Consider the following 72,089-nt stretch of genomic DNA (forward strand, 5'->3'; position numbering starts at 1 on the left):
TCGTAGATTATTTCCTAATCTACTTCAGGCATAAATTTCAACACCGTGCTAACCGGCCAGCAGAAGATATAGGCCTTGAAGAGTTGTTATTTTTCCAGTCAAAGTGGAGAAGAAAATGTACGTGTTTTTTGATATATTTTTAATGTTTTTGTTTTAAAGAGGATCAGAATTTGTCATGTATTCCAAAATGCAAAATGGAAAGTGACAAAATTCTGCAAATTTGAATATTTAAATCAAGTTTTGTTGCTACCTTTATTTTAGCTAGGTAAAAAACTGAAATTTTTGTTCTTGGAAGTTTGCGCATGCGTACTCTGAATGTCCGCTCTTTTAGTCGGGCTGAATGAACATGTGTAGTTTTTAAAAATGTTTTCATTTTTGATGAGACGCTGAATGAAAGAAGTTTAATCGCCGGCAAACGAAAACCCGCGACTTCCCGTAAATCCCGGACTCGGCCCGTATATTCAAAAGTATACAAAGAAAGTACCCAGGGAGTAAACTCATTCTCCGAAGGATTTTTTAAATTATATTTTCACCACTAAAACGCATGAGACTTGTAGTTTTCAAAAATGTTTTCATTTTTGATGAGACGCTGAATGAAAGAAGTTTAATCGCCGGCAAACGAAAATCTGCGATTTCCCGTAAATCCCGGACTCGGCCCGTATAGTCAAAAGTATAATAAGAAAGTACCCAGGGTGTAAACTCATTTCCCGAACGATTTTTTAAATTATTATTTCACCACTAAAGCCCATGAGACTTGTAGTTTTTAAAAATGTTTTCATTTTTGATGAGACGCTGAATAAAAGAAGTTTAATCGCCGGCAAACGAAAACCCGCCATTTCCCGTAAACCCTGGACTCGGCCCGTATAATCAAAAGTATACAAAGAAAGTACCCAGGGAGTAAACTTATTTCCCGAACGATTTTTTAAATTATTTTTTCACCACTATAACGCATGAGACTTGTAGTTTTCAAAGTGTTTTCATTTTTGATGAGACGCTGAATAAAAGACGTTTAATCGCCGGCAAACGAAAACCCGCCATTTCCCGTAAACCCTGGACTCGGCCCGTATAATCAAAAGTATACAAAGAAAGTACCCAGGGAGTAAACTCATTTCCCGAACGATTTTTTAAATTATTTTTCACCACTAAAACGCATGAGACTAGTAGTTTTCAAAAATGTTTTCATTTTTGATGAGACGCTGAATAAAAGACGTTTAATCGCCGGCAAAAGAAAACCCGCCATTTCCCGTAAACCCTGGACTCGGCCCGTATAATCAAAAGTATACAAAGAAAGTACCCAGGGAGTAAACTTATTTCCCGAACGATTTTTTAAATTATTTTTTCACCACTATAACGCATGAGACTTGTAGTTTTCAAAGTGTTTTCATTTTTGATGAGACGCTGAATAAAAGACGTTTAATCGCCGGCAAACGAAAACCCGCCATTTCCCGTAAACCCTGGACTCGGCCCGTATAATCAAAAGTATACAAAGAAAGTACCCAGGGAGTAAACTCATTTCCCGAACGATTTTTTAAATTATTTTTCACCAGTAAAACGCATGAGACTAGTAGTTTTCAAAAATGTTTTCATTTTTGATGAGACGCTGAATAAAAGACGTTTAATCGCCGGCAAACGAAAACCCGCCATTTCCCGTAAACCCCGGACTCGGCCTGCATAGTCAAAAGTATACAAAGAAAGTACCCAGGGAGTAAACTCATTTCCCGAACGATTTTTTAAATTATTTTTTCAGCACTAAAACGCATGAGACTTGTAGTTTTTAAAAATGTTTTCATTTTTGATGAGACGCTGAATGAAAGAAGTTTAATCGCCGGCAAACGAAAACCCGCGACTTCCCGTAAATCCCGGACTCGGCCCGTATAGTCAAAAGTATACAAAGAAAGTACCCAGGGAGTAAACTCATTCTCCGAACGATTTTTTAAATTATATTTTCACCACTAAAACGCATGAGACTTGTAGTTTTCAAAAATATTTTCATTTTTGATGAGACGCTGAATGAAAGAAGTTTAATCGCCGGCAAACGAAAATCTGCGATTTCCCGTAAATCCCGGACTCGGCCCGTATAGTCAAAAGTATAATAAGAAAGTACCCAGGGTGTAAACTCATTTCCCGAACGATTTTTTAAATTATTATTTCACCACTAAAGCCCATGAGACTTTTAGTTTTTAAAAATGTTTTCATTTTTGATGAGACGCTGAATAAAAGAAGTTTAATCGCCGGCAAACGAAAACCCGCCATTTCCCGTAAACCCTGAACTCGGCCCGTATAATCAAAAGTATACAAAGAAAGTACCCAGGGAGTAAACTTATTTCCCGAACGATTTTTTAAATTATTTTTTCACCACTATAACGCATGAGACTTGTAGTTTTCAAAGTGTTTTCATTTTTGATGAGACGCTGAATAAAAGACGTTTAATCGCCGGCAAACGAAAACCCGCCATTTCCCGTAAACCCTGGACTCGGCCCGTATAATCAAAAGTATACAAAGAAAGTACCCAAGGAGTAAACTTATTTCCCGAACGATTTTTTAAATTATTTTTTCACCACTAAAACGCATGAGACTTGTAGTTTTCAAAGTGTTTTCATTTTTGATGAGACGCTGAATAAAAGACGTTTAATCGCCGGCAAACGAAAACCCGCCATTTCCCGGAAACCCCAGACTCGGCCCGCATAGTCAAAAGTATACAAAGAAAGTACCCACGGAGTAAACTCATTTCCCAAACGATTTTTTGAATTATTATTTCACCACTAAAGCCCATGAGACTTGTAGTTTTTAAAAATGTTTTCATTTTTGATGAGACGCTGAATAAAAGAAGTTTAATCGCCGGCAAATGAAAACCCGCGATTTCCCGTAAATCCCGGACTCGGACCGTATAGTCAAAAGTATACAAAGAAAGTACCCAGGGAGTAAACTCATTTCCCGAACGATTTTTTAAATTATTTTTTCACCACTAAAACGCATGAGACTTGTAGTTTTCAGAAATGTTTTCATTTTTGATGAGACGCTTAATGAAAGTGGTTTAATCGCCGGCAAACGAAAGCCCGCGATTTCCCGTAAATCCCGGGCTTGGCCGGTATAGTCGAATGTATACAAAGAAAGTACCCTGTGAGTAAACTCATTTCCAAAACGAATTTTTAAATTATCTTTTCACCACTAAAACGCATGAGACTAGTAGTTTTCAAAAATGTTTTCATTTTTGTTGAGACGCTGAATAAAAGACGTTTAATCGCCGGCAAAAGAAAACCCGCCATTTCCCGTAAACCCTGGACTCGGCCCGTATAATCAAAAGTATACAAAGAAAGTACCCAGGGAGTAAACTTATTTCCCGAACGATTTTTTAAATTATTTTTTCACCACTATAACGCATGAGACTTGTAGTTTTCAAAGTGTTTTCATTTTTGATGAGACGCTGAATAAAAGACGTTTAATCGCCGGCAAACGAAAACCCGCCATTTCCCGTAAACCCTGGACTCGGCCCGTATAATCAAAAGTATACAAAGAAAGTACCCAGGGAGTAAACTCATTTCCCGAACGATTTTTTAAATTATTTTTCACCACTAAAACGCATGAGACTAGTAGTTTTCAAAAATGTTTTCATTTTTGATGAGACGCTGAATAAAAGACGTTTAATCGCCGGCAAACGAAAACCCGCCATTTCCCGTAAACCCCGGACTCGGCCTGCATAGTCAAAAGTATACAAAGAAAGTACCCAGGGAGTAAACTCATTTCCCGAACGATTTTTTAAATTATTTTTTCAGCACTAAAACGCATGAGACTTGTAGTTTTTAAAAATGTTTTCATTTTTGATGAGACGCTGAATGAAAGAAGTTTAATCGCCGGCAAACGAAAACCCGCGACTTCCCGTAAATCCCGGACTCGGCCCGTATAGTCAAAAGTATACAAAGAAAGTACCCAGGGAGTAAACTCATTCTCCGAACGATTTTTTAAATTATATTTTCACCACTAAAACGCATGAGACTTGTAGTTTTCAAAAATATTTTCATTTTTGATGAGACGCTGAATGAAAGAAGTTTAATCGCCGGCAAACGAAAATCTGCGATTTCCCGTAAATCCCGGACTCGGCCCGTATAGTCAAAAGTATAATAAGAAAGTACCCAGGGTGTAAACTCATTTCCCGAACGATTTTTTAAATTATTATTTCACCACTAAAGCCCATGAGACTTGTAGTTTTTAAAAATGTTTTCATTTTTGATGAGACGCTGAATAAAAGAAGTTTAATCGCCGGCAAACGAAAACCCGCCATTTCCCGTAAACCCTGGACTCGGCCCGTATAATCAAAAGTATACAAAGAAAGTACCCAAGGAGAAAACTTATTTCCCGAACGATTTTTTAAATTATTTTTTCACCACTAAAACGCATGAGACTTGTAGTTTTCAAAGTGTTTTCATTTTTGATGAGACGCTGAATAAAAGACGTTTAATCGCCGGCAAACGAAAACCCGCCATTTCCCGTAAACCCTGGACTCGGCCCGTATAATCAAAAGTATACAAAGAAAGTACCCAAGGAGTAAACTTATTTCCCGAACGATTTTTTAAATTATTTTTTCACCACTAAAACGCATGAGACTTGTAGTTTTCAAAGTGTTTTCATTTTTGATGAGACGCTGAATAAAAGACGTTTAATCGCCGGCAAACGAAAACCCGCCATTTCCCGGAAACCCCGGACTCGGCCCGCATAGTCAAAAGTATACAAAGAAAGTACCCACGGAGTAAACTCATTTCCCAAACGATTTTTTGAATTATTATTTCACCACTAAAGCCCATGAGACTTGTAGTTTTTAAAAATGTTTTCATTTTTGATGAGACGCTGAATAAAAGAAGTTTAATCGCCGGCAAATGAAAACCCGCGATTTCCCGTAAATCCCGGACTCGGACCGTATAGTCAAAAGTATACAAAGAAAGTACCCAGGGAGTAAACTCATTTCCCGAACGATTTTTTAAATTATTTTTTCACCACTAAAACGCATGAGACTTGTAGTTTTCAGAAATGTTTTCATTTTTGATGAGACGCTTAATGAAAGTGGTTTAATCGCCGGCAAACGAAAGCCCGCGATTTCCCGTAAATCCCGGGCTTGGCCGGTATAGTCGAATGTATACAAAGAAAGTACCCTGTGAGTAAACTCATTTCCAAAACGATTTTTTAAATTATCTTTTCACCACTAAAACGCATGAGACTTGTAGTTTTCAAAGTGTTTTCATTTTTGTTGAGACGCTGAATAAAAGACGTTTAATCGCCGGCAAACGAAAACACGCCATTTCCCGTAAACCCCGGACTCGGCCCGCATAGTCAAAAGTATACAAAGAAAGTACCCAGGGAGTAAACTCATTTCCCAAACGATTTTTTGAATTATTATTTCACCACTAAAGCCCATGAGACTTGTAGTTTTTAAAAATGTTTTCATTTTTGATGAGACGCTGAATAAAAGAAGTTTAATCGCCGGCAAATGAAAACCCGCGATTTCCCGTAAATCCCGGACTCGGCCCGTATAGTCAAAAGTATACAAAGAAAGTACCCAGGGAGTAAACTCATTTACCGAACGATTTTTTAAATTATTTTTTCACCACTAAAACGCACGAGACTTGTAGTTTTCAGAAATGTTTTCATTTTTGATGAGACACTTAATGAAAGTGGTTTAATCGCCGGCAAACGAAAGCCCGCGATTTCCCGTAAATCCCGGGCTTGGCCGGTATAGTTGAATGTATACAAAGAAAGTACCCTGTGAGTAAACTCATTTCCAAAACGATTATTTAAATTATCTTTTCACACCTAAAACGCATGAGACTTGTAGTTTTCAAAAATGTTTTCATTTTTGATGAGACGCTGAATAAAAGAAGTTTAATCGCCGGCAAACGAAAACCCGCGACTTCCCGTAAATCCCGGACTCGGCCCGTATAGTCAAAAGTATACAAAGGAAGTACCCAGGGAGTAAACTCATTTCCCGAACGATTATTTAAATTATATTTTCACCACTAAAACGCATGAGACTTGTAGTTTTCAAAAATGTTTTCATTTTTGATGAGACGCTGAATAAAAGACGTTTAATCGCCGGCAAACGAAAACCCGCCATTTCCCGTAAACCCCATACTCGGCCCGCATAGTCAAAAGTATACAAAGAAAGTACCCAGGGAGTAAACTCATTTCCCGAACGATTTTTTAAATTATTTTTTCAGCATTAAAACGCATGAGACTTGTAGTTTTTAAAAATGTTTTCATTTTTGATGAGACGCTGAATGAAAGAAGTTTAATCGCCGGCAAACGAAAACCCGCGACTTCCCGTAAATCCCGGACTCGGCCCGTATAGTCAAAAGTATACAAAGAAAGTACCCAGGGAGAAAACTCATTTCCCGAACGATTTTTTAAATTATATTTTCACCACTAAAACGCATGAGACTTGTAGTTTTCAAAAATCTTTTCATTTTTGATGAGACGCTGAATGAAAGAAGTTTAATCGCCGGCAAACGAAAACCTGCAATTTCCCGTAAATCCCGGACTCGGCCCGTATAGTCAAAAGTATAATAAGAAAGTACCCAGGGAGAAAACTCATTTCCCGAACGATTTTTTAAATTATATTTTCACCACTAAAACGCATGAGACTTGTAGTTTTCAAAAATCTTTTCATTTTTGATGAGACGCTGAATGAAAGAAGTTTAATCGCCGGCAAACGAAAACCTGCAATTTCCCGTAAATCCCGGACTCGGCCCGTATAGTCAAAAGTATAATAAGAAAGTACCCAGGGTGTAAACTCATTTCCCGAACGATTTTTTAAATTATTATTTCACCACTAAAGCCCATGAGACTTGTAGTTTTTAAAATTGTTTTCATTTTTGATGAGACGATGAATAAAAGAAGTTTAATCGCCGGCAAACGAAAACCCGCCATTTCCCGTAAACCCTGGACTCGGCCCGTATAATCAAAAGTATACAAAGAAAGTACCCAGGGAGTAAACTTATTTCCCGAACGATTTTTTAAATTATTTTTTCACCACTAAAACGCATGAGACTTGTAGTTTTTAAAAATGTTTTCATTTTTGATGAGACGCTGAATAAAAGACGATTAATCGCCGGCAAACAAAAACCCGCCATTTCCCGTAAACCCCGGACTCGGCCCGCATAGTCAAAAGTATACAAAGAAAGCACCCAGGGAGTAAACTCATTTCCCGATCGATTTTTTAAATTATTTTTTCAGCACTAAAACGCATGAGACTTGTAGTTTTTAAAAATGTTTTCATTTTTGATGAGACGCTGAATGAAAGAAGTTTAATCGCCGGCAAACGAAAACCCGCGACTTCCCGTAAATCCCGGACTCGGCCCGTATAGTCAAAAGTATACAAAGAAAGTACCCAGGGAGTAAACTCATTCTCCGAACGATTTTTTAAATTATATTTTCACCACTAAAACGCATGAGACTTGTAGTTTTCAAAAATGTTTTCACTTTTGATGAGACGCTGAATGAAAGAAGTTTAATCGCCGGCAAACGAAAACCTGCGATTTCCCGTAAATCCCGGACTCGGCCCGCATAGTCAAAAGTATACAAAGAAAGTACCCAGGGAGTAAACTCATCTCCCGAACGATTTTTTAAATAATTTTTTCAGCACTAAAACGCATGAGACTTGTAGTTTTTAAAAATGTTTTCATTTTTGATGAGACGCTGAATGAAAGAAGTTTAATCGCCGGCAAACGAAAACCCGCGACTTCCCGTAAATCCCGGACTCGGCCCGTATAGTCAAAAGTATACAAAGAAAGTACCCAGGGAGTAAACTCATTCTCCGAACGATTTTTTAAATTATATTTTCACCACTAAAACGCATGAGACTTGTAGTTTTCAAAAATGTTTTCATTTTTGATGAGACGCTGAATGAAAGAAGTTTAATCGCCGGCAAACGAAAATCTGCGAATTCACGTAAATCCCGGACTCGGCCCGTATAGTCAAAAGAATAATAAGAAAGTACCCAGGGTGTAAACTCATTTCCCGAACGATTTTTTAAATTATTATTTCACCACTAAAGCCCATGAGACTTGTAGTTTTTAAAAATGTTTTCATTTTTGATGAGACGCTGAATAAAAGAAGTTTAATCGCCGGCAAACGAAAACCCGCCATTTCCCGTAAACCCTGGACTCGGCCCGTATAATCAAAAGTATACAAAGAAAGTACCCAGGGAGTAAACTTATTTCCCGAACGATTTTTTAAATTATTTTTTCACCACTATAACGCATGAGACTTGTAGTTTTCAAAGTGTTTTCATTTTTGATGAGACGCTGAATAAAAGACGTTTAATCTCCGGCAAACGAAAACCCGCAATTTCCCGTAAACCCTGGACTCGGCCCGTATAATCAAAAGTATACAAAGAAAGTACCCAAGGAGTAAACTTATTTCCCGAACGATTTTTTAAATTATTTTTTCACCACTAAAACGCATGAGACTTGTAGTTTTCAAAGTGTTTTCATTTTTGATGAGACGCTGAATAAAAGACGTTTAATCGCCGGCAAACGAAAACCCGCCATTTCCCGGAAACCCCGGACTCGGCCCGCATAGTCAAAAGTATACAAAGAAAGTACCCACGGAGTAAACTCATTTCCCAAACGATTTTTTGAATTATTATTTCACCACTAAAGCCCATGAGACTTGTAGTTTTTAAAAATGTTTTCATTTTTGATGAGACGCTGAATAAAAGAAGTTTAATCGCCGGCAAATGAAAACCCGCGATTTCCCGTAAATCCCGGACTCGGCCCGTATAGTCAAAAGTATACAAAGAAAGTACCCAGGGAGTAAACTCATTTCCCGAACGATTTTTTAAATTATTTTTTCACCACTAAAACGCATGAGACTTGTAGTTTTCAGAAATGTTTTCATTTTTGATGAGACGCTTAATGAAAGTGGTTTAATCGCCGGCAAACGAAAGCCCGCGATTTCCCGTAAATCCCGGGCTTGGCCGGTATAGTCGAATGTATACAAAGAAAGTACCCTGTGAGTAAACTCATTTCCAAAACGATTTTTTAAATTATCTTTTCACCACTAAAACGCATGAGACTTGTAGTTTTCAAAGTGTTTTCATTTTTGTTGAGACGCTGAATAAAAGACGTTTAATCGCCGGCAAATGAAAACCCGCGATTTCCCGTAAATCCCGGACTCGGCCCGTATAGTCAAAAGTATACAAAGAAAGTACCCAGGGAGTAAACTCATTTACCGAACGATTTTTTAAATTATTTTTTCACCACTAAAACGCATGAGACTTGTAGTTTTCAGAAATGTTTTCATTTTTGATGAGACTCTTAATGAAAGTGGTTTAATCGCCGGCAAACGAAAGCCCGCGATTTCCCGTAAATCCCGGGCTTGGCCGGTATAGTCGAATGTATACAAAGAAAGTACCCTGTGAGTAAACTCATTTCCAAAACGATTTTTTAAATTATCTTTTCACCACTAAAACGCATGAGACTTGTAGTTTTCAAAAATGTTTTCATTTTTGATGAGACGCTGAATAAAAGAAGTTTAATCGCCGGCAAACGAAAACCTGCGATTTCCCGTAAATCCCGGACTCGGCCCGTATAGTCAAAAGTATACAAAGAAAGTACCCAGGGAGTAAGCTAATTTCCCAAACGATTTTTTGAATTATTATTTCACCACTAAAGCCCATGAGACTTGTAGTTTTTAAAAATGTTTTCATTTTTGATGAGACGCTGAATAAAAGAAGTTTAATCGCCGGCAAACGAAAACCCGCGATTTCCCGTAAATCCCGGACTCGGCCCGTATAGTCAAAAGTATACAAAGAAAGTACCCAGGGAGTAAACTCATTTCCCGAACGATATTTTAAATTATTTTTTTACCACTAAAACGCATGAGACTTGTAGTTTTCAGAAATGTTTTCATTTTAGATGAGACGCTTAATAAAAGTGGTTTAATCGCCGGCAAACGAAAACCCGCGATTTCCCGTAAATCCCGGGCTTGGCCGGTATAGTCGAATGTATACAAAGAAAGTACCCTGTGAGTAAACTCATTTCCAAAACGATTTTTTAAATTATCTTTTCACCACTAAAACGCATGAGACTTGTAGTTTTCAAAAATGTTTTCATTTTTGATGAGACGCTGAATAAAAGAAGTTTAATCGCCGGCAAACGAAAACCCGCCATTTCCCGTAAACCCCGGACTCGGTCCGTATAATCAAAAGTATACAAAGAAAGTACCCAGGGAGTAAACTCATTTCCCGAACGATTTTTTAAATTATTTTTTCACCACTAAAACGCATGAGACTTGTAGTTTTCAAAAATGTTTTCATTTTTGATGAGACGCTGAATGAAAGAAGTTTAGTCGCCGGCAAACGAAAACCTGCGATTTCCCGTAAATCCCGGACTCGGCCCGTATAGTCAAAAGTATACAAAGAAAGTATCCAGGGTGTAAACTCATTTCCCGAACGATTTTTTAAATTATTATTTCACCACTAAAGGCCATGAGACTTGTAGTTTTTAAAAATGTTTTCATTTTTGATGAGACGCTGAATAAAAGACGTTTAATCGCCGGCAAACGAAAACCCGCCATTTCCCGTAAACCCCGGACTCGGCCTACATAGTCAAAAGTATACAAAGAAAGTACCCAGGGAGTAAACTAATTTCCCGAACAATTTTTTAAATTATTTTTTCAGCACTAAAACGCATGAGACTTGTAGTTTTTAAAAATGTTTTCATTTTTGATGAGACGCTGAATGAAAGAAGTTTAATCGCCGGCAAACGAAAACCCGCGACTTCCCGTAAATCCCGGACTCGGCCCGTATACTCAAAAGTATACAAAGAAAGTACCCAGGAAGTAAACTCATTTCCCGAACGATTTTTTAAATTATATTTTCACCACTAAAACGCATGAGACTTGTAGTTTTCAAAAATGTTTTCATTTTTGATGAGACGCTGAATGAAAGAAGTTTAATCGCCGGCAAACGAAAACCTGCGATTTACCGTAAATCCCGGACTCGGCCCGTATAGTCAAAAGTATAATAAGACAGTACCCAGGGTGTAAACTCATTTCCCGAACGCTTTTTTAAATTATTATTTCACCACTAAAGCCCATGAGACTTGTAGTTTTTAAAAATGTTTTCGTTTTTGATGAGACGCTGAATAAAAGAAGTTTAATCGCCGGCAAACGAAAACCCGCCATTTCCCATAAACCCTGTACTCGGCCCGTATAATCAAAAGTATACAAAGAAAGTACCCAGGGAAAAAACTTATTTCCCGAACGATTTTTTAAATTATTTTTTCACCACTAAAACGCATGAGACTTGTAGTTTTCAAAAATGTTTTCATTTTTAATGAGACGCTGAATAAAAGACGTTTAATCGCCGGCAAACGAAAACCCGCCATTTCCCTTAAACCCCGGACTCGGCCCGCCAAGTCAAAAGTATACAAAGAAAGTACCCAGGGAGTAAACTCATTTCCCAAACGATTTTTTGAATTATTATTTCACCACTAAAGCCCATGAGACTTGTAGTTTTTAAAAATGTTTTCATTTTTGATGAGACGCTGAATAAAAGAAGCTTAATCGCCGGCAAACGAAAACCCGCCATTTCCCATAAACCCTGTACTCGGCCCGTATAATCAAAAGTATACAAAGAAAGTACCCAGGGAGTAAACTTATTTCCCGAACGATTTTTTAAATTATTTTTTCACCACTAAAACGCATGAGACTTGTAGTTTTCAAAAATGTTTTCATTGTTAATGAGACGCTGAATAAAAGACGTTTAATCGCCGGCAAACGAAAACCCGCCATTTCCCTTAAACCCCGGACTCGGCCCGTATAGTCAAAAGTATAATAAGAAAGTACCCAGGGTGTAAACTCATTTCCCGAACGATTTTTTTAATTATTATTTCACCACTAAAGCCCATGAGACTTGTAGTTTTAAAAAATGTTTTCATTTTTGATGAGACGCTGAATAAAAGAAGTTTAATCGCCGGCAAACGAAAACCCGCCATTTCCCGTAAGCCCTGGACTCGGCCCGTATAATCAAAAGTATACAAAGAAAGTACCCAGGGAGTACACTCATTTCCCGAACGATTTTATAAATTATTTTTTCACCACTAAAACGCATGAGACTAGTAGTTTTCAAAAATGTTTTCATTGTTAATGAGACGCTGAATAAAAGACGTTTAATCGCCGGCAAACGAAAACCCGCCATTTCCCTTAAACCCCGGACTCGGCCCGTATAGTCAAAAGTATAATAAGAAAGTACCCAGGGTGTAAACTCATTTCCCGAACGATTTTTTTAATTATTATTTCACCACTAAAGCCCATGAGACTTGTAGTTTTAAAAAATGTTTTCATTTTTGATGAGACGCTGAATAAAAGAAGTTTAATCGCCGGCAAACGAAAACCCGCCATTTCCCGTAAACCCTGGACTCGGCCCGTATAATCAAAAGTATACAAAGAAAGTACCCAGGGAGTACACTCATTTCCCGAACGATTTTATAAATTATTTTTTCACCACTAAAACGCATGAGACTAGTAGTTTTCAAAAATGTTTTCATTTTTGATGAGACGCTGAATAAAAGCCGTTTAATCGCCGGCAAACGAAAACCCGCCATTTCCCGTAAACCCCGGACTCGGCCTACATAGTCAAAAGTATACAAAGAAAGTACCCAGGGAGTAAACTCATTTCCCGAACGATTTTTTAAATTATTTTTTCAGCACTAAAACGCATGAGACTTGTAGTTTTTAAAAATGTTTTCATTTTTGATGAGACGCTGAATGAAAGAAGTTTAATCGCCGGCAAACGAAAACCCGCGACTTCCCGTAAATCCCGGACTCGGCCCGTATAGTCAAAAGTATACAAAGAAAGTACCCAGGGAGTAAACTCATTTCCCGAACGATTTTTTAAATTATATTTTCACCACTAAAACGCATGAGACTTGTAGTTTTCAAAAATGTTTTCATTTTTGATGAGACGCTGAATGAAAGAAGTTTAATCGCCGGCAAACGAAAACCTGCGATTTCCCGTAAATCCCGGACTCGGCCCGTATAGTCAAAAGTATAATAAGAAAGTACCCAGGGTGTAAACTCATTTCCCGAACGATTTTTTAAATTATTATTTCACCACTAAAGCCCATGAGACTTGTAGTTTTTAAAAATGTTTTCATTTTTGATGAGACGCTGAATAAAAGAAGTTTAATCGCCGGCAAACGAAAACCCGCCATTTCCCATAAACCCTGTACTCGGCCCGTATAATCAAAAGTATACAAAGAAAGTACCCAGGGAGTAAACTTATTTCCCGAACGATTTTTTAAATTATTTTTTCACCACTAAAACGCATGAGACTTGTAGTTTTCAAAAATGTTTTCATTTTTAATGAGACGCTGAATAAAAGACGTTTAATCGCCGGCAAACGAAAACCCGCCATTTCCCGTAAACCCCGGACTCGGTCCGCCAAGTCAAAAGTATACAAAGAAAGTACCCAGGGAGTACACTCATTTCCCGAACGATTTTATAAATTATTTTTTCACCACTAAAACGCATGAAACTAGTAGTTTTCAAAAATGTTTTCATTTTTGATGAGACGCTGAATAAAAGCCGTTTAATCGCCGGCAAACGAAAACCCGCCATTTCCCGTAAACCCCGGACTCGGCCTACATAGTCAAAAGTATACAAAGAAAGTACCCAGGGAGTAAACTCATTTCCCGAACGATTTTTTAAATTATTTTTTCAGCACTAAAACGCATGAGACTTGTAGTTTTTAAAAATGTTTTCATTTTTGATGAGACGCTGAATGAAAGAAGTTTAATCGCCGGCAAACGAAAACCCGCGACTTCCCGTAAATCCCGGACTCGGCCCGTATAGTCAAAAGTATACAAAGAAAGTACCCAGGGAGTAAACTCATTTCCCGAACGATTTTTTAAATTATATTTTCACCACTAAAACGCATGAGACTTGTAGTTTTCAAAAATGTTTTCATTTTTGATGAGACGCTGAATGAAAGAAGTTTAATCGCCGGCAAACGAAAACCTGCGATTTCCCGTAAATCCCGGACTCGGCCCGTATAGTCAAAAGTATAATAAGAAAGTACCCAGGGTGTAAACTCATTTCCCGAACGATTTTTTAAATTATTATTTCACCACTAAAGCCCATGAGACTTGTAGTTTTTAAAAATGTTTTCATTTTTGATGAGACGCTGAATAAAAGAAGTTTAATCGCCGGCAAACGAAAACCCGCCATTTCCCATAAACCCTGTACTCGGCCCGTATAATCAAAAGTATACAAAGAAAGTACCCAGGGAGTAAACTTATTTCCCGAACGATTTTTTAAATTATTTTTTCACCACTAAAACGCATGAGACTTGTAGTTTTCAAAAATGTTTTCATTTTTAATGAGACGCTGAATAAAAGACGTTTAATCGCCGGCAAACGAAAACCCGCCATTTCCCGTAAACCCCGGACTCGGTCCGCCAAGTCAAAAGTATACAAAGAAAGTACCCAGGGAGTAAACTCATTTCCCGAACGATTTTTTAAATTATTTTTTCAACACTACAACGCATGAGACTTGTAGTTTTTAAAAATGTTTTCATTTTTGATGAAACGCTGAATAAAAGAAGTTTAATCGCCGGCAAACGAAAACCCGCGATTTCCCGTAAATCCCGGACTCAACCGGTATAGTCAAAAGTATACAAAGAAAGTACCCAGTGAGTAAACTCATTTCCCGAACGATTTTTTAAATTATTTTTTCACCACTAAAACGCATGAGACTTGTAGTTTTCAGAAATGTTTTAATTTTTGATGAGACGCTTAATCAAAGTGGTTTAATCGCCGGCAAACGAAAACCCGCGATTTCCCGTAAATCTCGGGCTTGGCCGGTATAGTCGAATGTATACAAAGAAAGTACCCTGTGAGTAAACTCATTCCCAAAACGATTTTTTAAATTATCTTTTCACCACTAAAACGCATGAGACTTGTAGTTTTTAAAAATGTTTTCATTTTTGATGAGACGCTGAATAAAAGAAGTTTAATCGCCGGCAAACGAAAACCCGCCATTTCCCGTAAACCCCGGACTCGGCCCGCCAAGTCAAAAGTATACAAAGAAAGGACCCAGTAAGTTAACTCATTTCCCAAACGATTTTTTGAATTATTATTTCACCACTAAAGCCCATGAGACTTGTAGTTTTTAAAAATGTTTTCATTTTTGATGAGACGCTGAATAAAAGAAGTTTAATCGCCGGCAAACGAAAACCCGCGATTTCCCGTAAATCCCGGACTCGGCCCGTATAGTCAAAAGTATACAAAGAAAGTACCCAGGGAGTAAACTCATTTCCCGAACGATTTTTTAAATTATTTTTTCACCACTAAAACGCATGAGACTTGTAGTTTTCAGAAATGTTTTCATTTTTGATAAGACGCTTAATGAAAGTGGTTTAATCGCCGGCAAACGAAAACCCGCGATTTCCCGTAAATCTAGGGCTTGGCCGGTATAGTCGAATGTATACAAAGAAAGTACCCTGTGAGTAAACTCATTTCCAAAACGATTTTTTAAATTATCTTTTCACCACTAAAACGCATGAGACTTGTAGTTTTCAAAAATGTTTTCATTTTTGATGAGACGCTGAATAAAAGAAGTTTAATCGCCGGCAAACGAAAACCCGTCATTTCCCGTAAACCCCGGACTCGGTCCGTATAATCAAAAGTATACAAAGAAAGTACCCAGGAAGTAAACTCATTTCCCGAACGATTTTTTAAATTATTTTTTCACCACTAAAACGCATGAGACTTGTAGTTTTCAGAAATGTTTTCATTTTTGATGAAACGCTGAATAAAAGAAGTTTAATCGCCGGCAAACGAAAACCCGCGATTTCCCGTAAATCCCGGACTCAACCGGTATAGTCAAAAGTATACAAAGAAAGTACCCAGTGAGTAAACTCATTTCCCGAACGATTTTTTAAATTATTTTTTCACCACTAAAACGCATGAGACTTGTAGTTTTCAGAAATTTTTTCATTTTTGATGAAACGCTGAATAAAAGAAGTTTAATCGCCGGCAAACGAAAACCCGCGATTTCCCGTAAATCCCGGACTCAACCGGTATAGTCAAAAGTATACAAAGAAAGTACCCAGTGAGTAAACTCATTTCCCGAACGATTTTTTAAATTATTTTTTCACCACTAAAACGCATGAGACTTGTAGTTTTCAGAAATGTTTTAATTTTTGATGAGACGCTTAATCAAAGTGGTTTAATCGCCGGCAAACGAAAACCCGCGATTTCCCGTAAATCTCGGGCTTGGCCGGTATAGTCGAATGTATACAAAGAAAGTACCCTGTGAGTAAACTCATTCCCAAAACGATTTTTTAAATTATCTTTTCACCACTAAAACGCATGAGACTTGTAGTTTTTAAAAATGTTTTCATTTTTGATGAGACGCTGAATAAAAGAAGTTTAATCGCCGGCAAACGAAAACCCGCCATTTCCCGTAAACCCCGGACTCGGCCCGCCAAGTCAAAAGTATACAAAGAAAGGACCCAGTAAGTTAACTCATTTCCCAAACGATTTTTTGAATTATTATTTCACCACTAAAGCCCATGAGACTTGTAGTTTTTAAAAATGTTTTCATTTTTGATGAGACGCTGAATAAAAGAAGTTTAATCGCCGGCAAACGAAAACCCGCGATTTCCCGTAAATCCCGGACTCGGCCCGTATAGTCAAAAGTATACAAAGAAAGTACCCAGGGAGTAAACTCATTTCCCGAACGATTTTTTAAATTATTTTTTCACCACTAAAACGCATGAGACTTGTAGTTTTCAGAAATGTTTTCATTTTTGATAAGACGCTTAATGAAAGTGGTTTAATCGCCGGCAAACGAAAACCTGCGATTTCCCGTAAATCTAGGGCTTGGCCGGTGTAGTCGAATGTATACAAAGAAAGTACCCTGTGAGTAAACTCATTTCCAAAACGATTTTTTAAATTATCTTTTCACCACTAAAACGCATGAGACTTGTAGTTTTCAAAAATGTTTTCATTTTTGATGAGACGCTGAATAAAAGAAGTTTAATCGCCGGCAAACGAAAACCCGTCATTTCCCGTAAACCCCGGACTCGGTCCGTATAATCAAAAGTATACAAAGAAAGTACCCAGGAAGTAAACTCATTTCCCGAACGATTTTTTAAATTATTTTTTCACCACTAAAACGCATGAGACTTGTAGTTTTCAGAAATGTTTTCATTTTTGATGAAACGCTGAATAAAAGAAGTTTAATCGCCGGCAAACGAAAACCCGCGATTTCCCGTAAATCCCGGACTCAACCGGTATAGTCAAAAGTATACAAAGAAAGTACCCAGTGAGTAAACTCATTTCCCGAACGATTTTTTAAATTATTTTTTCACCACTAAAACGCATGAGACTTGTAGTTTTCAGAAATTTTTTCATTTTTGATGAGACGCTGAATAAAAGAGGTTTAATCGCCGGCAAACGAAAACCCGCGATTTCCCGTAAATCTCGGGCTTGGCCGGTATAGTCGAATGTATACAAAGAAAGGACCCAGTAAGTTAACTCATTTCCCAAACGATTTTTTGAATTATTATTTCACCACTAAAGCCCATGAGACTTGTAGTTTTTAAAAATGTTTTCATTTTTGATGAGACGCTGAATAAAAGAAGTTTAATCGCCGGCAAACGAAAACCCGCGATTTCCCGTAAATCCCGGACTCGGCCCGTATAGTCAAAAGTATACAAAGAAAGTACCCAGGGAGTAAACTCATTTCCCGAACGATTTTTTAAATTATTTTTTCACCACTAAAACGCATGAGACTTGTAGTTTTCAGAAATGTTTTCATTTTTGATAAGACGCTTAATGAAAGTGGTTTAATCGCCGGCAAACGAAAACCCGCGATTTCCCGTAAATCTAGGGCTTGGCCGGTATAGTCGAATGTATACAAAGAAAGTACCCTGTGAGTAAACTCATTTCCAAAACGATTTTTTAAATTATCTTTTCACCACTAAAACGCATGAGACTTGTAGTTTTCAAAAATGTTTTCATTTTTGATGAGACGCTGAATAAAAGAAGTTTAATCGCCGGCAAACGAAAACCCGTCATTTCCCGTAAACCCCGGACTCGGTCCGTATAATCAAAAGTATACAAAGAAAGTACCCAGGAAGTAAACTCATTTCCCGAACGATTTTTTAAATTATTCTTTCACCACTAAAACGCATGAGACTTGTAGTTTTCAAAAATGTTTTCATTTTTGATGAGACGCTGAATGAAAGAAGTTTAATCGCCGGCAAACGAAAACCTGCGATTTCCCGTAAATCCCGGACTCGGCTCGTATAGTCAAAAGTATACAAAGAAAGTATCCAGGGTGTAAACTCATTTCCCGAACGATTTTTTAAATTATTATTTCACCACTAAAGCCCATGAGACTTGCAGTTTTCAAAAATGTTTTCATTTTTGATGAGACGCTGAATAAAAGAAGTTTAATCGCCGGCAAACGAAAACCCGCGACTTCCCGTAAATCCCGGACTCGGCCCGTATAGTCAAAAGTATACAAAGAAAGTACCCAGGGAGTAAACTCATTTCCCGAACGATTTTTTAAATTATATTTTCACCACTAAAACGCATGAGACTTGTAGTTTTCAAAAATGTTGTCATTTTTGATGAGACGCTGAATGAAAGAAGTTTAATCGCCGGCAAACAAAAACCTGCGATTTCCCGTAAATCCCGGACTCGGCCCGTATAGTCAAAAGTATAATAAGATAGTACCCAGGGTGTATACTCATTTCCCGAACGATTTTTTAAATTATTATTTCACCACTAAAGCCCATGAGACTTGTAGTTTTTAAAAATGTTTTCATTTTTGATGACACGCTGAATAAAAGAAGTTTAATCGCCGGCAAACGAAAACCCGCCATTTCCCGTAAACCCTGGACTTGGCCCGTATAATCAAAAGTATGCAAAGAAAGTACCCAGGGAGTAAACTCATTTCCTGAACAATTTTTTAAATTATTTTTTCACCACTAAAACGCATGAGACTAGTAGTTTTCAAAAATGTTTTCATTTTTGATGAGACGCTGAATAAAAGACGTTTAATCGCCGGCAAACGAAAACCCGCCATTTCCCGTAAACCCCGGACTCGGCCGGCATAGTCAAAAGTATACAAAGAAAGTACCCATGGAGTAAACTCATTTCCCGAACGGTTTTTTAAATTATTTTTTCAGCACTAAAACGCATGAGACTTGTAGTTTTCAAAAATGTTTTCATTTTTGATGAGACGCTGAATTAAAGAAGTTTAATCGCCGGCAAACGAAAACCCGCGACTTCCCGTAAATCCCGGACTCGGCCCGTATAGTCAAAAGTATACAAAGAAAGTACCCAGGGAGTAAACTCATTTCCCGAACGATTTTTTAAATTATATTTTCACCACTAAAGCCCATGAGATTTGTAGTTTTTAAAAATGTTTTCATTTTTTATGAGACGCTGAATAAAAGAAGTTTAATCGCCGGCAAACGAAAACCCGTCATTTCCCGTAAACCCTGGACTCGGCCCGTATAATCAAAAGTATACAAAGAAAGTACCCAGGGAGTAAACTCATTTCCCGAACGATTTTTTAAATTATTTTTCACCACTAAAACGCATGAGACTAGTAGTTTTTAAAAATGTTTTCATTTTTGATGAGACGCTGAATGAAAGAAGTTTAATCGCCGGCAAACGAAAACCCGCGACTTCCCGTAAATCCCGGACTCGGCCCGTATAGTCAAAAGTATACAAAGAAAGTACCCAGGGAGTAAACTCATTTCCCGAACGATTTTTTAAATTATATTTTCACCACTAAAACGCATGAGACTTGTAGTTTTCAAAAATGTTTTCATTTTTGATGAGACGCTGAATGAAAGAAGTTTAATCGCCGGCAAACGAAAACCTGCGATTTCCCGTAAATCCCGGACTCGGCCCGTATAGTCAAAAGTATAATAAGAAAGTACCCAGGGTGTAAACTCATTTCCCGAACGATTTTTTAAATTATTATTTCACCACTAAAGCCCATGAGACTTGTAGTTTTTAAAAATGTTTTCTTTTTTGATGAGACGCTGAATAAAAGAAGTTTAATCGCAGTCAAACGAAAACCCGCCATTTCCCATAAACCCTGTACTCGGCCCGTATAATCAAAAGTATACAAAGAAAGTACCCAGGGAGTAAACTTATTTCCCGAACGATTTTTTAAATTATTTTTTCACCACTAAAACGCATGAGACTTGTAGTTTTCAAAAATGTTTTCATTTTTAATGAGACGCTGAATAAAAGACGTTTAATCGCCGGCAAACGAAAACCCGCCATTTCCCGTAAACCCCGGACTCGGTCCGCCAAGTCAAAAGTATACAAAGAAAGTACCCAGGGAGTAAACTCATTTCCCGAACGATTTTTTAAATTATTTTTTCAACACTACAACGCATGAGACTTGTAGTTTTTAAAAATGTTTTCATTTTTGATGAAACGCTGAATAAAAGAAGTTTAATCGCCGGCAAACGAAAACCCGCGATTTCCCGTAAATCCCGGACTCGGCCGGTATAGTCAAAAGTATACAAAGAAAGTACCCAGGGAGTAAACTCATTTCCCGAACGATTTTTTAAATTATTTTTTCACCACTAAAACGCATGAGACTTGTAGTTTTCAGAAATGTTTTCATTTTTGATGAGACGCTTAATCAAAGTGGTTTAATCGCCGGCAAACGAAAACCCGCGATTTCCCGTAAATCTCGGGCTTGGCCGGTATAGTCGAATGTATACAAAGAAAGTACCCTGTGAGTAAACTCATTCCCAAAACGATTTTTTAAATTATCTTTTCACCACTAAAACGCATGAGACTTGTAGTTTTTAAAAATGTTTTCATTTTTGATGAGACGCTGAATAAAAGAAGTTTAATCGCCGGCAAACGAAAACCCGCCATTTCCCGTAAACCCCGGACTCGGTCCGTATAATCAAAAGTATACAAAGAAAGTACCCAGGGAGTAAACTCATTTCCCGAACGATTTTTTAAATTATTTTTTCACCACTAAAACGCATGAGACTTGTAGTTTTCAAAAATTTTTTCATTTTTGATGAGACGCTGAATAAAAGACGTTTAATCGCCGGCAAACGAAAACCCGCCATTTCCCGTAAACCCCGGACTCGGCCCGCCAAGTCAAAAGTATACAAAGAAAAAGGACCCAGTAAGTAAACTCATTTCCCAAACGATTTTTTGAATTATTATTTCACCACTAAAGCCCATGAGACTTGTAGTTTTTAAAAATGTTTTCATTTTTGATGAGACGCTGAATAAAAGAAGTTTAATCGCCGGCAAACGAAAACCCGCGATTTCCCGTAAATCCCGGACTCGGCCCGTATAGTCAAAAGTATACAAAGAAAGTACCCAGGGAGTAAACTCATTTCCCGAACGATTTTTTAAATTATTTTTTCACCACTAAAACGCATGAGACTTGTAGTTTTCAGAAATGTTTTCATTTTTGATAAGACGCTTAATGAAAGTGGTTTAATCGCCGGCAAACGAAAACCCGCGATTTCCCGTAAATCTAGGGCTTGGCCGGTATAGTCGAATGTATACAAAGAAAGTACCCTGTGAGTAAACTCATTTCCAAAACGATTTTTTAAATTATCTTTTCACCACTAAAACGCATGAGACTTGTAGTTTTCAAAAATGTTCTCATTTTTGATGAGACGCTGAATAAAAGAAGTTTAATCGCCGGCAAACGAAAACCCGTCATTTCCCGTAAACCCCGGACTCGGTCCGTATAATCAAAAGTATACAAAGAAAGTACCCAGGAAGTAAACTCATTTCCCGAACGATTTTTTAAATTATTCTTTCACCACTAAAACGCATGAGACTTGTAGTTTTCAAAAATGTTTTCATTTTTGATGAGACGCTGAATGAAAGAAGTTTAATCGCCGGCAAACGAAAACCTGCGATTTCCCGTAAATCCTGGACTCGGCTCGTATAGTCAAAAGTATACAAAGAAAGTATCCAGGGTGTAAACTCATTTCCCGAACGATTTTTTAAATTATTATTTCACCACTAAAGCCCATGAGACTTGTAGTTTTCAAAAATGTTTTCATTTTTGATGAGACGCTGAATAAAAGAAGTTTAATCGCCGGCAAACGAAAACCCGCGACTTCCCGTAAATCCCGGACTCGGCCCGTATAGTCAAAAGTATACAAAGAAAGTACCCAGGGAGTAAACTCATTTCCCGAACGATTTTTTAAATTATATTTTCACCACTAAAACGCATGAGACTTGTAGTTTTCAAAAATGTTGTCATTTTTGATGAGACGCTGAATGAAAGAAGTTTAATCGCCGGCAAACAAAAACCTGCGATTTCCCGTAAATCCCGGACTCGGCCCGTATAGTCAAAAGTATAATAAGATAGTACCCAGGGTGTATACTCATTTCCCGAACGATTTTTTAAATTATTATTTCACCACTAAAGCCCATGAGACTTGTAGTTTTTAAAAATGTTTTCATTTTTGATGACACGCTGAATAAAAGAAGTTTAATCGCCGGCAAACGAAAACCCGCCATTTCCCGTAAACCCTGGACTTGGCCCGTGTAATCAAAAGTATGCAAAGAAAGTACCCAGGGAGTAAACTCATTTCCTGAACAATTTTTTAAATTATTTTTTCACCACTAAAACGCATGAGACTAGTAGTTTTCAAAAATGTTTTCATTTTTGATGAGACGCTGAATAAAAGACGTTTAATCGCCGGCAAACGAAAACCCGCCATTTCCCGTAAACCCCGGACTCGGCCGGCATAGTCAAAAGTATACAAAGAAAGTACCCATGGAGTAAACTCATTTCCCGAACGATTTTTTAAATTATTTTTTCAGCACTAAAACGCATGAGACTTGTAGTTTTCAAAAATGTTTTCATTTTTGATGAGACGCTGAATTAAAGAAGTTTAATCGCCGGCAAACGAAAACCCGCGACTTCCCGTAAATCCCGGACTCGGCCCGTATAGTCAAAAGTATACAAAGAAAGTACCCAGGGAGTAAACTCATTTCCCGAACGATTTTTTAAATTATATTTTCACCACTGAAGCCCATGAGATTTGTAGTTTTTAAAAATGTTTTCATTTTTGATGAGACGCTGAATAAAAGAAGTTTAATCGCCGGCAAACGAAAACCCGCCATTTCCCGTAAACCCTGGACTCGGCCCGTATAATCAAAAGTATACAAAGAAAGTACCCAGGGAGTAAACTCATTTCCCGAACGATTTATTAAATTATTTTTCACCACTAAAACGCATGAGACTAGTAGTTTTCAAAAATGTTTTCATTTTTGATGAGACGCTGAATAAAAGACGTTTAATCGCCGGCAAACGAAAACCCGCCATTTCCCGTAAACCACGGACTCGGCCCGCATAGTCAAAAGTATACAAAGAAAGTACCCAGGGAGTAAACTCATTTCCCGAACGATTTTTTAAATTATTTTTTCAGCACTAAAACGCATGAGACTTGTAGTTTTTAAAAATGTTTTCATTTTTGATGAGACGCTGAATGAAAGAAGTTTAATCGCCGGCAAACGAAAACCCGCGACTTCCCGTAAATCCCGGACGCGGCCCGTATAGTCAAAAGTATACAAAGAAAGTACCCAGGGAGTAAACTCATTCTCCGAACGATTTTTTAAATTATATTTTCACCACTAAAACGCATGAGACTTGTAGTTTCCAAAAATGTTTTCATTTTTGATGAGACGCTGAATGAAAGAAGTTTAATCGCCGGCAAACGAAAATCTGCGATTTCCCGTAAATCCCGGACTCGGCCCGTATAGTCAAAAGTATAATAAGAAAGTACCCAGGGTGTAAACTCATTTCCCGAACGATTTTTTAAATTATTATTTCACCACTAAAGCCCATGAGACTTGTAGTTTTTAAAAATGTTTTCATTTTTGATGAGACGCTGAATAAAAGAAGTTTAATCGCCGGCAAACGAAAACCCGCCATTTCCCGTAAACCCTGGACTCGGCCCGTATAATCAAAAGTATACAAAGAAAGTACCCAGGGAGTAAACTTATTTCCCGAACGATTTTTTAAATTATTTTTTCACAACTATAACGCATGAGACTTGTAGTTTTCAAAGTGTTTTCATTTTTGATGAGACGCTGAATAAAAGACGTTTAATCGCCGGCAAACGAAAACCCGCCATTTCCCGTAAACCCTGGACTCGGCCCGTATAATCAAAAGTATACAAAGAAAGTACCCAGGGAGTAAACTCATTTCCCGAACGATTTTTTAAATTATTTTTCACCACTAAAACGCATGAGACTAGTAGTTTTCAAAAATGTTTTCATTTTTGATGAGACGCTGAATAAAAGACGTTTAATCGCCGGCAAACGAAAACCCGCCATTTCCCGTAAACCCCGGACTCGGCCCGCATAGTCAAAAGTATACAAAGAAAGTACCCAGGGAGTAAACTCATTCTCCGAACGATTTTTTAAATTATATTTTCACCACTAAAACGCATGAGACTTGTAGTTTTCAAAAATGTTTTCATTTTTGATGAGACGCTGAATGAAAGAAGTTTAATCGCCGGCAAACGAAAATCTGCGATTTCCCGTAAATCCCGGACTCGGCCCGTATAGTCAAAAAGTATAATAAGAAAGTACCCAGGGTGTAAACTCATTTCCCGAACGATTTTTTAAATTATTATTTCACCACTAAAGCCCATGAGACTTGTAGTTTTTAAAAATGTTTTCATTTTTGATGAGACGCTGAATAAAAGAAGTTTAATCGCCGGCAAACGAAAACCCGCCATTTCCCGTAAACCCCGGACTCGGCCCGCATAGTCAAAAGTATACAAAGAAAGTACCCAGGGAGTAAACTCATTTCCCGAACGATTTTTTAAATTATTTTTTCAGCACTAAAACGCATGAGACTTGTAGTTTTTAAAAATGTTTTCATTTTTGATGAGACGCTGAATGAAAGAAGTTTAATCGCCGGCAAACGAAAACCCGCGACTTCCCGTAAATCCCGGACTCGGCCCGTATAGTCAAAAGTATACAAAGAAAGTACCCAGGGAGTAAACTCATTCTCCGAACGATTTTTTAAATTATATTTTCACCACTAAAACGCATGAGACTTGTAGTTTTCAAAAATGTTTTCATTTTTGATGAGACGCTGAATGAAAGAAGTTTAATCGCCGGCAAACGAAAATCTGCGATTTCCCGTAAATCCCGGACTCGGCCCGTATAGTCAAAAGTATAATAAGAAAGTACCCAGGGTGTAAACTCATTTCCCGAACGATTTTTTAAATTATTATTTCACCACTAAAGCCCATGAGACTTGTAGTTTTTAAAAATGTTTTCATTTTTGATGAGACGCTGAATAAAAGAAGTTTAATCGCCGGCAAACGAAAACCCGCCATTTCCCGTAAACCCTGGACTTGGCCCGTATAATCAAAAGTATACAAAGAAAGTACCCAGGGAGTAAACTCATTTCCTGAACAATTTTTTAAATTATTTTTTCACCACTAAAACGCATGAGACTAGTAGTTTTCAAAAATTTTTCCATTTTTGATGAGACGCTGAATAAAAGAAGTTTAATCGCCGGCAAACGAAAACCCGCCATTTCCCGTAAACCCTGGACTCGGCCCGTATAATCAAAAGTATACAAAGAAAGTACCCAGGGAGTAAACTCATTTCCCGAACGATTTTTTAAATTATTTTTCACCACTAAAACGCATGAGACTAGTAGTTTTCAAAAATGTTTTCATTTTTGATGAGACGCTGAATAAAAGACGTTTAATCGCCGGCAAACGAAAACCCGCCATTTCCCGTAAACCACGGACTCGGCCCGCATAGTCAAAAGTATACAAAGAAAGTACCCAGGGAGTAAACTCATTTCCCGAACGATTTTTTAAATTATTTTTTCAGCACTAAAACGCATGAGACTTGTAGTTTTTAAAAATGTTTTCATTTTTGATGAGACGCTGAATGAAAGAAGTTTAATCGCCGGCAAACGAAAACCCGCGACTTCCTGTAAATCCCGGACTCGGCCCGTATAGTCAAAAGTATACAAAGAAAGTACCCAGGGAGTAAACTCATTCTCCGAACGATTTTTTAAATTATATTTTCACCACTAAAACGCATGAGACTTGTAGTTTTCAAAAATGTTTTCATTTTTGATGAGACGCTGAATGAAAGAAGTTTAATCGCCGGCAAACGAAAATCTGCGATTTCCCGTAAATCCCGGACTCGGCCCGTATAGTCAAAAGTATAATAAGAAAGTACCCAGGGTGTAAACTCATTTCCCGAACGATTTTTTAAATTATCATTTCACCACTAAAGCCCATGAGACTTGTAGTTTTTAAAAATGTTTTCATTTTTGATGAGACGCTGAATAAAAGAAGTTTAATCGCCGGCAAACGAAAATCTGCGATTTCCCGTAAATCCCGGACTCGGCCCGTATAGTCAAAAGTATAATAAGAAAGTACCCAGGGTGTAAACTCATTTCCCGAACGATTTTTTAAATTATTATTTCACCACTAAAGCCCATGAGACTTGTAGTTTTTATAAATGTTTTCATTTTTGATGAGACGCTGAATAAAAGAAGTTTAATCGCCGGCAAACGAAAACCCGCCATTTCCCGTAAACCCTGGACTTGGCCCGTATAATCAAAAGTATACAAAGAAAGTACCCAGGGAGTAAACTCATTTCCTGAACAATTTTTTAAATTATTTTTTCACCACTAAAACGCATGAGACTAGTAGTTTTCAAAAATGTTTTCATTTTTGATGAGACGCTGAATAAAAAACGTTTAATCGCCGGCAAACGAAAACCCGCCATTTCCCGTAAACCCCGGACTCGGCCGGCATAGTCAAAAGTATACAAAGAAAGTACCCATGGAGTAAACTCATTTCCCGAACGATTTTTTAAATTATTTTTTCAGCACTAAAACGCATGAGACTTGTAGTTTTCAAAAATGTTTTCATTTTTGATGAGACGCTGAATTAAAGAAGTTTAATCGCCGGCAAACGAAAACCCGCGACTTCCCGTAAATCCCGGACTCGGCCCGTATAGTCAAAAGTATACAAAGAAAGTACCCAGGGAGTAAACTCATTTCCCGAACGATTTTTTAAATTATATTTTCACCACTAAAGCCCATGAGATTTGTAGTTTTTAAAAATGTTTTCATTTTTGATGAGACGCTGAATAAAAGAAGTTTAATCGCCGGCAAACGAAAACCCGCCATTTCCCGTAAACCCTGGACTCGGCCCGTATAATCAAAAGTATACAAAGAAAGTACCCAGGGAGTAAACTCATTTCCCGAACGATTTTTTAAATTATTTTTCACCACTAAAACGCATGAGACTAGTAGTTTTCAAAAATGTTTTCATTTTTGATGAGACGCTGAATAAAAGACGTTTAATCGCCGGCAAACGAAAACCCGCCATTTTCCGTAAACCCCGGACTCGGCCCGCATAGTCAAAAGTACACAAAGAAAGTACCCAGGGAGTAAACTCATTTCCCGAACGATTTTTTAAATTATTTCTTCAGCACTAAAACGCATGAGACTTGTACACGGTAGTTCACGGGCGGACATTCAGTCTGCGCATGCGCTAATTTTGTTTACATTTTTAAAAAAAATCAAAATGGCGGCCAGTCGCGTGTTTGTTATGTTTTTTTACGCCTTATTGAATTTGATCAATAAGCAAATTAAATTCACGTGAAGAATTGCTGACTCAGGTTTTTGAGCACGCCGTGGAACATTCTTTTGAAGAAACGTGAGCGAGAAGGTCGAATGTCTTGAGAAAGATAGATTCTCAGGTCGAAAAATGTGCAATCAAATTTCGCGAAAATTTCAATTCCTGGATTAAATAGCTTCAAATCAAACCTCGGCCGGTTATGTCGGCATTCAACTGGGTTTTGCTGGGCAGTTAAAAGGCTAAGGGAACCAATGTAAGTTACCTTGATTGATGGCCACTTTTTTTGTTAAGTCTATGAATAGTCAAAGTTGAGCATTTATAAAGACATCATTTTGTACCTGTGTTAAGGTATTTACACTGCACTATACTGGGTTCTTACTGGTGGAATATGTTTTTATCTAAATAACAACTATAGCTAAAGTTTGAAAAGCTGGATAAAGGCTTTAGGATGTTCTTATATAGCTATCTGCACTGCACTGTTACTACATCTCGTCAAATTTGTAGCCGAGTAGCTATCCTATTACATTTTTACATCTGCACTCTGGCAATTTTTACTCTATAAAAACTTTAATAATTATAAACTAGTAGCTAGGTATCTGCTATCTAATACGTCTGATATCCAACAAATAATTTATTCCTGGACAATTTTCCTTCTTTTAATCACCGGCCTTATTCCCTGTACTTCAGGATGGATGCGCAAGTGATGTTCCTTCATCATTGAAAGTAACCTTTTGCTGTCTGGCTTCATCATGCAATAGGTACGTCGAAGATTGTTGAACTCAGCATGAATACTTTCACCACCCTGCTCGCTATATAGGCCAAGCCCAACACCCCACTTCTCAATAAACCCAACAACATGTTTTTCCAGCAAGTGAAGTTTTGGAGTCACAGGTGCTTTTGGAAATTTTGTCCGGAAGTACAACATCAAATCCTTGATAGCTTTATCTAATTAGTATGAAACACAAAAATATTCAATTAAATTTCAGAAAAATGGGAAATTTTTAGCAGACAGCATACTTCAAAAAACAGGATTTATCAATGCTAATTAATTAATTTAGTTATGAATTACCTAAGGACGATAACTTTTCTTTGTTGAATTCTTGACAGGAATTCATTGCGTTGTGGCACATACTATATTTATAGAATAACAACTTGTATTTGGCTGATAATTCCACAGCTCCTTTGTAAATGTTTGTGCCTGCAAGGCCAGGTACATTGTATACCATGAGGGGTATTGCATTACATAATTCTATTATGTTACCAACCTAATAAAAATAATATATTTTTTTTGGCAAAATATTTTTGAAAAGTTGCTTTTTGTGCGGAAATATTGTAAGTTACCTTGAGCATTTTGTGTACATGGTTACCAATAAACGACTGACCATGGTATGCTTGCCTCTCCACATTTAACCTTTTCAAGGTTTCGTCAAGCTTTTTTACCAGCATTCCATCCCCCTTTTCAAGTTTAAAGGAGCCATTTTCCAGAGCATCAATCTCCTTTAACTATCAAGAAAAGAAACTGTTGTTGATTATATAACATATAAAAAATTTAAAGGAAATAACAATGTTTTAATGTACTATGTAAAATCCAAATTGTGCTATCCCTACAAACTTTAGTGTTGCTCACCCTTTCTGCAATTCTGTTATTAAGATACTTTAACCTTGGTTCATATATCATTCTGATCTCAGTCTCGTTGTCTGGGTCTTTGATAATTGCAGTTTCAATTGCATCATGTACCAGGCCAATTTTCTCCTCACAATCCTCACAAACATATTATAAATTTTCTATCTTTTGTCTAGTCTCAACCAGTCTGTCTATATCACCTGTATCTTTTATTTGTTTAGACGCAGCTATTCTAATGTCCAACAAATGACATTCATCTTCCAACATTCTGAAAAATTTTAGGTATGTCCCCAGGGAAATATGAAGCACTGGAATGGCAACCTAAGGTATACATGCAATTTCTTGTTTGTATGGTTTGGTATCTACAAACATAATCTGTTTCAAGTACTTATCAGTAAATACTTACTTGGTCAATAGGAATGTTGAACATAACATCATCTATCGCATTGTTAAAGTTTTTCGCATTTTTTATGTTTCCCCCACTGTCTCTAAACCTTTTAAGGTCATATGCCAAGGATTCCAGTGTCCTTTGTTCAAATTGCCCTAAAACATAAAGTCATTCTCAGTTTTATGAATTACTAATAATCCATCAGGTTAGAAAATATTATGCATTCTTCACAGCTATACTAATGACACTACATAGTCATCATTTTTACCTTGATCCTTAACAGGCTTTTGTATATCTTCCTTTGTAATTGTACAAAATAAACAGCAATGTCGTCCTGTTGATTAAAATTATATTATTATTTTAAAAATATCAAGTGGCCTGTGGATAAATACATGGGTTCGTATTTTGCCAGGTTTTACAGTTTTTAAAAAAAACAATGTATGGGAAAATTTTTTTAATTTTTGCAAGACCTTGTCAATATGAAATTTAGGACATTTTCACTTACATTGCTTTCTCCTATAAATGTACCTGATGCTCCTGTAATTCCATATGCTGTACAGAGAAAAGCGTAATCTCCAAAAAAAAATACACGTATATTTCTTCCCCTAAAAGGAAATTAATCTTGTGAAAACAAAACATACACTTACCTACACCTTCTATAATAATGTATAAATTGTAGATGAGGCTAATTTCAGCCTCAAATGTTCTTATTCAGTGTTCTATGTTTAGGATTGGAACAAATTATATGAAAAAGTAATCTCATTGAAAAAAAGCATATATACACATGATCTTAGCATTGGACCAAATCTCAACCTAACTATTTGATTTGTTAACCTCTATTTATTTTTAACTACATTTTTTGCCTATTTGTCACTGCCATTTTTACTATAAAATACATAAAATAAATGTATATGACATACTGCCATGTTGCTTTCTGAAGAATATCAACTTGTGCCTTTAATTTTAATAATGCAACTTTCAGGTTTGTTGAAGAATCTTTAGCCTCAAAAGCACTGAAAACAACAGTATTGTCTTTACTGTTTGGTTTTGTGACATTACATGGTTGATAAGACATTTTAAAAGAGCCACCACCATGGTCACCTCCTATCTTTAGATGGATTTCATCTTTAAAAGCTTGTCTCTCTAGCAGCATGGAATTTCTAAATTGTAACAATTAAAAACTTCGTATTATACAACCAGGTAATTGTTGTTGCTGTTGTTGTTTATGTGCACAGTCAGAATGCATTTAATGTTTTTTCTAAGAAAAACTCACTCAGCCAGTTTGTCCATATGTTCATAAAAGTGTGTTGGCAAATCATCAACATAACACCAAGGAGCCGGTTGGATTACATATACCCCTTTCTGGTCCTTAGACTCGAAGCGGAATGGGGCAACTTCAACTTTTAAGTTTTCACCGTACCAATTTTTTGCAACTTGCCTTTGCCTGGCTTGTGAAGCTGGTTGTATGTTGAAAGTCTTCAACCACCTGAAATAATAATTTATTTTCTCAACTATTTTTGAAAAAATTTTAGGAACAGATGAAGCATGGAGTTTGTATTACCTGGCCATTGTTTTCATCTTCTCCCAGGGCACACCCATATCTGCTTTTAAAGCAACCATTGCTTCAGAAGTTATTGTTGCAGAAGATAATTGTGCTTCCTTCAAAATTGTCTCCCGTTCTGCCTGAGGGAAGCGCTTTACCAAGGCAGAAGTCTGCCCTAACAAGGAAAATTTTGTCGATCCAGCTGCCGTGAAGATTTGGTCGTGAAGGAATTTTGTTCTTCTTCTCAAGTGACGGCGACTAACATTTTCTTTAATTCCTTTTGGAGTAGATGTCAAAACTAATGGCTGAAAATAATTATTCTCATAGATAAATATTGGTATACATAACATAGCTTTTTATAAATGTTTTATTAGAATAATAAGAATATTAGAGTGAGATTTACGTTAAAAACGTTTTTATTTAGATCAATGTTATTCCCACCTCTATGAAATACTCTTTTTGTGTAAATCAGTCTAATATTCTTACGAAGCATGTTTATGTGTTGTTGTTTATGAAGGTGATTAAATCCGATTCAAAAACCTAATTTTATTAAAAAAATAAGTAGTAATCAGACTTAGTCACATCCGTATGTAAGCCTTTCCATAAATACATACCCTGGATCCACCTGTCTTGAATTCAATGCTTTTAATTGGATTTCTGGAATTGGCAATTTTATGCTGAATAACTTGCACAGCCACATCTTCAATCTCCCTTGGTATCGAATTGTCCAAATTAAAAGTCTTTTCAAAAAGGGGTGTTAGGGTTGTTTTCGGGAAACAAGATCTTTGATGTTCTAACAATGCCGCTTTTGATTTAAGTGGAAACAGTTTACCACAATGCTTATCACATGCGACTCGGAGGCATTTAAGCATTTCCACGTGATGTTTCGAATAACGAATTGTTCCCACCAATGATTCACTGCCGCAAGTGGGGCATTTTGCTTCCTCTTCAGTTTTCCCTTCAAAATGTTTGACAAGGCATGAAAGGCAGTATGCATGCTGACAGGACAGTAAAACAGGCCGAGAAAGTAGGTTGTGACACATGGGGCACAAACACAAGTTTAAGTGTGCATTGTGTTCCGGCTTAACTGCACCGAGGTCGTAAGCAGGTTCGTTTTCAGGGGTCATGCTTAAAAATTCTTCAAAGTCTTTTCTCCTCCACAGTTTTTTACCAGCTTTTGGTCTGCCTGATTTTGCTTTGGGTATGGGTTTACCCCCCTTTCTAGAGCTCCACTCCTTGCACACTCGACAGTTATCGGAATGGGGTATCCAGGATATATGCCCGTGCTTTGTTGTTGTAGAGCGATCTCGAATGTTTTTTATACGTGCATAACATTTTGAGCAAATTTTTGTTGGGTGAACTTCTGCGGAATCTTTCTCCACATTAAGGAATAGGAATCGGTTAAGGTCGTTTATCCTATCGCTCACGTTATAATTGCATTTCCTTTTGCCAAGGTATTCACCACAAACTCTACAAAGCTTTGCTAAGTGCTGAACGTGCTGTTGCATATTGGCAGCCATCTTTGTAAACAAAAGTGTTGTTAATGCGAGCTAGGCCTAAGGACTTCGCTGGATAAGTAGTAGGTGTAGGAAATCGTATGTAACTTTCTCAAAAAAAGTGGCCATCAGTTAAGATTTTCAGGTCTCGTAGATTATTTCCTAATCTACTTCAGGCATAAATTTCAACACCGTGCTAACCGGCCAGCAGAAGATATAGGCCTTGAAGAGTTGTTATTTTTCCAGTCAAAGTGGAGAAGAAAATGTACGTGTTTTTTGATATATTTTTAATGTTTTTGTTTTAAAGAGGATCAGAATTTGTCATGTATTCCAAAATGCAAAATGGAAAGTGACAAAATTCTGCAAATTTGAATATTTAAATCAAGTTTTGTTGCTACCTTTATTTTAGCTAGGTAAAAAACTGAAATTTTTGTTCTTGGAAGTTTGCGCATGCGTACTCTGAATGTCCGCTCTTTTAGTCGGGCTGAATGAACATGTGTAGTTTTTAAAAATGTTTTCATTTTTGATGAGACGCTGAATGAAAGAAGTTTAATCGCCGGCAAACGAAAACCCGCGACTTCCCGTAAATCCCGGACTCGGCCCGTATATTCAAAAGTATACAAAGAAAGTACCCAGGGAGTAAACTCATTCTCCGAAGGATTTTTTAAATTATATTTTCACCACTAAAACGCATGAGACTTGTAGTTTTCAAAAATGTTTTCATTTTTGATGAGACGCTGAATGAAAGAAGTTTAATCGCCGGCAAACGAAAATCTGCGATTTCCCGTAAATCCCGGACTCGGCCCGTATAGTCAAAAGTATAATAAGAAAGTACCCAGGGTGTAAACTCATTTCCCGAACGATTTTTTAAATTATTATTTCACCACTAAAGCCCATGAGACTTGTAGTTTTTAAAAATGTTTTCATTTTTGATGAGACGCTGAATAAAAGAAGTTTAATCGCCGGCAAACGAAAACCCGCCATTTCCCGTAAACCCTGGACTCGGCCCGTATAATCAAAAGTATACAAAGAAAGTACCCAGGGAGTAAACTTATTTCCCGAACGATTTTTTAAATTATTTTTTCACCACTATAACGCATGAGACTTGTAGTTTTCAAAGTGTTTTCATTTTTGATGAGACGCTGAATAAAAGACGTTTAATCGCCGGCAAACGAAAACCCGCCATTTCCCGTAAACCCTGGACTCGGCCCGTATAATCAAAAGTATACAAAGAAAGTACCCAGGGAGTAAACTCATTTCCCGAACGATTTTTTAAATTATTTTTCACCACTAAAACGCATGAGACTAGTAGTTTTCAAAAATGTTTTCATTTTTGATGAGACGCTGAATAAAAGACGTTTAATCGCCGGCAAAAGAAAACCCGCCATTTCCCGTAAACCCTGGACTCGGCCCGTATAATCAAAAGTATACAAAGAAAGTACCCAGGGAGTAAACTTATTTCCCGAACGATTTTTTAAATTATTTTTTCACCACTATAACGCATGAGACTTGTAGTTTTCAAAGTGTTTTCATTTTTGATGAGACGCTGAATAAAAGACGTTTAATCGCCGGCAAACGAAAACCCGCCATTTCCCGTAAACCCTGGACTCGGCCCGTATAATCAAAAGTATACAAAGAAAGTACCCAGGGAGTAAACTCATTTCCCGAACGATTTTTTAAATTATTTTTCACCACTAAAACGCATGAGACTAGTAGTTTTCAAAAATGTTTTCATTTTTGATGAGACGCTGAATAAAAGACGTTTAATCGCCGGCAAACGAAAACCCGCCATTTCCCGTAAACCCCGGACTCGGCCTGCATAGTCAAAAGTATACAAAGAAAGTACCCAGGGAGTAAACTCATTTCCCGAACGATTTTTTAAATTATTTTTTCAGCACTAAAACGCATGAGACTTGTAGTTTTTAAAAATGTTTTCATTTTTGATGAGACGCTGAATGAAAGAAGTTTAATCGCCGGCAAACGAAAACCCGCGACTTCCCGTAAATCCCGGACTCGGCCCGTATAGTCAAAAGTATACAAAGAAAGTACCCAGGGAGTAAACTCATTCTCCGAACGATTTTTTAAATTATATTTTCACCACTAAAACGCATGAGACTTGTAGTTTTCAAAAATATTTTCATTTTTGATGAGACGCTGAATGAAAGAAGTTTAATCGCCGGCAAACGAAAATCTGCGATTTCCCGTAAATCCCGGACTCGGCCCGTATAGTCAAAAGTATAATAAGAAAGTACCCAGGGTGTAAACTCATTTCCCGAACGATTTTTTAAATTATTATTTCACCACTAAAGCCCATGAGACTTTTAGTTTTTAAAAATGTTTTCATTTTTGATGAGACGCTGAATAAAAGAAGTTTAATCGCCGGCAAACGAAAACCCGCCATTTCCCGTAAACCCTGAACTCGGCCCGTATAATCAAAAGTATACAAAGAAAGTACCCAGGGAGTAAACTTATTTCCCGAACGATTTTTTAAATTATTTTTTCACCACTATAACGCATGAGACTTGTAGTTTTCAAAGTGTTTTCATTTTTGATGAGACGCTGAATAAAAGACGTTTAATCGCCGGCAAACGAAAACCCGCCATTTCCCGTAAACCCTGGACTCGGCCCGTATAATCAAAAGTATACAAAGAAAGTACCCAAGGAGTAAACTTATTTCCCGAACGATTTTTTAAATTATTTTTTCACCACTAAAACGCATGAGACTTGTAGTTTTCAAAGTGTTTTCATTTTTGATGAGACGCTGAATAAAAGACGTTTAATCGCCGGCAAACGAAAACCCGCCATTTCCCGGAAACCCCGGACTCGGCCCGCATAGTCAAAAGTATACAAAGAAAGTACCCACGGAGTAAACTCATTTCCCAAACGATTTTTTGAATTATTATTTCACCACTAAAGCCCATGAGACTTGTAGTTTTTAAAAATGTTTTCATTTTTGATGAGACGCTGAATAAAAGAAGTTTAATCGCCGGCAAATGAAAACCCGCGATTTCCCGTAAATCCCGGACTCGGACCGTATAGTCAAAAGTATACAAAGAAAGTACCCAGGGAGTAAACTCATTTCCCGAACGATTTTTTAAATTATTTTTTCACCACTAAAACGCATGAGACTTGTAGTTTTCAGAAATGTTTTCATTTTTGATGAGACGCTTAATGAAAGTGGTTTAATCGCCGGCAAACGAAAGCCCGCGATTTCCCGTAAATCCCGGGCTTGGCCGGTATAGTCGAATGTATACAAAGAAAGTACCCTGTGAGTAAACTCATTTCCAAAACGATTTTTTAAATTATCTTTTCACCACTAAAACGCATGAGACTAGTAGTTTTCAAAAATGTTTTCATTTTTGTTGAGACGCTGAATAAAAGACGTTTAATCGCCGGCAAAAGAAAACCCGCCATTTCCCGTAAACCCTGGACTCGGCCCGTATAATCAAAAGTATACAAAGAAAGTACCCAGGGAGTAAACTTATTTCCCGAACGATTTTTTAAATTATTTTTTCACCACTATAACGCATGAGACTTGTAGTTTTCAAAGTGTTTTCATTTTTGATGAGACGCTGAATAAAAGACGTTTAATCGCCGGCAAACGAAAACCCGCCATTTCCCGTAAACCCTGGACTCGGCCCGTATAATCAAAAGTATACAAAGAAAGTACCCAGGGAGTAAACTCATTTCCCGAACGATTTTTTAAATTATTTTTCACCACTAAAACGCATGAGACTAGTAGTTTTCAAAAATGTTTTCATTTTTGATGAGACGCTGAATAAAAGACGTTTAATCGCCGGCAAACGAAAACCCGCCATTTCCCGTAAACCCCGGACTCGGCCTGCATAGTCAAAAGTATACAAAGAAAGTACCCAGGGAGTAAACTCATTTCTCGAACGATTTTTTAAATTATTTTTTCAGCACTAAAACGCATGAGACTTGTAGTTTTTAAAAATGTTTTCATTTTTGATGAGACGCTGAATGAAAGAAGTTTAATCGCCGGCAAACGAAAACCCGCGACTTCCCGTAAATCCCGGACTCGGCCCGTATAGTCAAAAGTATACAAAGAAAGTACCCAGGGAGTAAACTCATTCTCCGAACGATTTTTTAAATTATATTTTCACCACTAAAACGCATGAGACTTGTAGTTTTCAAAAATATTTTCATTTTTGATGAGACGCTGAATGAAAGAAGTTTAATCGCCGGCAAACGAAAATCTGCGATTTCCCGTAAATCCCGGACTCGGCCCGTATAGTCAAAAGTATAATAAGAAAGTACCCAGGGTGTAAACTCATTTCCCGAACGATTTTTTAAATTATTATTTCACCACTAAAGCCCATGAGACTTGTAGTTTTTAAAAATGTTTTCATTTTTGATGAGACGCTGAATAAAAGAAGTTTAATCGCCGGCAAACGAAAACCCGCCATTTCCCGTAAACCCTGGACTCGGCCCGTATAATCAAAAGTATACAAAGAAAGTACCCAAGGAGTAAACTTATTTCCCGAACGATTTTTTAAATTATTTTTTCACCACTAAAACGCATGAGACTTGTAGTTTTCAAAGTGTTTTCATTTTTGATGAGACGCTGAATAAAAGACGTTTAATCGCCGGCAAACGAAAACCCGCCATTTCCCGTAAACCCTGGACTCGGCCCGTATAATCAAAAGTATACAAAGAAAGTACCCAAGGAGTAAACTTATTTCCCGAACGATTTTTTAAATTATTTTTTCACCACTAAAACGCATGAGACTTGTAGTTTTCAAAGTGTTTTCATTTTTGATGAGACGCTGAATAAAAGACGTTTAATCGCCGGCAAACGAAAACCCGCCATTTCCCGGAAACCCCGGACTCGGCCCGCATAGTCAAAAGTATACAAAGAAAGTACCCACGGAGTAAACTCATTTCCCAAACGATTTTTTGAATTATTATTTCACCACTAAAGCCCATGAGACTTGTAGTTTTTAAAAATGTTTTCATTTTTGATGAGACGCTGAATAAAAGAAGTTTAATCGCCGGCAAATGAAAACCCGCGATTTCCCGTAAATCCCGGACTCGGACCGTATAGTCAAAAGTATACAAAGAAAGTACCCAGGGAGTAAACTCATTTCCCGAACGATTTTTTAAATTATTTTTTCACCACTAAAACGCATGAGACTTGTAGTTTTCAGAAATGTTTTCATTTTTGATGAGACGCTTAATGAAAGTGGTTTAATCGCCGGCAAACGAAAGCCCGCGATTTCCCGTAAATCCCGGGCTTGGCCGGTATAGTCGAATGTATACAAAGAAAGTACCCTGTGAGTAAACTCATTTCCAAAACGATTTTTTAAATTATCTTTTCACCACTAAAACGCATGAGACTTGTAGTTTTCAAAGTGTTTTCATTTTTGTTGAGACGCTGAATAAAAGACGTTTAATCGCCGGCAAACGAAAACACGCCATTTCCCGTAAACCCCGGACTCGGCCCGCATAGTCAAAAGTATACAAAGAAAGTACCCAGGGAGTAAACTCATTTCCCAAACGATTTTTTGAATTATTATTTCACCACTAAAGCCCATGAGACTTGTAGTTTTTAAAAATGTTTTCATTTTTGATGAGACGCTGAATAAAAGAAGTTTAATCGCCGGCAAATGAAAACCCGCGATTTCCCGTAAATCCCGGACTCGGCCCGTATAGTCAAAAGTATACAAAGAAAGTACCCAGGGAGTAAACTCATTTACCGAACGATTTTTTAAATTATTTTTTCACCACTAAAACGCACGAGACTTGTAGTTTTCAGAAATGTTTTCATTTTTGATGAGACACTTAATGAAAGTGGTTTAATCGCCGGCAAACGAAAGCCCGCGATTTCCCGTAAATCCCGGGCTTGGCCGGTATAGTTGAATGTATACAAAGAAAGTACCCTGTGAGTAAACTCATTTCCAAAACGATTATTTAAATTATCTTTTCACACCTAAAACGCATGAGACTTGTAGTTTTCAAAAATGTTTTCATTTTTGATGAGACGCTGAATAAAAGAAGTTTAATCGCCGGCAAACGAAAACCCGCGACTTCCCGTAAATCCCGGACTCGGCCCGTATAGTCAAAAGTATACAAAGGAAGTACCCAGGGAGTAAACTCATTTCCCGAACGATTATTTAAATTATATTTTCACCACTAAAACGCATGAGACTTGTAGTTTTCAAAAATGTTTTCATTTTTGATGAGACGCTGAATAAAAGACGTTTAATCGCCGGCAAACGAAAACCCGCCATTTCCCGTAAACCCCATACTCGGCCCGCATAGTCAAAAGTATACAAAGAAAGTACCCAGGGAGTAAACTCATTTCCCGAACGATTTTTTAAATTATTTTTTCAGCATTAAAACGCATGAGACTTGTAGTTTTTAAAAATGTTTTCATTTTTGATGAGACGCTGAATGAAAGAAGTTTAATCGCCGGCAAACGAAAACCCGCGACTTCCCGTAAATCCCGGACTCGGCCCGTATAGTCAAAAGTATACAAAGAAAGTACCCAGGGAGAAAACTCATTTCCCGAACGATTTTTTAAATTATATTTTCACCACTAAAACGCATGAGACTTGTAGTTTTCAAAAATCTTTTCATTTTTGATGAGACGCTGAATGAAAGAAGTTTAATCGCCGGCAAACGAAAACCTGCAATTTCCCGTAAATCCCGGACTCGGCCCGTATAGTCAAAAGTATAATAAGAAAGTACCCAGGGAGAAAACTCATTTCCCGAACGATTTTTTAAATTATATTTTCACCACTAAAACGCATGAGACTTGTAGTTTTCAAAAATCTTTTCATTTTTGATGAGACGCTGAATGAAAGAAGTTTAATCGCCGGCAAACGAAAACCTGCAATTTCCCGTAAATCCCGGACTCGGCCCGTATAGTCAAAAGTATAATAAGAAAGTACCCAGGGTGTAAACTCATTTCCCGAACGATTTTTTAAATTATTATTTCACCACTAAAGCCCATGAGACTTGTAGTTTTTAAAATTGTTTTCATTTTTGATGAGACGATGAATAAAAGAAGTTTAATCGCCGGCAAACGAAAACCCGCCATTTCCCGTAAACCCTGGACTCGGCCCGTATAATCAAAAGTATACAAAGAAAGTACCCAGGGAGTAAACTTATTTCCCGAACGATTTTTTAAATTATTTTTTCACCACTAAAACGCATGAGACTTGTAGTTTTTAAAAATGTTTTCATTTTTGATGAGACGCTGAATAAAAGACGATTAATCGCCGGCAAACAAAAACCCGCCATTTCCCGTAAACCCCGGACTCGGCCCGCATAGTCAAAAGTATACAAAGAAAGCACCCAGGGAGTAAACTCATTTCCCGATCGATTTTTTAAATTATTTTTTCAGCACTAAAACGCATGAGACTTGTAGTTTTTAAAAATGTTTTCATTTTTGATGAGACGCTGAATGAAAGAAGTTTAATCGCCGGCAAACGAAAACCCGCGACTTCCCGTAAATCCCGGACTCGGCCCGTATAGTCAAAAGTATACAAAGAAAGTACCCAGGGAGTAAACTCATTCTCCGAACGATTTTTTAAATTATATTTTCACCACTAAAACGCATGAGACTTGTAGTTTTCAAAAATGTTTTCACTTTTGATGAGACGCTGAATGAAAGAAGTTTAATCGCCGGCAAACGAAAACCTGCGATTTCCCGTAAATCCCGGACTCGGCCCGCATAGTCAAAAGTATACAAAGAAAGTACCCAGGGAGTAAACTCATCTCCCGAACGATTTTTTAAATAATTTTTTCAGCACTAAAACGCATGAGACTTGTAGTTTTTAAAAATGTTTTCATTTTTGATGAGACGCTGAATGAAAGAAGTTTAATCGCCGGCAAACGAAAACCCGCGACTTCCCGTAAATCCCGGACTCGGCCCGTATAGTCAAAAGTATACAAAGAAAGTACCCAGGGAGTAAACTCATTCTCCGAACGATTTTTTAAATTATATTTTCACCACTAAAACGCATGAGACTTGTAGTTTTCAAAAATGTTTTCATTTTTGATGAGACGCTGAATGAAAGAAGTTTAATCGCCGGCAAACGAAAATCTGCGAATTCACGTAAATCCCGGACTCGGCCCGTATAGTCAAAAGAATAATAAGAAAGTACCCAGGGTGTAAACTCATTTCCCGAACGATTTTTTAAATTATTATTTCACCACTAAAGCCCATGAGACTTGTAGTTTTTAAAAATGTTTTCATTTTTGATGAGACGCTGAATAAAAGAAGTTTAATCGCCGGCAAACGAAAACCCGCCATTTCCCGTAAACCCTGGACTCGGCCCGTATAATCAAAAGTATACAAAGAAAGTACCCAGGGAGTAAACTTATTTCCCGAACGATTTTTTAAATTATTTTTTCACCACTATAACGCATGAGACTTGTAGTTTTCAAAGTGTTTTCATTTTTGATGAGACGCTGAATAAAAGACGTTTAATCTCCGGCAAACGAAAACCCGCAATTTCCCGTAAACCCTGGACTCGGCCCGTATAATCAAAAGTATACAAAGAAAGTACCCAAGGAGTAAACTTATTTCCCGAACGATTTTTTAAATTATTTTTTCACCACTAAAACGCATGAGACTTGTAGTTTTCAAAGTGTTTTCATTTTTGATGAGACGCTGAATAAAAGACGTTTAATCGCCGGCAAACGAAAACCCGCCATTTCCCGGAAACCCCGGACTCGGCCCGCATAGTCAAAAGTATACAAAGAAAGTACCCACGGAGTAAACTCATTTCCCAAACGATTTTTTGAATTATTATTTCACCACTAAAGCCCATGAGACTTGTAGTTTTTAAAAATGTTTTCATTTTTGATGAGACGCTGAATAAAAGAAGTTTAATCGCCGGCAAATGAAAACCCGCGATTTCCCGTAAATCCCGGACTCGGCCCGTATAGTCAAAAGTATACAAAGAAAGTACCCAGGGAGTAAACTCATTTCCCGAACGATTTTTTAAATTATTTTTTCACCACTAAAACGCATGAGACTTGTAGTTTTCAGAAATGTTTTCATTTTTGATGAGACGCTTAATGAAAGTGGTTTAATCGCCGGCAAACGAAAGCCCGCGATTTCCCGTAAATCCCGGGCTTGGCCGGTATAGTCGAATGTATACAAAGAAAGTACCCTGTGAGTAAACTCATTTCCAAAACGATTTTTTAAATTATCTTTTCACCACTAAAACGCATGAGACTTGTAGTTTTCAAAGTGTTTTCATTTTTGTTGAGACGCTGAATAAAAGACGTTTAATCGCCGGCAAATGAAAACCCGCGATTTCCCGTAAATCCCGGACTCGGCCCGTATAGTCAAAAGTATACAAAGAAAGTACCCAGGGAGTAAACTCATTTACCGAACGATTTTTTAAATTATTTTTTCACCACTAAAACGCATGAGACTTGTAGTTTTCAGAAATGTTTTCATTTTTGATGAGACTCTTAATGAAAGTGGTTTAATCGCCGGCAAACGAAAGCCCGCGATTTCCCGTAAATCCCGGGCTTGGCCGGTATAGTCGAATGTATACAAAGAAAGTACCCTGTGAGTAAACTCATTTCCAAAACGATTTTTTAAATTATCTTTTCACCACTAAAACGCATGAGACTTGTAGTTTTCAAAAATGTTTTCATTTTTGATGAGACGCTGAATGAAAGAAGTTTAATCGCCGGCAAACGAAAATCTGCGAATTCACGTAAATCCCGGACTCGGCCCGTATAGTCAAAAGAATAATAAGAAAGTACCCAGGGTGTAAACTCATTTCCCGAACGATTTTTTAAATTATTATTTCACCACTAAAGCCCATGGGACTTGTAGTTTTTAAAAATGTTTTCATTTTTGATGAGACGCTGAATAAAAGAAGTTTAATCGCCGGCAAACGAAAACCCGCCATTTCCCGTAAACCCTGGACTCGGCCCGTATAATCAAAAGTATACAAAGAAAGTACCCAGGGAGTAAACTTATTTCCCGAACGATTTTTTAAATTATTTTTTCACCACTATAACGCATGAGACTTGTAGTTTTCAAAGTGTTTTCATTTTTGATGAGACGCTGAATAAAAGACGTTTAATCTCCGGCAAACGAAAACCCGCAATTTCCCGTAAACCCTGGACTCGGCCCGTATAATCAAAAGTATACAAAGAAAGTACCCAAGGAGTAAACTTATTTCCCGAACGATTTTTTAAATTATTTTTTCACCACTAAAACGCATGAGACTTGTAGTTTTCAAAGTGTTTTCATTTTTGATGAGACGCTGAATAAAAGACGTTTAATCGCCGGCAAACGAAAACCCGCCATTTCCCGGAAACCCCGGACTCGGCCCGCATAGTCAAAAGTATACAAAGAAAGTACCCACGGAGTAAACTCATTTCCCAAACGATTTTTTGAATTATTATTTCACCACTAAAGCCCATGAGACTTGTAGTTTTTAAAAATGTTTTCATTTTTGATGAGACGCTGAATAAAAGAAGTTTAATCGCCGGCAAATGAAAACCCGCGATTTCCCGTAAATCCTGGACTCGGCCCGTATAGTCAAAAGTATACAAAGAAAGTACCCAGGGAGTAAACTCATTTCCCGAACGATTTTTTAAATTATTTTTTCACCACTAAAACGCATGAGACTTGTAGTTTTCAGAAATGTTTTCATTTTTGATGAGACGCTTAATGAAAGTGGTTTAATCGCCGGCAAACGAAAGCCCGCGATTTCCCGTAAATCCCGGGCTTGGCCGGTATAGTCGAATGTATACAAAGAAAGTACCCTGTGAGTAAACTCATTTCCAAAACGATTTTTTAAATTATCTTTTCACCACTAAAACGCATGAGACTTGTAGTTTTCAAAGTGTTTTCATTTTTGTTGAGACGCTGAATAAAAGACGTTTAATCGCCGGCAAACGAAAACCCGCCATTTCCCGTAAACCCCGGACTCGGCTCGCATAGTCAAAAGTATACAAAGAAAGTACCCAGGGAGTAAACTCATTTCCCAAACGATTTTTTGAATTATTATTTCACCACTAAAGCCCATGAGACTTGTAGTTTTTAAAAATGTTTTCATTTTTGATGAGACGCTGAATAAAAGAAGTTTAATCGCCGGCAAATGAAAACCCGCGATTTCCCGTAAATCCCGGACTCGGCCCGTATAGTCAAAAGTATACAAAGAAAGTACCTAGGGAGTAAACTCATTTACCGAACGATTTTTTAAATTATTTTTTCACCACTAAAACGCATGAGACTTGTAGTTTTCAGAAATGTTTTCATTTTTGATGAGACTCTTAATGAAAGTGGTTTAATCGCCGGCAAACGAAAGCCCGCGATTTCCCGTAAATCCCGGGCTTGGCCGGTATAGTCGAATGTATACAAAGAAAGTACCCTGTGAGTAAACTCATTTCCCAAACGATTTTTTAAATTATCTTTTCACCACTAAAACGCATGAGACTTGTAGTTTTCAAAGTGTTTTCATTTTTGTTGAGACGCTGAATAAAAGACGTTTAATCGCCGGCAAACGAAAACCCGCCATTTCCCGTAAACCCCGGACTCGGCCCGCATAGTCAAAAGTATACAAAGAAAGTACCCAGGGAGTAAACTCATTTCCCAAACGATTTTTTGAATTATTATTTCACCACTAAAGCCCATGAGACTTGTAGTTTTTAAAAATGTTTTCATTTTTGATGAGACGCTGAATAAAAGAAGTTTAATCGCCGGCAAATGAAAACCCGCGATTTCCCGTAAATCCCGGACTCGGCCCGTATAGTCAAAAGTATACAAAGAAAGTACCCAGGGAGTAAACTCATTTACCGAACGATTTTTTAAATTATTTTTTCACCACTAAAACGCATGAGACTTGTAGTTTTCAAAAATGTTTTCATTTTTGATGAGACGCTGAATAAAAGAAGTTTAATCGCCGGCAAACGAAAACCCGCGACTTCCCGTAAATCCCGGACTCGGCCCGTATAGTCAAAAGTATACAAAGGAAGTACCCAGGGAGTAAACTCATTCTCCGAACGATTTTTTAAATTATATTTTCACCACTAAAACGCATGAGACTTGTAGTTTTCAAAAATGTTTTCATTTTTGATGAGACGCTGAATGAAAGAAGTTTAATCGCCGGCAAACGAAAATCTGCGAATTCACGTAAATCCCGGACTCGGCCCGTATAGTCAAAAGTATAATAAGAAAGTACCCAGGGTGTAAACTCATTTCCCGAACGATTTTTTAAATTATTATTTCACCACTAAAGCCCATGAGACTTGTAGTTTTTAAAAATGTTTTCATTTTTGATGAGACGCTGAATAAAAGAAGTTTAATCGCCGGCAAACGAAAACCCGCCATTTCCCGTAAACCCTGGACTCGGCCCGTATAATCAAAAGTATACAAAGAAAGTACCCAGGGAGTAAACTTATTTCCCGAACGATTTTTTAAATTATTTTTTCACCACTATAACGCATGAGACTTGTAATTTTCAAAGTGTTTTCATTTTTGATGAGACGCTGAATAAAAGACGTTTAATCGCCGGCAAACGAAAACCCGCAATTTCCCGTAAACCCTGGACTCGGCCCGTATAATCAAAAGTATACAAAGAAAGTACCCAAGGAGTAAACTTATTTCCCGAACGATTTTTTAAATTATTTTTTCACCACTAAAACGCATGAGACTTGTAGTTTTCAAAGTGTTTTCATTTTTGATGAGACGCTGAATAAAAGACGTTTAATCGCCGGCAAACGAAAACGCGCCATTTCCCGGAAACCCCGGACTCGGCCCGCATAGTCAAAAGTATACAAAGAAAGTACCCACGGAGTAAACTCATTTCCCAAACGATTTTTTGAATTATTATTTCACCACTAAAGCCCATGAGACTTGTAGTTTTTAAAAATGTTTTCATTTTTGATGAGACGCTGAATAAAAGAAGTTTAATCGCTGGCAAATGAAAACCCGCGATTTCCCGTAAATCCCGGACTCGGCCCGTATAGTCAAAAGTATACAAAGAAAGTACCCAGGGAGTAAACTCATTTCCCGAACGATTTTTTAAATTATTTTTTCACCACTAAAACGCATGAGACTTGTAGTTTTCAGAATTGTTTTCATTTTTGATGAGACGCTTAATGAAAGTGGTTTAATCGCCGGCAAACGAAAGCCCGCGATTTCCCGTAAATCCCGGGCTTGGCCGGTATAGTCGAATGTATACAAAGAAAGTACCCTGTGAGTAAACTCATTTCCAAAACGATTTTTTAAATTATCTTTTCACCACTAAAACGAATGAGACTTGTAGTTTTCAAAGTGTTTTCATTTTTGTTGAGACGCTGAATAAAACACGTTTAATCGCCGGCAAACGAAAACCCGCCATTTCCCGTAAACCCCGGACTCGGCCCGCATAGTCAAAAGTATACAAAGAAAGTACCCAGGGAGTAAACTCATTTCCCAAACGATTTTTTGAATTATTATTTCACCACTAAAGCCCATGAGACTTGTAGTTTTTAAAAATGTTTTCATTTTTGATGAGACGCTGAATAAAAGAAGTTTAATCGCCGGCAAATGAAAACCCGCGATTTCCCGTAAATCCCGGACTCGGCCCGTATAGTCAAAAGTATACAAAGAAAGTACCCAGGGAGTAAACTCATTTACCGAACGATTTTTTAAATTATTTTTTCACCACTAAAACGCATGAGACTTGTAGTTTTCAGAAATGTTTTCATTTTTGATGAGACTCTTAATGAAAGTGGTTTAATCGCCGGCAAACGAAAGCCCGCGATTTCCCGTAAATCCCGGGCTTGGCCGGTATAGTCGAATGTATACAAAGAAAGTACCCTGTGAGTAAACTCATTTCCAAAACGATTTTTTAAATTATCTTTTCACCACTAAAACGCATGAGACTTGTAGTTTTCAAAGTGTTTTCATTTTTGTTGAGACGCTGAATAAAAGACGTTTAATCGCCGGCAAACGAAAACCCGCCATTTCCCGTAAACACCGGACTCGGCCCGCATAGTCAAAAGTATACAAAGAAAGTACCCAGGGAGTAAACTCATTTCCCAAACGATTTTTTGAATTATTATTTCACCACTAAAGCCCATGAGACTTGTAGTTTTTAAAAATGTTTTCATTTTTGATGAGACGCTGAATAAAAGAAGTTTAATCGCCGGCAAATGAAAACCCGCGATTTCCCGTAAATCCCGGACTCGGCCCGTATAGTCAAAAGTATACAAAGAAAGTACCCAGGGAGTAAACTCATTTACCGAACGATTTTTTAAATTATTTTTTCACCACTAAAACGCATGAGACTTGTAGTTTTCAAAAATGTTTTCATTTTTGATGAGACGCTGAATAAAAGAAGTTTAATCGCCGGCAAACGAAAACCCGCGACTTCCCGTAAATCCCGGACTCGGCCCGTATAGTCAAAAGTATACAAAGGAAGTACCCAGGGAGTAAACTCATTTCCCGAACGATTATTTAAATTATATTTTCACCACTAAAACGCATGAGACTTGTAGTTTTCAAAAATGTTTTCATTTTTGATGAGACGCTGAATAAAAGACGTTTAATCGCCGGCAAACGAAAACCCGCCATTTCCCGTAAACCCCAGACTCGGCCCGCATAGTCAAAAGTATACAAAGAAAGTACCCAGGGAGTAAACTCATTTCCCGAACGATTTTTTAAATTATTTTTTCAGCATTAAAACGCATGAGACTTGTAGTTTTTAAAAATGTTTTCATTTTTGATGAGACGCTGAATGAAAGAAGTTTAATCGCCGGCAAACGAAAACCCGCGACTTCCCGTAAATCCCGGACTCGGCCCGTATAGTCAAAAGTATACAAAGAAAGTACCCAGGGAGAAAACTCATTTCCCGAACGATTTTTTAAATTATATTTTCACCACTAAAACGCATGAGACTTGTAGTTTTCAAAAATCTTTTCATTTTTGATGAGACGCTGAATGAAAGAAGTTTAATCGCCGGCAAACGAAAACCTGCGATTTCCCGCAAATCCCGGACTCGGCCCGTATAGTCAAAAGTATAATAAGAAAGTACCCAGGGTGTAAACTCATTTCCCGAACGATTTTTTAAATTATTATTTCACCACTAAAGCCCATGAGACTTGTAGTTTTTAAAATTGTTTTCATTTTTGATGAGACGCTGAATAAAAGAAGTTTAATCGCCGGCAAACGAAAACCCGCCATTTCCCGTAAACCCTGGACTCGGCCCGTATAATCAAAAGTATACAAAGAAAGTAACCAGGGAGTAAACTTATTTCCCGAACGATTTCTTAAATTATTTTTTCACCACTAAAACGCATGAGACTTGTAGTTTTTAAAAATGTTTTCATTTTTGATGAGACGCTGAATAAAAGACGATTAATCGCCGGCAAACAAAAACCCGCCATTTCCCGTAAACCCCGGACTCGGCCCGCATAGTCAAAAGTATACAAAGAAAGCACCCAGGGAGTAAACTCATTTCCCGATCGATTTTTTAAATTATTTTTTCAGCACTAAAACGCATGAGACTTGTAGTTTTTAAAAATGTTTTCATTTTTGATGAGACGCTGAATGAAAGAAGTTTAATCGCCGACAAACGAAAACCCGCGACTTCCCGTAAATCCCGGACTCGGCCCGTATAGTCAAAAGTATACAAAGAAAGTACCCAGGGAGTAAACTCATTCTCCGAACGATTTTTTAAATTATATTTTCACCACTAAAACGCATGAGACTTGTAGTTTTCAAAAATGTTTTCATTTTTGATGAGACGCTGAATGAAAGAAGTTTAATCGCCGGCAAACGAAAATCTGCGATTTCCCGTAAATCCCGGACTCGGCCCGTATAGTCAAAAGTATAATAAGAAAGTACCCAGGGTGTAAACTCATTTCCCGAACGATTTTTTAAATTATTATTTCACCACTAAAGCCCATGAGACTTGTAGTTTTTAAAAATGTTTTCATTTTTGATGAGACGCTGAATAAATGAAGTTTAATCGCCGGCAAACGAAAACCCGCCATTTCCCGTAAACCCTGGACTCGGCCCGTATAATCAAAAGTATACAAAGAAAGTACCCAGGGGGTAAACTTATTTCCCGAACGATTTTTTAAATTATTTTTTCACCACTAAAACGCATGAGACTTGTAGGTTTCAAAGTGTTTTCATTTTTGATGAGACGCTGAATAAAAGACGTTTAATCGCCGGCAAACGAAAACCCGCCATTTCCCGTAAACCCTGGACTCGGCCCGTATAATCAAAAGTATACAAAGAAAGTACCCAAGGAGTAAACTTATTTCCCGAACGATTTTTTAAATTATTTTTTCACCACTAAAACGCATGAGACTTGTAGTTTTCAAAGTGTTTTCATTTTTGATGAGACGCTGAATAAAAGACGTTTAATCGCCGGCAAACAAAAACCCGCCATTTCCCGTAAACCCCGGACTCGGCCCGCATAGTCAAAAGTATACAAAGAAAGTACCCACGGAGTAAACTCATTTCCCAAACAATTTTTTGAATTATTATTTCACCACTAAAGCCCATGAGACTTGTAGATTTTAAAAATGTTTTCATTTTTGATGAGACGCTGAATAAAAGAAGTTTAATCGCCGGCAAATGAAAACCCGCGATTTCCCGTAAATCCCGGACTCAGCCCGTATAGTCAAAAGTATACAAAGAAAGTACCCAGGGAGTAAACTCATTTCCCGAACGATTTTTTAAATTATTTTTTCACCACTAAAACGCATGAGAATTGTAGTTTTCAGAAATGTTTTCATTTTTGATGAGACGCTTAATGAAAGTGGTTTAATCGCCGGCAAACGAAAGCCCGCGATTTCCCGTAAATCCCGGGCTTGGCCGGTATAGTCGAATGTATACAAAGAAAGTACCCTGTGAGTAAACTCATTTCCAAAACGATTTTTTAAATTATCTTTTCACCACTAAAACGCATGAGACTTGTAGTTTTCAAAGTGTTTTCATTTTTGTTGAGACGCTGAATAAAAGACGTTTAATCGCCGGCAAACGAAAACCCGCCATTTCCCGTAAACCCCGGACTCGGCCCGCATAGTCAAAAGTATACAAAGAAAGTACCCAGGGAGTAAACTCATTTCCCAAACGATTTTTTGAATTATTATTTCACCACTAAAGCCCATGAGACTTGTAGTTTTTAAAAATGTTTTCATTTTTGATGAGACGCTGAATAAAAGAAGTTTAATCGCCGGCAAATGAAAACCCGCGATTTCCCGTAAATCCCGGACTCGGCCCGTATAGTCAAAAGTATACAAAGAAAGTACCCAGGGAGTAAACTCATTTCCCGAACGATTTTTTAAATTATTTTTTCACCACTAAAACGCATGAGACTTGTAGTTTTCAGAATTGTTTTCATTTTTGATGAGACACTTAATGAAAGTGGTTTAATCGCCGGCAAACGAAAGCCCGCCATTTCCCGTAAACCCCGGACTCGGCCCGCATAGTCAAAAGTATACAAAGAAAGTACCCACGGAGTAAACTCATTTCCCAAACGATTTTTTGAATTATTATTTCACCACTAAAGCCCATGAGACTTGTAGTTTTTAAAAATGTTTTCATTTTTGATGAGACGCTGAATAAAAGAAGTTTAATCGCCGGCAAATGAAAACCCGCGATTTCCCGTAAATCCCGGACTCGGCCCGTATAGTCAAAAGTATACAAAGAAAGTACCCAGGGAGTAAACTCATTTCCCGAACGATTTTTTAAATTAATTTTTCACCACTAAAACGCATGAGACTTGTAGTTTTCAGAAATGTTTTCATTTTTGATGAGACGCTTAATGAAAGTGGTTTAATCGCCAGCAAACGAAAGCCCGCGATTTCCCGTAAATCCCGGGCTTGGCCGGTATAGTCGAATGTATACAAAGAAAGTACCCTGTGAGTAAACTCATTTCCAAAACGATTTTTTAAATTATCTTTTCACCACTAAAACGCATGAGACTTGTAGTTTTCAAAGTGTTTTCATTTTTGTTGAGACGCTGAATAAAAGACGTTTAATCGCCGGCAAACGAAAACCCGCCATTTCCCGTAAACCCCGGACTCGGCCCGCATAGTCAAAAGTATACAAAGAAAGTACCCAGGGAGTAAACTCATTTCCCAAACGATTTTTTGAATTATTATTTCACCACTAAAGCCCATGAGACTTGTAGTTTTTAAAAATGTTTTCATTTTTGATGAGACTCTGAATAAAAGAAGTTTAATCGCCGGCAAATGAAAACCCGCGATTTCCCGTAAATCCCGGACTCGGCCCGTATAGTCAAAAGTATACAAAAAAGTACCCAGGGAGTAAACTCATTTCCCGAACGATTTTTTAAATTATTTTTTCACCACTAAAACGCATGAGACTTGTAGTTTTCAGAAATGTTTTCATTTTTGATGAGACACTTAATGAAAGTGGTTTAATCGCCGGCAAACGAAAGCCCGCGATTTCCCGTAAATCCCGGGCTTGCCCGGTATAGTTGAATGTATACAAAGAAAGTACCCTGTGAGTAAACTCATTTCCAAAACGATTTTTTAAATTATCTTTTCACCACTAAAACGCATGAGAATTGTAGTTTTCAAAAATGTTTTCATTTTTGATGAGACGCTGAATAAAAGGAGTTTAATCGCCGGCAAACGAAAACCCGCGACTTCCCGTAAATCCCGGACTCGGCCCGTATAGTCAAAAGTATACAAAGGAAGTACCCAGGGAGTAAACGCATTTCCCGAACGATTTTTTAAATTATATTTTCACCACTAAAACGCATGAGACTTGTAGTTTTCAAAAATGTTTTCATTTTTGATGAGACGCTGAATAAAAGACGTTTAATCGCCGGCAAACGAAAACCCGCCATTTCCCGTAAACCCCAGACTCGGCCCGCATAGTCAAAAGTATACAAAGAAAGTACCCAGGGAGTAAACTCATTTCCCGAACGATTTTTTAAATTATTTTTTCAGCATTAAAACGCATGAGACTTGTAGTTTTTAAAAATGTTTTCATTTTTGATGAGACGCTGAATGAAAGAAGTTTAATCGCCGGCAAACGAAAACCCGCGACTTCCCGTAAATCCCGGACTCGGCCCGTATAGTCAAAAGTATACAAAGAAAGTACCCAGGGAGTAAACTCATTTCCCGAACGATTTTTTAAATTACATTTTCACCACTAAAACGCATGAGACTTGTAGTTTTCAAAAATCTTTTCATTTTTGATGAGACGCTGAATGAAAGAAGTTTAATCGCCGGCAAACGAAAAACTGCGACTTCCCGTAAATCCCGGACTCGGCCCGTATAGTCAAAAGTATAATAAGAAAGTACCCAGGGTGTAAACTCATTTCCCGAACGATTTTTTAAATTATTATTTCACCACTAAAGCCCATGAGACTTGTAGTTTTTAAAATTGTTTTCATTTTTGATGAGACGCTGAATAAAAGAAGTTTAATCGCCGGCAAACGAAAACCCGCCATTTCCCGTAAACCCTGGACTCGGCCCGTATAATCAAAAGTATACAAAGAAAGTACCCAGGGAGTAAACTTATTTCCCGCACGATTTTTTAAATTATTTTTTCACCACTAAAACGCATGAGACTTGTAGTTTTTAAAATTGTTTTCATTTTTGATGAGACGCTGAATAAAAGAAGTTTAATCGCCGGCAAACGAAAACCCGCCATTTCCCGTAAACCCTGGACGCGGCCCGTATAATCAAAAGTATACAAAGAAAGTACCCAGGGAGTAAACTTATTTCCCGCACGATTTTTTAAATTATTTTTTCACCACTAAAACGCATGAGACTTGTAGTTTTTAAAAATGTTTTCATTTTTGATGAGACGCTGAATAAAAGACAATTAATCGCCGGCAAACAAAAACCCGCCATTTCCCATAAACCCCGGACTCGGCCCGCATAGTCAAAAGTATACAAAGAAAGCACCCAGGGAGTAAACTCATTTCCCGAACGATTTTTTAAATTATTTTTTCAGCACTAAAACGCATGAGACTTGTAGTTTTTAAAAATTTTTTCATTTTTGATGAGACGGTGAATAAAAGAAGTTTAATCGCCGGCAAACGAAAACCTGCGATTTCCCGTAAATCCTGGACTCGGCCAGTATAGTCAAAAGTATACAAAGAAAGTACCCAGGGAGTAAACTCATTTCCCAAACGATTTTTTAAATTATTATTTCATCACTAAAACGCATGAGACTTGTAGTTTTCAAGAATGTTTTCATTTTTGATGAGACGCTGAATAAAAGCAGTTTAATCGCCGGCAAACGAAAACCCGCGATTTCCCGTAAATCCCGGACTCGGCCCGTATAGTTAAAATTATACAAGGAAAGTACCCAGTGAGTAAACTCATTTCCCGAACGAATTTTTAAATTATTTTTTCACCACTAAAACGTATGAGACTTGTAGTTTTCAAAAATGTTTTCATTTTTGATGAGACGCTGAATAAAAGAAGTTTAATCGCCGGCAAACGAAAACCTGCGATTTCCCGTAAATCCCGGACTCGGCCCGTATAGTCAAAAGTATACAAAGAAAGTACCCAGGGAGTAAACTCATTTCCCGAACGATTTTTTAAATTATATTTTCACCACTAAAACGCATGAGACTTGTAGTTTTCAAAAATGTTTTCATTTTTGATGAGACGCTGAATAAAAGACGTTTAATCGCCGGCAAACGAAAACCCGCCATTTTCCGTAAACCCCAGACTCGGCCCGCATAGTCAAAAGTATACAAAGAAAGTACCCAGGGAGTAAACTCATTTCCCAAACGATTTTTTAAATTATTTTTTCAGCATTAAAACGCATGAGACTTGTAGTTTTTAAAAATGTTTTCATTTTTGATGAGACGCTGAATGAAAGAAGTTTAATCGCCGGCAAACGAAAACCCGCGACTTCCCGTAAATCCCGGACTCGGCCCGTATAGTCAAAAGTATACAAAGAAAGTACCCAGGGAGTAAACTCATTTCCCGAACGATTTTTTAAATTACATTTTCACCACTAAAACGCATGAGACTTGTAGTTTTCAAAAATCTTTTCATTTTTGATGAGACGCTGAATGAAAGAAGTTTAATCGCCGGCAAACGAAAACCTGCGACTTCCCGTAAATCCCGGACTCGGACCGTATAGTCAAAAGTATAATAAGAAAGTACCCAGGGTGTAAACTCATTTCCCGAACGATTTTTTAAATTATTATTTCACCACTAAAGCCCATGAGACTTGTAGTTTTTAAAATTGTTTTCATTTTTGATGAGACGCTGAATAAAAGAAGTTTAATCGCCGGCAAACGAAAACCCGCCATTTCCCGTAAACCCTGGACTCGGCCCGTATAATCAAAAGTATACAAAGAAAGTACCCAGGGAGTAAACTTATTTCCCGCACGATTTTTTAAATTATTTTTTCACCACTAAAACGCATGAGACTTGTAGTTTTTAAAATTGTTTTCATTTTTGATGAGACGCTGAATAAAAGAAGTTTAATCGCCGGCAAACGAAAACCCGCCATTTCCCGTAAACCCTGGACGCGGCCCGTATAATCAAAAGTATACAAAGAAAGTACCCAGGGAGTAAACTTATTTCCCGCACGATTTTTTAAATTATTTTTTCACCACTAAAACGCATGAGACTTGTAGTTTTTAAAAATGTTTTCATTTTTGATGAGACGCTGAATAAAAGACAATTAATCGCCGGCAAACAAAAACCCGCCATTTCCCATAAACCCCGGACTCGGCCCGCATAGTCAAAAGTATACAAAGAAAGCACCCAGGGAGTAAACTCATTTCCCGAACGATTTTTTAAATTATTTTTTCAGCACTAAAACGCATGAGACTTGTAGTTTTTAAAAATGTTTTCATTTTTGATGAGACGGTGAATAAAAGAAGTTTAATCGCCGGCAAACGAAAACCTGCGATTTCCCGTAAATCCTGGACTCGGCCAGTATAGTCAAAAGTATACAAAGAAAGTACCCAGGGAGTAAACTCATTTCCCAAACGATTTTTTAAATTATTATTTCATCACTAAAACGCATGAGACTTGTAGTTTTCAAGAATGTTTTCATTTTTGATGAGACGCTGAATAAAAGCTGTTTAATCGCCGGCAAACGAAAACCCGCGATTTCCCGTAAATCCCGGACTCGGCCCGTATAGTTAAAATTATACAAGGAAAGTACCCAGTGAGTAAACTCATTTCCCGAACGAATTTTTAAATTATTTTTTCACCACTAAAACGTATGAGACTTGTAGTTTTCAAAAATGTTTTCATTTTTGATGAGACGCTGAATAAAAGAAGTTTAATCGCCGGCAAACGAAAACCTGCGATTTCCCGTAAATCCCGGACTCGGCCCGTATAGTCAAAAGTATACAAAGAAAGTACCCAGGGAGTAAACTCATTTCCCAAACGATTTTTTAAATTATTATTTCACCACTAAAACGCATGAGACTTGTAGTTTTTAAAAATGTTTTCATTTTTGATGAGACGCTTAATGAAAGAGGTTTAATCGCCGGAAAACGAAAACCCGCGATTTCCCGTAAATCCCGGGCTTGACCCGTATAGTCGAATGTATACAAAGAAAGCACCCTGTGAGTAAACTCATTTCCAGAACGATTTTTTAAATTATTTTTTCACCACTAAAACGCATAAGACTTGTAGTTTTTAAAAATGTTTTTATTTTTGATGAGACGCTGAATAAAAGAAGTGTAATCGCCGGCAAACGAAAACCCGCGATTTCCCGTAAATCCCGGCTTGGCCGTAATAGTCAAAAGTATACAAAGAAAGTACCCAGGGAGTAAACTCATTTCCCGAACGATTTTTTGAATTATTTTTTCACCACTAAAACGCATGAGACTTGTAGTTTTCAAGAATGTTTTCATTTTTGATGAGACGCTGAATAAAAGCAGTTTAATCGCCGGCAAACGAAAACCTGCGATTTCCCGTAAATCCCGGACTCGGCCCGTATAGTCAAAAGTATACAAAGAAAGTACCCAGGGAGTAAACTCATTTCCAGAACGATTTTTTAAATTATTTTTTCACCACTAAAACGCATAAGACTTGTAGTTTTTAAAAATGTTTTCATTTTTGATGAGACGCTGAATAAAAGAAGTTTAATCGCCGGCAAACGAAAACCCGCGATTTCCCGTAAATCCCGGGCTTGGCCCGTATAGTCAAAAGTATACAAAGAAAGTACCCAGGGAGTAAACTCATTTCCCGAACGATTTTTTAAATTACTTTTTCACCACTATAACGCATGAGACTTGTAGTTTTCAAAAATGTTTTCATTTTTGATGAGACGCTAAATAAAAGCAGTTTAATCGCCGGCAAACGAAAACCTGCAATTTCCCTAAATCCCGGACTCGGCCCGTATAGTCAAAAGTATACAAAGAAAGTACCCAGGGAGTAAACTCATTTCCAGAACGATTTTTTAAATTATTTTTTCACCACTAAAACGCATAAGACTTGTAGTTTTTAAAAATGTTTTCATTTTTGATGAGACGCTGAATAAAGGAAGTTTAATCGCCGGGAAACGAAAACCCGCGATTTCCCGTATTTCCCGGCATGGCCCGTATAGTCAAAAGTATACAAAGAAAGTACCCAGGGAGTAAACTCATTTCCCGAACGATTTTTTAAATTATTTTTTCACCACTAAAACGCATGAGACTTGTAGTTTTCAAAAATGTTTTCATTTTTGATGGGACGCTGAATAAAAGAAGTTTAATCGCCGGCAAACGAAAATCCGCTATTTCCCGTAAATCCCGGACTCGGCCCGTATAGTCAAAAGCGTACAAAGAAAGTACCCAGGGTGTAAACTGATTTCCCGAACGATTTTTTAAATTATTTTTTCACCACTAAAACGCATGAGACTTGTAGTTTTCAAAAATGTTTTCATTTTTGATGAGACGCTTAATGAAAGAGGTTTCATCGCCGGCAAACGAAATCCCGCGTTTTCCCGTAAATTCGGGGCTTGGCCCGTATAGTCGAATGTATACAAAGAAAGTACCCAGGGAGTAAACTCATTTCCCGAACGATTTTTTAAATTTTTTTTTTCACCACTAAAACGCATGAGACTTGTAGTTTTAAAAATGTTTTCATTTTTGATGAGACGCGTAATGAAAGAGGTTTAATCGCCGGAAAAAAAAACCCGCGATTTCCCGTAAATCACGGGCTTGGCCCGTATAGTTGAATGTATACAAAGAAAGCACCCTGTGAGTAAACTCATTTCCAGAACGATTTTTTAAATTATTTTTTCAGCACTAAAACGCATGAGACTTGTAGTTTTCAAAAATGTTTTCATTTTTGATGAGACGGTGAATAAAAGAAGTTTAATCGCCGGCAAACGAAAACCTGCGATTTCCCGTAAATCCTGGACTCGGCCAGTATAGTCAAAAGTATACAAAGAAAGTACCCAGGGAGTAAACTCATTTCCCAAACGATTTTTTAAATTATTATTTCATCACTAAAACGCATGAGACTTGTAGTTTTCAAGAATGTTTTCATTTTTGATGAGACGCTGAATAAAAGCAGTTTAATCGCCGGCAAACGAAAACCCGCGATTTCCCGTAAATCCCGGACTCGGCCCGTATAGTTAAAATTATACAAGGAAAGTACCCAGTGAGTAAACTCATTTCCCGAACGAATTTTTAAATTATTTTTTCACCACTAAAACGTATGAGACTTGTAGTTTTCAAAAATGTTTTCATTTTTGATGAGACGCTGAATAAAAGAAGTTTAATCGCCGGCAAACGAAAACCTGCGATTTCCCGTAAATCCCGGACTCGGCCCGTATAGTCAAAAGTATACAAAGAAAGTACCCAGGGAGTAAACTCATTTCCCAAACGATTTTTTAAATTATTATTTCACCACTAAAACGCATGAGACTTGTAGTTTTTAAAAATGTTTTCATTTTTGATGAGACGCTTAATGAAAGAGGTTTAATCGCCGGAAAACGAAAACCCGCGATTTCCCGTAAATCCCGGGCTTGACCCGTATAGTCGAATGTATACAAAGAAAGCACCCTGTGAGTAAACTCATTTCCAGAACGATTTTTTAAATTATTTTTTCACCACTAAAACGCATAAGACTTGTAGTTTTTAAAAATGTTTTTATTTTTGATGAGACGCTGAATAAAAGAAGTGTAATCGCCGGCAAACGAAAACCCGCGATTTCCCGTAAATCCCGGCTTGGCCGTAATAGTCAAAAGTATACAAAGAAAGTACCCAGGGAGTAAACTCATTTCCCGAACGATTTTTTGAATTATTTTTTCACCACTAAAACGCATGAGACTTGTAGTTTTCAAGAATGTTTTCATTTTTGATGAGACGCTGAATAAAAGCAGTTTAATCGCCGGCAAACGAAAACCTGCGATTTCCCGTAAATCCCGGACTCGGCCCGTATAGTCAAAAGTATACAAAGAAAGTACCCAGGGAGTAAACTCATTTCCAGAACGATTTTTTAAATTATTTTTTCACCACTAAAACGCATAAGACTTGTAGTTTTTAAAAATGTTTTCATTTTTGATGAGACGCTGAATAAAAGAAGTTTAATCGCCGGCAAACGAAAACCCGCGATTTCCCGTAAATCCCGGGCTTGGCCCGTATAGTCAAAAGTATACAAAGAAAGTACCCAGGGAGTAAACTCATTTCCCGAACGATTTTTTAAATTACTTTTTCACCACTATAACGCATGAGACTTGTAGTTTTCAAAAATGTTTTCATTTTTGATGAGACGCTAAATAAAAGCAGTTTAATCGCCGGCAAACGAAAACCTGCAATTTCCCTAAATCCCGGACTCGACCCGTATAGTCAAAAGTATACAAAGAAAGTACCCAGGGAGTAAACTCATTTCCAGAACGATTTTTTAAATTATTTTTTCACCACTAAAACGCATAAGACTTGTAGTTTTTAAAAATGTTTTCATTTTTGATGAGACGCTGAATAAAGGAAGTTTAATCGCCGGGAAACGAAAACCCGCGATTTCCCGTATTTCCCGGCATGGCCCGTATAGTCAAAAGTATACAAAGAAAGTACCCAGGGAGTAAACTCATTTCCCGAACGATTTTTTAAATTATTTTTTCACCACTAAAACGCATGAGACTTGTAGTTTTCAAAAATGTTTTCATTTTTGATGGGACGCTGAATAAAAGAAGTTTAATCGCCGGCAAACGAAAATCCGCTATTTCCCGTAAATCCCGGACTCGGCCCGTATAGTCAAAAGCGTACAAAGAAAGTACCCAGGGTGTAAACTGATTTCCCGAACGATTTTTTAAATTATTTTTTCACCACTAAAACGCATGAGACTTGTAGTTTTCAAAAATGTTTTCATTTTTGATGAGACGCTTAATGAAAGAGGTTTCATCGCCGGCAAACGAAATCCCGCGTTTTCCCGTAAATTCGGGGCTTGGCCCGTATAGTCGAATGTATACAAAGAAAGTACCCAGGGAGTAAACTCATTTCCCGAACGATTTTTTAAATTTTTTTTTTCACCACTAAAACGCATGAGACTTGTAGTTTTAAAAATGTTTTCATTTTTGATGAGACGCGTAATGAAAGAGGTTTAATCGCCGGAAAAAAAAAACCCGCGATTTCCCGTAAATCCCGGGCTTGGCCCGTATAGTTGAATGTATACAAAGAAAGCACCCTGTGAGTAAACTCATTTCCAGAACGATTTTTTAAATTATTTTTTCACCACTAAAACGCATGAGACTTGTAGTTTTCAAAAATGTTTTCATTTTTGATGAGACGCTAAATAAAAGCAGTTTAATCGCCGGCAAACGAAAACCTGCGATTTCCCTAAATCCCGGACTCGGCCCGTATAGTCAAAAGTATACAAAGAAAGTACCCAGGGAGTAAACTCATTTCCAGAACGATTTTTTAAATTATTTTTTCACCACTAAAACGCATAAGACTTGTAGTTTTTGGAAATATTTTCATTTTTGATGAGACGCTGAATAAAAGAAGTTTAATCGCCGGCAAACAAAAACCCGCGATTTCCCGTAAATCCCGGGCTTGGCCCGTATAGTCGAATATATACAAAGAAAGTACCCTGTGAATAAACTCATTTCCAGAACGATTTTTTAAATTATTTTTTCACCACTAAAACGCATAAGACTTGTAGTTTTTAAAAATGTTTTTATTTTTGATGAGACGCTGAATAAAAGAAGTGTAATCGCCGGCAAACGAAAACCCGCGATTTCCCGTAAATCCCGGCTTGGCCGTAATAGTCAAAAGTATACAAAGAAAGTACCCAGGGAGTAAACTCATTTCCCGAACGATTTTTTGAATTATTTTTTCACCACTAAAACGCATGAGACTTGTAGTTTTCAAGAATGTTTTCATTTTTGATGAGACGCTGAATAAAAGCAGTTTAATCGCCGGCAAACGAAAACCTGCGATTTCCCGTAAATCCCGGACTCGGCCCGTATAGTCAAAAGTATACAAAGAAAGTACCCAGGGAGTAAACTCATTTCCAGAACGATTTTTTAAATTATTTTTTCACCACTAAAACGCATAAGACTTGTAGTTTTTAAAAATGTTTTCATTTTTGATGAGACGCTGAATAAAAGAAGTTTAATCGCCGGCAAACGAAAACCCGCGATTTCCCGTAAATCCCGGGCTTGGCCCGTATAGTCAAAAGTATACAAAGAAAGTACCCAGGGAGTAAACTCATTTCCCGAACGATTTTTTAAATTACTTTTTCACCACTATAACGCATGAGACTTGTAGTTTTCAAAAATGTTTTCATTTTTGATGAGACGCTAAATAAAAGCAGTTTAATCGCCGGCAAACGAAAACCTGCAATTTCCCTAAATCCCGGACTCGACCCGTATAGTCAAAAGTATACAAAGAAAGTACCCAGGGAGTAAACTCATTTCCAGAACGATTTTTTAAATTATTTTTTCACCACTAAAACGCATAAGACTTGTAGTTTTTAAAAATGTTTTCATTTTTGATGAGACGCTGAATAAAGGAAGTTTAATCGCCGGGAAACGAAAACCCGCGATTTCCCGTATTTCCCGGCATGGCCCGTATAGTCAAAAGTATACAAAGAAAGTACCCAGGGAGTAAACTCATTTCCCGAACGATTTTTTAAATTATTTTTTCACCACTAAAACGCATGAGACTTGTAGTTTTCAAAAATGTTTTCATTTTTGATGGGACGCTGAATAAAAGAAGTTTAATCGCCGGCAAACGAAAATCCGCTATTTCCCGTAAATCCCGGACTCGGCCCGTATAGTCAAAAGCGTACAAAGAAAGTACCCAGGGTGTAAACTGATTTCCCGAACGATTTTTTAAATTATTTTTTCACCACTAAAACGCATGAGACTTGTAGTTTTCAAAAATGTTTTCATTTTTGATGAGACGCTTAATGAAAGAGGTTTCATCGCCGGCAAACGAAATCCCGCGTTTTCCCGTAAATTCGGGGCTTGGCCCGTATAGTCGAATGTATACAAAGAAAGTACCCAGGGAGTAAACTCATTTCCCGAACGATTTTTTAAATTTTTTTTTTCACCACTAAAACGCATGAGACTTGTAGTTTTAAAAATGTTTTCATTTTTGATGAGACGCGTAATGAAAGAGGTTTAATCGCCGGAAAAAAAAAACCCGCGATTTCCCGTAAATCCCGGGCTTGGCCCGTATAGTTGAATGTATACAAAGAAAGCACCCTGTGAGTAAACTCATTTCCAGAACGATTTTTTAAATTATTTTTTCACCACTAAAACGCATGAGACTTGTAGTTTTCAAAAATGTTTTCATTTTTGATGAGACGCTAAATAAAAGCAGTTTAATCGCCGGCAAACGAAAACCTGCGATTTCCCTAAATCCCGGACTCGGCCCGTATAGTCAAAAGTATACAAAGAAAGTACCCAGGGAGTAAACTCATTTCCAGAACGATTTTTTAAATTATTTTTTCACCACTAAAACGCATAAGACTTGTAGTTTTTGGAAATATTTTCATTTTTGATGAGACGCTGAATAAAAGAAGTTTAATCGCCGGCAAACAAAAACCCGCGATTTCCCGTAAATCCCGGGCTTGGCCCGTATAGTCGAATATATACAAAGAAAGTACCCTGTGAATAAACTCATTTCCAGAACGATTTTTTAAATTATTTTTTCACCACTAAAACGCATAAGACTTGTAGTTTTTAAAAATGTTTTCATTTTTGATGAGACGCTGAATAAAGGAAGTTTAATCGCCGGCAAACGAAAACCCGCGATTTCCCGTATATCCCGGCATGGCCTGTATAGTCAAAAGTATACAAAGAAAGTACCCAGGGTGTAAACTCATTTCCCGAACGATTTTTTAAATTATTTTTTCACCACTAAAACGCATGAGACTTGTAGTTTTCGAAAATGTTTTCATTTTTGATGAGACGCTAAATAAAAGCAGTTTAATCGCCGGCAAACGAAAACCTGCAATTTCCCTAAATCCCGGACTCGGCCCGTATAGTCAAAAGTATACAAAGAAAGTACCCAGGGAGTAAACTCATTTCCAGAACGATTTTTTAAATTATTTTTTCACCACTAAAACGCATAAGACTTGTAGTTTTTAAAAATGTTTTCATTTTTGATGAGACGCTGAATAAAGGAAGTTTAATCGCCGGCAAACGAAAACCCGCGATTTCCCGTATATCCCGGCATGGCTCGTATAGTCAAAAGTATACAAAGAAAGTACCCAGGGAGTAAACTCATTTCCCGAACGATTTTTTAAATTATTTTTTCACCACTAAAACGCATGAGACTTGTAGTTTTCAAAAATGTTTTCATTTTTGATGGGACGCTGAATAAAAGAAGTTTAATCGCCGGCAAACGAAAATCCGCTATTTCCCGTAAATCCCGGACTCGGCCCGTATAGTCAAAAGCGTACAAAGAAAGTACCCAGGGTGTAAACTCATTTCCCGAACGATTTTTTAAATTATTTTTTCACCACTAAAACGCATGAGACTTGTAGTTTTCAAAAATGTTTTCATTTTTGATGAGACGCTTAATGAAAGAGGTTTCATCGCCGGCAAACGAAATCCCGCGTTTTCCAGTAAATTCGGGGCTTGGCCCGTATAGTCGAATGTATACAAAGAAAGTACCCAGGGAGTAAACTCATTTCCCGAACGATTTTTTAAATTTTTTTTTTCACCACTAAAACGCATGAGACTTGTAGTTTTAAAAATGTTTTCATTTTTGATGAGACGCGTAATGAAAGAGGTTTAATCGCCGGAAAACAAAAACCCGCGATTTCCCGTAAATCCCGGGCTTGGCCCGTATAGTTGAATGTATACAAAGAAAGCACCCTGTGAGTAAACTCATTTCCAGAACGATTTTTTAAATTTTTTTTTTCACCACTAAAACGCATGAGACTTGTAGTTTTAAAAATGTTTTCATTTTTGATGAGACGCGTAATGAAAGAGGTTTAATCGCCGGAAAACAAAAACCCGCGATTTCCCGTAAATCCCGGGCTTGGCCCGTATAGTTGAATGTATACAAAGAAACCACCCTGTGAGTAAACTCATTTCCAGAACGATTTTTTAAATTATTTTTTCACCACTAAAACGCATAAGACTTGTAGTTTTTAAAAATATTTTCATTTTTGATGAGACGCTGAATAAAAGAAGTTTAATCGCCGGCAAACGAAAACCCGCGATTTCCCGTAAATCCCGGGCTTGGCCCGTATAGTCGAATATATACAAAGAAAGTACCCTGTGACTAAACTCATTTCCAGAACGATTTTTTAAATTATTTTTTCACCACTAAAACGCATAAGACTTGTAGTTTTTAAAAATGTTTTCATTTTTGATGAGAAGCTGAATAAAGGAAGTTTAATCGCCGGCAAACAAAAACCCGCGATTTCCCGTATATCCCGGCATGGCCCGTATAGTCAAAAGTATACAAAGAAAGTACCCAGGGAGTAAACTCATTTCCCGAACGATTTTTTAAATTATTTTTTCACCACTAAAATGCATGAGACTTGTAGTTTTCAAAAATGTTTTCATTTTTGATGGGACGCTGAATAAAAGAAGTTTAATCGCCGGCAAACGAAAATCCGCAATTTCCCGTAAATCCCGGACTCGGCCCGTATAGTCAAAAGCATACAAAGAAAGTACCCAGGGTGTAAACTCATTTCCCGAACGATTTTTTAAGTTATTTTTTCACCACTAAAACGCATGAGACTTGTAGTTTTCAAAAATGTTTTCATTTTTGATGAGACGCTTAATGAAAGAGGTTTCATCGCCGGCAAACGAAATCCCGCGTTTTCCCGTAAATTCGGGGCTTGGCCCGTATAGTCGAATGTATACAAAGAAAGTACCCAGGGAGTAAACTCATTTCCCGAACGATTTTTTAAATTTTTTTTTTCACCACTAAAACGCATGAGACTTGTAGTTTTAAAAATGTTTTCATTTTTGATGAGACGCGTAATGAAAGAGGTTTAATCGCTGGAAAACAAAAACCCGCGATTTCCCGTAAATCCCGGGCTTGGCCCGTATAGTTGAATGTATACAAAGAAAGCACCCTGTGAGTAAACTCATTTCCAGAACGATTTTTTAAATTATTTTTTCACCACTAAAACGCATGAGACTTGTAGTTTTCAAAAATGTTTTCATTTTTGATGAGACGCTAAATAAAAGCAGTTTAATCGCCGGCAAACGAAAACCTGCGATTTCCCTAAATCCCGGACTCGGCCCGTATAGTCAAAAGTATACAAAGAAAGTACCCAGGGAGTAAACTAATTTCCAGAACGATTTTTTAAATTATTTTTTCACCACTAAAAAGCATAAGACTTGTAGTTTTTGGAAATATTTTCATTTTTGATGAGACGCTGAATAAAAGAAGTTTAATCGCCGGCAAACGAAAACCCGCGATTTCCCGTAAATCCCGGGCTTGGCCCGTATAGTCGAATATATACAAAGAAAGTACCCTGTGACTAAACTCATTTCCAGAACGATTTTTTAAATTATTTTTTCACCACTAAAACGCATAAGACTTGTAGTTTTTAAAAATGTTTTCATTTTTGATGAGAAGCTGAATAAAGGAAGTTTAATCGCCGGCAAACAAAAACCCGCGATTTCCCGTATATCCCGGCATGGCCCGTATAGTCAAAAGTATACAAAGAAAGTACCCAGGGAGTAAACTCATTTCCCGAACGATTTTTTAAATTATTTTTTCACCACTAAAATGCATGAGACTTGTAGTTTTCAAAAATGTTTTCATTTTTGATGGGACGCTGAATAAAAGAAGTTTAATCGCCGGCAAACGAAAATCCGCAATTTCCCGTAAATCCCGGACTCGGCCCGTATAGTCAAAAGCATACAAAGAAAGTACCCAGGGTGTAAACTCATTTCCCGAACGATTTTTTAAGTTATTTTTTCACCACTAAAACGCATGAGACTTGTAGTTTTCAAAAATGTTTTCATTTTTGATGAGACGCTTAATGAAAGAGGTTTCATCGCCGGTAAACGAAATCCCGCGTTTTAACGTAAATTCGGGTCTTGGCCCGTATAGTCGAATGTATACAAAGAAAGTACCCAGGGAGTAAACTCATTTCCCGAACGATTTTTTAAATTTTTTTTTTCACCACTAAAACGCATGAGACTTGTAGTTTTAAAAATGTTTTCATTTTTGATGAGACGCGTAATGAAAGAGGTTTAATCGCCGGAAAACAAAAACCCGCGATTTCCCGTAAATCCCGGGCTTGGCCCGTATAGTTGAATGTATACAAAGAAAGCACCCTGTGAGTAAACTCATTTCCAGAACGATTTTTTAAATTATTTTTTCACCACTAAAACGCATGAGACTTGTAGTTTTCAAAAATGTTTTCATTTTTGATGAGACGCTAAATAAAAGCAGTTTAATCGCCGGCAAACGAAAACCTGCGATTTCCCTAAATCCCGGACTCGGCCCGTATAGTCAAAAGTATACAAAGAAAGTACCCAGGGAGTAAACTAATTTCCAGAACGATTTTTTAAATTATTTTTTCACCACTAAAAAGCATAAGACTTGTAGTTTTTGGAAATATTTTCATTTTTGATGAGACGCTGAATAAAAGAAGTTTAATCGCCGGCAAACGAAAACCCGCGATTTCCCGTAAATCCCGGGCTTGGCCCGTATAGTCGAATATATACAAAGAAAGTACCCTGTGACTAAACTCATTTCCAGAACGATTTTTTAAATTATTTTTTCACCACTAAAACGCATAAGACTTGTAGTTTTTAAAAATGTTTTCATTTTTGATGAGAAGCTGAATAAAGGAAGTTTAATCGCCGGCAAACAAAAACCCGCGATTTCCCGTATATCCCGGCATGGCCCGTATAGTCAAAAGTATACAAAGAAAGTACCCAGGGAGTAAACTCATTTCCCGAACGATTTTTTAAATTATTTTTTCACCACTAAAATGCATGAGACTTGTAGTTTTCAAAAATGTTTTCATTTTTGATGGGACGCTGAATAAAAGAAGTTTAATCGCCGGCAAACGAAAATCCGCAATTTCCCGTAAATCCCGGACTCGGCCCGTATAGTCAAAAGCATACAAAGAAAGTACCCAGGGTGTAAACTCATTTCCCGAACGATTTTTTAAGTTATTTTTTCACCACTAAAACGCATGAGACTTGTAGTTTTCAAAAATGTTTTCATTTTTGATGAGACTCTTAATGAAAGAGGTTTCATCGCCGGTAAACGAAATCCCGCGTTTTAACGTAAATTCGGGTCTTGGCCCGTATAGTCGAATGTATACAAAGAAAGTACCCAGGGAGTAAACTCATTTCCCGAACGATTTTTTAAATTTTTTTTTTCACCACTAAAACGCATGAGACTTGTAGTTTTAAAAATGTTTTCATTTTTGATGAGACGCGTAATGAAAGAGGTTTAATCGCCGGAAAACAAAAACCCGCGATTTCCCGTAAATCCCGGGCTTGGCCCGTATAGTTGAATGTATACAAAGAAACCACCCTGTGAGTAAACTCATTTCCAGAACGATTTTTTAAATTATTTTTTCACCACTAAAACGCATAAGACTTGTAGTTTTTAAAAATGTTTTCATTTTTGATGAGACGCTGAATAAAAGAAGTTTAATCGCCGGCAAACGAAAACCCGCGATTTCCCGTAAATCCCGGCTTGGCCGTATAGTCAAAAGTATACAAAGAAAGTACCCAGGGAGTAAACTCATTTCCCGAACGATTTTTTAAATTATTTTTTCATCACTAAAACGCATGAGACTTGTACTTTCAAAAATGTTTTCATTTTTGATGAGACGCTGAATAAAAGAAGTTTAATCGCCGGTAAACGAAAACCTGCGATTTCCCGTAAATCCCGGGCTTGGCCCGTATAGTCAAAAGTATACAAAGAAAGTACCCAGGGAGTAAACTCATTTCCCGTACGATTTTTTAAATTATTTTTTCACCACTAAAACGCATGAGACTTGTAGTTTTTAAAAATGCTTTCATTTTCGATGAGACGCTGAATAAAAGAAGTTTAATCGCCGGCAAACGAAAACCTGCCATTTCCCGTAAATCCTGGATTCGGCCCGTATAGTCAAAAGTATACAAAGAAAATACCCAGGTAGTAAACTCATTTCCCAAACGATTTTTTAAATTATTATTTCACCACTAAAACGAATGAGACTTTTAGTTTTTAAAAATATTTTCATTTTGGATGAGACGCTGAATAAAAGAAGTTTACTCGCCGGCAAACGAAAACCTGCCATTTCCCGTAAATCCTGGACTCTGCCCGTATAGTCAAAAGTATACAAAGAAAGTACCCAGGGAGTAAACTCATTTCCCAAACGATTTTTTAAGTTATTATTTCACCACTAAAACGCATGAGACTTGTAGTTTTTAAAAATGTTTTCATTTTTGATGAGACGCTGAATAAAGGAAGTTTAATCGCCGGCAAACGAAAACCCGCGATTTCCCGTATATCCCGGCATGGCCCGTATAGTCAAAAGTATACAAAGAAAGTACCCAGGGAGTAAACTCATTTCCCGAACGATTTTTTAAATTATTTTTTCACCACTAAAACGCATGAGACTTGTAGTTTTCAAAAATGTTTTCATTTTTAATGGGACGCTGAATAAAAGAAGTTTAATCGCCGGCAAACGAAAATCCGCGATTTCCCGTAAATCCCGGACTCGGCCCGTATAGTCAAAAGCATACAAAGAAAGTACCCAGGGTGTAAACTCACTTCCCGAACGATTTTTTAAGTTATTTTTTCACCACTAAAACGCATAAGACTTGTAGTTTTTGGAAATATTTTCATTTTTGATGAGACGCTGAATAAAAGAAGTTTAATCGCCGGCAAACAAAAACCCGCGATTTCCCGTAAATCCCGGGCTTGGCCCGTATAGTCGAATATATACAGAGAAAGTACCCTGTGAGTAAACTCATTTCCAGAACGATTTTTTAAATTATTTTTTCACCACTAAAACGCATAAGACTTGTAGTTTTTAAAAATGTTTTCATTTTTGATGAGATGCTGAATAAAGGAAGTTTAATCGCCGGCAAACGAAAACCCGCGATTTCCCGTATATCCCGGCATGGCCCGTATAGTCAAAAGTATACAAAGAAAGTACCCAGGGTGTAAACTCATTTCCCGAACGATTTTTTAAATTATTTTTTCACCACTAAAACGCATGAGACTTGTAGTTTTCAAAAATGTTTTCATTTTTGATGAGACGCTTAATGAAAGAGGTTTCATCGCCGGCAAACGAAATCCCGCGTTTTCCCGTAAATTCGGGGCTTGGCCCGTATAGTCGAATGTATACAAAGAAAGTACCCAGGGAGTAAACTCATTTCCCGAACGATTTTTTAAATTTTTTTTTTCACCACTAAAACGCATGAGACTTGTAGTTTTAAAAATGTTTTCATTTTTGATGAGACGCGTAATGAAAGAGGTTTAATCGCTGGAAAACAAAAACCCGCGATTTCCCGTAAATCCCGGGCTTGGCCCGTATAGTTGAATGTATACAAAGAAAGCACCCTGTGAGTAAACTCATTTCCAGAACGATTTTTTAAATTATTTTTTCACCACTAAAACGCATGAGACTTGTAGTTTTCAAAAATGTTTTCATTTTTGATGAGACGCTAAATAAAAGCAGTTTAATCGCCGGCAAACGAAAACCTGCGATTTCCCTAAATCCCGGACTCGGCCCGTATAGTCAAAAGTATACAAAGAAAGTACCCAGGGAGTAAACTAATTTCCAGAACGATTTTTTAAATTATTTTTTCACCACTAAAAAGCTTAAGACTTGTAGTTTTTGGAAATATTTTCATTTTTGATGAGACGCTGAATAAAAGAAGTTTAATCGCCGGCAAACGAAAACCCGCGATTTCCCGTAAATCCCGGGCTTGGCCCGTATAGTCGAATATATACAAAGAAAGTACCCTGTGACTAAACTCATTTCCAGAACGATTTTTTAAATTATTTTTTCACCACTAAAACGCATAAGACTTGTAGTTTTTAAAAATGTTTTCATTTTTGATGAGAAGCTGAATAAAGGAAGTTTAATCGCCGGCAAACAAAAACCCGCGATTTCCCGTATATCCCGGCATGGCCCGTATAGTCAAAAGTATACAAAGAAAGTACCCAGGGAGTAAACTCATTTCCCGAACGATTTTTTAAATTATTTTTTCACCACTAAAATGCATGAGACTTGTAGTTTTCAAAAATGTTTTCATTTTTGATGGGACGCTGAATAAAAGAAGTTTAACCGCCGGCAAACGAAAATCCGCAATTTCCCGTAAATCCCGGACTCGGCCCGTATAGTCAAAAGCATACAAAGAAAGTACCCAGGGTGTAAACTCATTTCCCGAACGATTTTTTAAGTTATTTTTTCACCACTAAAACGCATGAGACTTGTAGTTTTCAAAAATGTTTTCATTTTTGATGAGACGCTTAATGAAAGAGGTTTCATCGCCGGTAAACGAAATCCCGCGTTTTAACGTAAATTCGGGTCTTGGCCCGTATAGTCGAATGTATACAAAGAAAGTACCCAGGGAGTAAACTCATTTCCCGAACGATTTTTTAAATTTTTTTTTTCACCACTAAAACGCATGAGACTTGTAGTTTTAAAAATGTTTTCATTTTTGATGAGACGCGTAATGAAAGAGGTTTAATCGCCGGAAAACAAAAACCCGCGATTTCCCGTAAATCCCGGGCTTGGCCCGTATAGTTGAATGTATACAAAGAAACCACCCTGTGAGTAAACTCATTTCCAGAACGATTTTTTAAATTATTTTTTCACCACTAAAACGCATAAGACTTGTAGTTTTTAAAAATGTTTTCATTTTTGATGAGACGCTGAATAAAAGAAGTTTAATCGCCGGCAAACGAAAACCCGCGATTTCCCGTAAATCCCGGCTTGGCCGTATAGTCAAAAGTATACAAAGAAAGTACCCAGGGAGTAAACTCATTTCCCGAACGATTTTTTAAATTATTTTTTCATCACTAAAACGCATGAGACTTGTACTTTCAAAAATGTTTTCATTTTTGATGAGACGCTGAATAAAAGAAGTTTAATCGCCGGTAAACGAAAACCTGCGATTTCCCGTAAATCCCGGGCTTGGCCCGTATAGTCAAAAGTATACAAAGAAAGTACCCAGGGAGTAAACTCATTTCCCGTACGATTTTTTAAATTATTTTTTCACCACTAAAACGCATGAGACTTGTAGTTTTAAAAATGTTTTCATTTTTGATGAGACGCGTAATGAAAGAGGTTTAATCGCCGGAAAACAAAAACCCGCGATTTCCCGTAAATCCCGGGCTTGGCCCGTATAGTCGAATGTATACAAAGAAAGCACCCTGTGAGTAAACTCATTTCCAGAACGATTTTTTAAATTATTTTTTCACCACTAAAACGCATAAGACTTGTAGTTTTTAAAAATGTTTTCATTTTTGATGAGACGCTGAATAAAGGAAGTTTAATCGCCGGCAAACGAAAACCCGCGATTTCCCGTATATCCCGGCATGACCCGTATAGTCAAAAGTATACAAAGAAAGTACCCAGGGAGTAAACTCATTTCCCGAACGATTTTTAAAATTTTTTTTTTTACCACTAAAACGCATGAGACTTGTAGTTTTCAAAAATGTTTTCATTTTTGATGAGACGCTGAATAAAAGAAGTTTAATTGCCGGCAAACGAAAACCTGCGATTTCCCGTAAATCCTGGACTCGGCCCGTATAGTCAAAAGTATAGAAAGAAAGTACCCAGGGAGTAAACTCATTTCCAGAACGATTTTTTAAATTATTTTTTCACCACTAAAACGCATAAGACTTGTAGTTTTTAAAAATGTTTTCATTTTTGATGAGACGCTGAATAAAAGAAGTTTAATCGCCGGCAAACGAAAACCCGCGAATTCCCGTAAATCCCGGACTTGGCCCGTATAGTCAAAAGTATACGAAGAAAATACCCAGGGAGTAAACTCATTTCCCGAACGATTTTTTAAATTACTTTTTCACCACTAAAACGCATGAGACTTGTAGTTTTCAAAAATGTTTTTATTTTGATGAGACGCTGAATAAAAGCAGTTTAATCGCCGGCAAACGAAAAACTGCGATTTCCCTAAATCCCGGACTCGGCCCGTATAGTCAAAAGTATACAAAGAAAGTACCCAGGGAGTAAACTCATTTCCAGAACGATTTTTTAAATTATTTTTTTACCACTAAAACGCATAACACTTGTAGTTTTTAAAAATGTTTTCATTTTTGATGAGACGCTGAATAAAAGAAGTTTAATCGCCGGCAAACGAAAACCGGCGATTTCCCGTAAATCCCGGGCTTGGCCCGTATAGTCGAATGTATACAAAGAAAGCACCCTGTGAGTAAACTCATTTCCAGAACGATTTTTTAAATTATTTTTTCACCACTGAAACGCATAAGACTTGTAGTTTTTAAAAATGTTTTCATTTTTGATGAGACGCTGAATAAAAGAAGTTTAATCGCCGGCAAACGAAAACCCGCGATTTCCCGTAAATCCCGGCTTGGCCCGTATAGTCAAAAGTATACAAAGAAAGTACCCAGGGAGTAAACTCATTTCCCGAACGATTTTTTAAAATATTTTTTCACCACTAAAACGCATGAGACTTGTACTTTCAAAAATGTTTTCATTTTTGATGAGACGCTGAATAAAAGAAGTTTAATCGCCGGTAAACGAAAACCTGCGATTTCCCGTAAATCCCGGGCTTGGCCCGTATAGTCAAAAGTATACAAAGAAAGTACCCAGGGAGTAAACTCATTTCCCGTACGATTTTTTAAATTACTTTTTCAGCACTAAAACGCATGAGACTTGTAGTTTTTAAAAATGTTTTCATTTTTGATGAGACGCTGAATAAAAGAAGTTTAATCGCCGCAAACAAAAACCTGCCATTTCCCGTAAATCCTGGACTCGGCCCGTATAGTCAAAAGTATACAAAGAAAATACCCAGGTAGTAAACGCCTTTCCCAAACGATTTT

General features: G+C 37.4%; 1 protein-coding gene and 1 long non-coding RNA gene across 6 annotated transcripts; one reads left to right on the forward strand and one right to left on the reverse strand.

Moving 5' to 3' along the window:
• The first annotated feature begins 27,930 nt into the window (after nt 1-27,930).
• LOC130642415 (uncharacterized) lies at nt 27,931-31,621 on the forward strand. Of its 5 annotated transcripts, none has more exons than XR_008982565.1 (4): nt 27,931-28,422; nt 29,510-29,614; nt 30,659-30,876; nt 31,209-31,621. It is a non-coding gene; the product is annotated as an uncharacterized LOC130642415 (long non-coding RNA). The 5 variants fall into 5 exon arrangements; XR_008982566.1 differs by having other exon boundaries at nt 27,935-28,422; nt 30,791-30,876; XR_008982563.1 differs by having other exon boundaries at nt 27,939-28,422; nt 30,659-31,621.
• A 176-nt stretch (nt 31,622-31,797) lies between these two features.
• On the reverse strand, nt 31,798-32,739 carry LOC130642409 (V(D)J recombination-activating protein 1-like). The gene has a single exon (XM_057449495.1). It carries the CDS (start codon nt 32,737-32,739, stop codon nt 31,798-31,800), a length of 942 nt encoding a protein of 313 aa, XP_057305478.1.
• Between the last annotated feature and the right edge of the window lie 39,350 nt (nt 32,740-72,089).

The sequence above is a fragment of the Hydractinia symbiolongicarpus genome, chromosome 4 (genome assembly GCF_029227915.1).
Source record: "Hydractinia symbiolongicarpus strain clone_291-10 chromosome 4, HSymV2.1, whole genome shotgun sequence".
Classification (NCBI taxonomy): domain Eukaryota; kingdom Metazoa; phylum Cnidaria; class Hydrozoa; order Anthoathecata; family Hydractiniidae; genus Hydractinia; species Hydractinia symbiolongicarpus.

Excerpts from the sequence above, each read along its gene's own strand:
- LOC130642409 (XM_057449495.1), bottom strand. The coding sequence starts at position 32,739 with ATGGCTGCCAATATGCAACAGCACGTTCAGCACTTAGCAAAGCTTTGT.